This window comes from Triticum aestivum, chromosome 7B, assembly GCF_018294505.1.
Source record: "Triticum aestivum cultivar Chinese Spring chromosome 7B, IWGSC CS RefSeq v2.1, whole genome shotgun sequence".
In the NCBI taxonomy this organism is placed as follows: domain Eukaryota; kingdom Viridiplantae; phylum Streptophyta; class Magnoliopsida; order Poales; family Poaceae; genus Triticum; species Triticum aestivum.
This window is the reverse complement of record NC_057813.1, coordinates 430373148-430436513: the sequence shown is the minus strand read 5'-3', so window position 1 is coordinate 430436513 and position 63366 is coordinate 430373148. Positions and strand designations below refer to the sequence as shown.

Below are 63366 nucleotides of genomic sequence, written 5' to 3'. Positions count from 1 at the left end.
ACCGAGCGATGTCCGGTGCCCCCTGGGCAACCAGGGTCTATGCCAACCCGACATCTGGCTCATCTGGTGTGCCCTGAGAACGAGATATGTGCAGCTCCTATCGGGATTTGTCGGCACAGCGGGAGGCTTTGTTGGTCTTGTTTTACCATTGTCAAAATGTCTTGTAAACCGGCATTTCGAGTCTGATCGGGTCTTCCTGGGAGAAGGTGTATCCTTCATTGATCGCGAGAGCTTATCATGGGCTAATTTGGGACACCCCTGTAGGGTATAATTTTCTGAAAGCCGTGCCTGCGGTTATAGGCAGATGGGAATTTGTTAATGTCCGGTTGTAGATAACTTGACACCAGATCCGAATTAAAACGCATCAACCGCGTGTGTAGCCGTGATGGTCTCTTTTCGGCAGAGTCCGGAAAGTGAACACGGTTTCTGTGTTATGATTGACGTAAGTAGGATTTCAGGATCACTTCTTGATCATTGCTAGCTTCACGACCGTTCCGCTTGCTCTCTTCTCGCTCTTATTTGCATAGCCACCATATATGCTTAGTCGCTGCTGCTGTTGGAAATATGCCCTAGAGGCAATAATAAATTGATTATTATTATATTTCCTTGTTCATGATAATCGTTTATTATCCATGCTAGAATTGTATTGATAGGAAACTCAGATACATGTGTGGATACATAGATAACACCATGTCCCTAGTAAGCCTCTAGTTGACTAGCTCGTTGATCAATAGATGGTTACGGTTTCCTGACCATGGACATTGGAAGTCATTGATAACGGGATCACATCATTAGGAGAATGATGTGATGGACAAGACCCAATCCTAAGCCTAGCACAAGATCATGTAGTTCATATGCTAAAGCTTTTCTAATGTCAAGTATCATTTCCTTAGACCATGAGATTGTGCAACTCCCGGATACCGTAGGAGTGCTTTGGGTGTGCCAAATGTCACAACGTAACTGGGTGGCTATAAAGGTACACTACGGGTATCTCTGAAAGTGTCTGTTGGGTTGGCACGAATCGAGATTGGGATTTTGTCACTCCGTGTAAACGGAGAGGTATCTCTGGGCCCACTCGGTAGGACATCATCATAATGTGCACAATGTGACCAAGGGGTTGATCACGGGATGATGTGTTACGGAACGAGTAAAGAGACTTGCCGGTAACGAGATTGAACAAGGTATCGGTATACCGACGATCGAATCTCGGGCAAGTACCATACTGCTAGACAAAGGGAATTGTATACGGGATTGATTGAGTCCTTGACATCGTGGTTCATCCGATGAGATCATTGTGGAACATGTGGGAGCCAACATGGGTATCCAGATCCCGCTGTTGGTTATTGACCGGAGAACATCTCGGTCATGTCTGCATGTCTCCCGAACCCGTAGGGTCTACACACTTAAGGTTCGATGACGCTAGGGTTATAAAGGAAGCTTGTATGTGGTTACCGAATGTTGTTCGGAGTCCCGGATGAGATCCCGGACGTCACGAGGAGTTTCGGAATGGTCCGGAGGTAAAGATTTATATATAGGAAGTCCTGTTTCGGCCATCGGGACAAGTTTTGGGGTCATCGGTATTGTACCGGGACCACCGGAAGGGTCCCGGGGGCCCACCGGGTGGGGCCACCTGCCCCGGGGGGGCACATGGGCTGTAGGGGGTGCGGCCCATGCGCCAAGATATAGGAAAAAGGGGAGAGTCCTAAAGGGGGAAGGCACCTCCGAGGTGCCTTGGGGAGGATGGACTCCTCCCCCCCTCTTAGCCGCACCCTTTCCTTGGAGGAAGGGGCAAGGCTGCGCCTCCCCCCTCTCCCCTGCCCCTATATATAGTGGAGGGGAGGGAGGGCATCCATACCTGAGCCCTTGGCGCCTCCCTCCCTCCCGTGACACCTCCTCCTCTCCCGTAGGTGCTTGGCGAAGCCCTGCAGGATTGCCACGCTCCTCCATCACCACCACGCCGTTGTGCTGCTGCTGGATGGAGTCTTCCTCAACCTCTCCCTCTCTCCTTGCTGGACCAAGGCGTGGGAGACATCGTCGAGCTGTACGTGTGTTGAACACGAAGGTGCCGTCCGTTCGGCACTAGGATCATCGGTGATCTGAATCACGACGAGTACGACTCCATCAACCCCGTTCACTTGAATGCTTCCGCTTAGCGATCTACAAGGGTATGTAGATGCACTCTCCTTTCTACTCGTTGCTGGTCTCTCCATAGATAGATCTTGGTGATACGTAGGAAAAAATTTGAATTTCTGCTACGTTCCCCAACAGTGGCATCATGAGCTAGGTCTATTGCGTAGATTCTTTGCACGAGTAGAACACAAAGTAGTTGTGGGCGTCGATATTGTTCAATATGCTTGCCGTTACTAGTCTTATCTTGATTCGGCGGCATCGTGGGATGAAGCGGCCCGGACCAACCTTACACGTACACTTACGTGAGACCGGTTCCACCGACAAACATGCACTAGTTGCATAAGGTGGCTGGCGGGTGTCTGTCTCTCCCAGTTTAGTCGGATCGGATTCGATGAAAAGGGTCCTTATGAAGGGTAAATAGCAATTGGCGTATCACCTTGTGGTTCATGCGTAGGTAAGAAACGGTCTTGCTAGAAACCCATAGCAGCCACGTAAAACATGCAAACAACAATTAGAGGACGTCTAACTTGTTTTTGCAGGGTATGCTATGTGATGTGATATGGCCAAAAAGGATGTGATGAATGATATATGTGATGTATGAGATTGATCATGTTCTTGTAATAGAAATCACGACTTGCATGTCGATGAGTATGACAACCGGCAGGAGCCATAGGAGTTGTCTTTATTTATTTGTGACCTGCGTGTCAACTTAAACGTCATGTAATTACTTTACTTTATTGCTAACCGTTAGCCATAGTAGTAGAAGTAATAGTTGACGAGGCAACTTCATGAAGACACGATGATGGAGATCATGATGATGGAGATCATGGTGTCATGCCGGTGACGATGATGATCATGGAGCCCCGAAGATGGAGATCAAAAGGAGCAAAGTGATGATGGCCATATCATGTCACTATTTGATTGCATGTGATGTTTATCATGTTTATACATCTTATTTGCTTAGAACGACAGTAGTAAATAAGATGATCCCTTACAACAATTTCAAGAAGTGTTCTCCCCTAATTGTGCACCGTTGCGACAGTTCGTGTTTCGAAGCACCACGTGATGATCGGGTGTTAGATTCTAACGTTCACATACAACGGGTGTAAGACAGATTTACACACGCGAAACACTTAGGGTTAACTTGACGAGCCTAGCATGTACAGACATGGCCTCGGAACACGGAGACCGAAAGGTCGAACATGAGTCGTATAGAAGATACGATCAACATGAAGATGTTCACCGATGATGACTAGTCCGTCTCACGTGATGATCGGACACGGCCTAGTTTGACTCGGATCATGTAATCACTTAGATGACTAGAGGGATGTCTATCTGAGTGGGAGTTCATAAGATGAACTTAATTATCCTGAACATAGTCAAAAGGTTTTTGCAAATTATGTCGTAGCTCACGCTATAGTTCTACTGTTTAGATATGTTCCTAGAGAAAAATTAGTTGAAAGTTGATAGTAGCAATTATGCGGACTAGGTCCGTAAACTGAGGATTGTCCTCATTGCTTCATAGAAGGCTTATGTCCTTAATGCACCGCTCAGTGTGCTGAACCTCGAACGTTGTCTGTGGTTGTTGCGAACATCTGACATACACGTTTTGATAACTACGTGATAGTTCAGTTAAACGGTTTAGAGTTGAGGCACCAAAGACGTTTTTGAAACATCGCGAAACATATGAGATGTTTTGAGGGCTGAAATTGGGATTTCAGGCTCGTGCCCATTTCAAGAGGTATAAGACCTCCGATGACTTTCTTAACCTGCAAACTAAGGAGAAAAGCTCAATTGTTGAGCTTGTGCTCAGATTGTCTGAGTACAACAATCATTTGAATCGAGTGGGAGTTGATCTTCCAGATAATACAGTGATGGTTCTCCAAAGTCATTGCCACCAAGCTATTAGAGCTTCGTGATGAACTATAACATATCAGGGGTAGATATGATGATCCTTGAGGTATTCGCGATGTTTGACACCGCGAAAGTAGAAATCAAGAAGGAGCATCAATTGTTGATGGTTGGTGAAACCACTAGTTTCAAGAAGGGCAAGGGCAAGAAGGGATACTTCATGAAACGGCAAATCAGCTGCTGCTCTAGTGAAGAAACCCAAGGTAAAACCCAAACCCGAGACTAAGTGCTTCTGTAATAAGGGGAACAACCACTAGAGAAGAATTACCCTAGATACTTGGTAGATAAGAAGGCTGGCAAGGTGGATAGAAGTATATTGCATATACATTGTGTTAATGTGTACTTTGCTAGTACTCCTAGTAGCACCAGGATATTAGATACCGGTTCGGTTGCTAAGTGTTAGTAACTCGAAACAAAAGGCTACGGAATAAACGGAGACTAGCTAAAGGTGAGCTGACGATATGTGTTGGAAGTTTTTTCAAGCTTGATATGATCAAGCATCGCACGCTCCCTCTACCAAAGAGATTGGTGTTAAACCTAAATAATTGTTATTTGGTGTTTGCGTTGAGCATAGACATGATTGGATTACGTCTATCGCAATACGGTTATTCATTTAAGGAGAATAATGGTTACTCTGTTTATTTGAATAATACCTTCAATGGTCTTACACCTAAAATGAATGGTTTATTAAATCTCGATCGTAGTGATACACATGTTCATGCCAAAAGATAGTAATGATAGTACCACCTACTTGTGGCACTGCCACATAAGTCATATCGGTATAAAACGCATGAAGAAGCTCCATATTGATGGATCTTTGGGCTCACTCGTTTTTGAAAAGTTTGAGACATGCGAACCATGTCTATTGGTGTATATGCATGAAGAAACTCCATGCAAATGGACCGTTTTGACTCACTTGATTTTGAATCACTTGGGACATGCAAATCATACCACATGGGCAAGATGACTGAAAAGCCTCGTTTTCAGTAAGATGGAACAAGATAGCAACTTGTTGGAAGTAACACATTTTGATGTGTGCAGTCCAATGAGTGTTGAGGCATGCAGTGAATATCGTTATGTTCTTACTTCACAGATGATTCGAGTAGATGTTGAGTATATTTACTTGATGAATCACGAGTCTGAATTATTGAAAGGTTCAAGTAATTTCAGTGTGAAGTTGAAAGATCGTCGTGACAAGAGGATAAAAGATCTATGATATGATCATAGAGATGAATATCTGAATCACGAGTTTGGCACAGAATTAAGACATTGTGGAAATTGTTTCACAACTGATACAGCCTGGAACACCATAGTGTGATGGTGTGTCCGAACGTCATAGTTGCACCCTATTGGATATGGTGCATACCATGATGTCTCTTGTCGAGTTATCACTATCGTTCATGGGTTAGGCATTAGAGACAACCACATTCACTTGAAATAGGGCACCACATAATTTCGTTGAGACGACACCGTATGAATTATGGTTTAGAGAAACCTAAGCTGTCATTTCTTAGAAGTTTGGGGCTGCGATGCTTATGTGGAAAAGTTTCAGGCTGATAAGCTCGAACCCAAAGCGGATAAAATGCATCTTCATAGGACACCCAAAAACAGTTGGGTATACCTCCTAATTCAGATCCGAAAGCAATAGGGATTGTTTCTTGAATCGGGTCCTTTTTCGAGGAAAGGTTTCTCTCGAAAAGTTGAGTGGGAGGATGGTGGAGACTTGATGAGGTTATTGAACCGTCACTTCAACAAGTGTGTAGCAGGGCACAGGAAGTTGTTCCTGTGGCACGTACACCAACTGAAGTGGAAGCTTATGATAGTGATCATGAAACTTCGGATCAAGTCACTACCAAACCTCGTGGGATGACAAGGATGCGTACTACTTCAGAGTGATACGTAATCATGTCTTGGAAGTCATGTTGCTAGACAACAATGAACCTACGAGCTATGGAGAAGCGATGGTGGGCCCGGATTCCTATAAATGGCTCAAGGCCATAAAACCCGAGAGAGGATCCATGTATGAAAACAAAGTGTAGACTTTGGAAGAACTACTTGATGGTCGTAAGGCTGTTAGGTACATATGGATTTTGAAAGGAAGACAGACAATGATGGTAAGTGTCACCATTGAGAAAGCTCGACTTGTCGTTAAGATGTTTTTCGACAAGTTCAAGGAGTTTACTACGATGAGACTTTCTCACTCGTAGCGATGCTAAGAGTCTGTTGGAATTATATTAGCAATTACTGCATTATTTATGAAATCTTGCAGATAGGATGTCAAAACATTGTTTCCTCGACGATTCTTGAGGAAAGGTTGTAAGTGATACAACCGGAAGGTTTTGTCTATCCTGAAATATGCTAATAAGTATGCAAAGCTCCAGCAATCCTTCTGAGGACTGGAGTGAGCATCTCGGAGTTGGAATGTATGCTTGGTGATGATCAAAGATTTTGGGTGTATACAAAGTTTATGAGAAACTTGTATTTCCAAAGAAGTGAGTGGGAGCACTATAGAATTTCTGATGAGTATATGTTGTTGACATATTAATGATCAGAAATGACGTAGAATTTCTGGAAAGCATATAGGGTTATTTGGAAAGTGTTTTCAATGGAAAACCTGGATTAAGCTACTTGAACATTGAGCATCAAGATCTATAAGGATAGATCAAAACGCTTAATAGTACTTTCAAATGAGCACATGCCTTGACGTGATCTTGAAGGTGTTCAAGATGGATCAGTCAAAGAAGGAGTTCTTGCCTGAGTTGTAAGGTATGAAGTTAAGACTTAAAGCTCGACCATGGCAGAATAGAGAGAAAGGAACGAAGGTCGTCCCCTATGCTTAAGACATAGGCTCTACAGTATGCTATGCTGTGTACCGCACCTGAAGTGTGCTTTACCATGAGTCAGTCAAGGGGTACAAGAGTGATCCAAGAATGGATCACAGGACAGCGGTCAAATTTATCCTTAGTAACTAGTGGACTAAGGAATTTTCTCAATTATGGAGGTGGTAAAAGAGTTCGTCGTAAAGGGTTACGTCGATGCAAGCTTAACACCTATCCGGATAGCTCTGAGTAGAGATACCGGATACGTATAATGGAGCAACAATTTAGAATAGCTCCAAGTAGAACAGTTATTTGGAATAGCTCCAAATAGAACGTGGTAGCTGCATCTAGGAGATGACATAGAGATTTGTAAAGCACACACGGATCTGAAAGGTTCAGACCCGTTGACTATAACCTCTCTCACAAGCATAACATGATCAAACCCAGAACTCATCGAGTGTTAATCACATGGTAAATGTGAACTAGATTATTGATTCTAGTAAACTCTTTGGGTGTTAGTCACATGGGGATGTGACCTTGAGTGTTAATCACATATCGATGTGAACTAGATTATTGACTCTAGTGCAAGTGGGAGACTGTTGGAAATATGCCCTAGAGGCAATAATAAATTGATTATTATTATATTTCCTTGTTCATGATAATCGTTTATTATCCATGCTAGAATTGTATTGATAGGAAACTCAATACATGTGTGGATACATAGACAACACCATGTCCCTAGTAAGCCTCTAGTTGACTAGCTCGTTGATCAATAGATGGTTACGGTTTCCTGACCATGGACATTGGATGTCGTTGATAACGGGATCACATCATTAGGAGAATGATGTGATGGACAAGACCCAATCCTAAGCCTAGCACAAGATCATGTAGTTCGTATGCTAAAGCTTTTCTAATGTCAAGTATCATTTCCTTAGACCATGAGATTGTGCAACTCCCGGATACCGTACGAGTGCTTTGGGTGTGCCAAACGTCACAACGTAACTGGGTGGCTACAAAGGTACACTACGGGTATCTCTGAAAGTGTCTGTTGGGTTGGCACGAATCGAGATTGGGATTTTGTCACTCCGTGTAAACGGAGAGGTATCTCTGGGCCCACTCGGTAGGACATCATCATAATGTGCACAATGTGACCAAGGGGTTGATCACGGGATGATGTGTTACGGAACGAGTAAAGAGACTTGCCGGTAACGAGATTGAACAAGGTATCGGTATACCGACGATCGAATCTCGGGCAAGTACCATACCGCTAGACAAAGGGAATTGTATACGGGATTGATTGAGTCCTTGACATCGTGGTTCATCCAATGAGATCATCGTGGAACATGTGGGAGCCAACATGGGTATCCAGATCCCGCTGTTGGTTATTGACCGGAGAACATCTCGGTCATGTCTGCATGTCTCCCGAACCCGTAGGGTCTACACACTTAAGGTTCGATGACGCTAGGGTTATAAAGGAAGCTTGTATGTGGTTACCGAATGTTGTTCGGAGTCCCGGATGAGATCCCGATCGTCACGAGGAGTTCTGGAATGGTCCGGAGGTAAAGATTTATATATAGGAAGTCCTGTTTCGGCCATCGGGACAAGTTTCGGGGTCATCGGTATTGTACCGGGACCACCGGAAGGGTCCCGGGGGCCCACCGGGTGGGGCCACCTGCCCCGGGGGGCCACATGGGCTGTAGGGGGTGCGCCTTGGCCTACATGGGCCAAGGGCACCAGCCCCTAGAGGCCCATGCGCCAAGATATAGGAAAAAGGGGAGAGTCCTAAAGGGGGGAAGGCACCTCCGAGGTGCCTTGGGGAGGATGGACTCCTCCCCCCTCTTAGCCGCACCCTTTCCTTGGAGGAAGGGGCAAGGCTGCGCCTCCCCCCTCTCCCCTGCCCCTATATATAGTGGAGGGGAGGGAGGGCATCCATACCTGAGCCCTTGGCGCCTCCCTCCCTCCCGTGACACCTCCTCCTCTCCCGTAGGTGCTTGGCGAAGCCCTGCAGGATTGCCACGCTCCTCCATCACCACCACGCCGTTGTGCTGCTGCTGGATGGAGTCTTCCTCAACCTCTCCCTCTCTCCTTGCTGGATCAAGGCGTGGGAGACATCGTCGAGCTGTACGTGTGTTGAACGCGGAGGTGCCGTCCGTTCGGCACTAGGATCATCGGTGATCTGAATCACGACGAGTACGACTCCATCAACCCCGTTCACTTGAACGCTTCCGCTTAGCGATCTACAAGGGTATGTAGATGCACTCTCCTTTCTACTCGTTGCTGGTCTCTCCATAGATAGATCTTGGTGATACGTAGGAAAATTTTTGAATTTCTGCTACGTTCCCCAACAGCTGCAACCTCACCACTTTACCCCTTCCTTTCCCATTAAGCTTTGCTAGTCTTGATACCCATGGTAATGGGATTGCTGAGTCCTCGTGGCTCACAGATTACTACAACAACAGTTGCAGGTACAGGTTGTGCGATGATCATGACGCGAGAGCGATGTTTGCTTGTCTTGGAGTTCTTCTTCTGCTTCTTCTTCGATCAGGGGATAGGTTCTGGGTTGGCAGCCTGGGCTAGCAGGGTGGATGTCGTTTGAGTTTCTGTTTGTGTTTCATCCGTAGTCGGATGATGATCTGATGTATTGTGATGTTGTATTCGTGTGGCATTGTATGCCTCTTGTATGTACCCCCATTTATTATGTAATGTTGATGTAATGATATCCACCTTGCAAAAGCGTTTCAATATGCGGGTCTATCCTTGGTGGGACCTTCGAGTTCCTTTTGGATAGGGTCGCATATTGGGCGTGACAGTTATCAATCCAGTAGGAGAACCACACAACACCTTGTTAGTAGTACGTACACACAAAATAACAAATACTTGCACCCAACACGAACAAGGGGTTGTCAATCCCTCGAGGGTTAATTGCAAGGATCAAATCTCGTAGTGATGATAGATAGCACAAAAATACAAAATAAAACAAAGTAAAGAAAATTTCAGCAAAGGTATTTTGATAAAAATAGACCTGGGGCCCATAGTTTTCACTAGAGGCTTCACTATTGAAAATACCATACATTGGGTAAACAAATTACTGTTGGGAAATTGATAGAAAAGCAAATAATCATGACAATATCCAAGGCAATTATCATGTATATAGGCATAACACCTGAGACAAGTAGATCGACTCCTGCCTGCATCTACTACTATTACTTCTCACATCGACCGCTATCCAGCATGCATCTAGAGAATTAAGTTCATAAAGAACGGAGTAACGCCTTAAGCAAGATGACATGGCGTAGACAAAGTAAAATCATGCATGAATAAACCCCATCTTTTTATCCTTAATGGCAACAATACAAATACGTGTCTTGTCCCCATCTGTTACTGGGATATAGATCACCGCAAGATTGAACCCATCACAAAGCACCTCTCCCATTGCAAGAAAAATCAATCCAGTTGGCCAAACCAACTCAATAGATCGGAGAGAAATATAAAGCTATAATAATCATGCATAAAAGAGTTCAGAGAAGACCCAAATAATATTCATGCATAATATGATCATAAACTCACAATTCATCGGATCCCAACAAACACATCGCAAAAAGTGATTACATCGAATAGATCTCCAAGAATAGCAAGGAGAACATTGTATTGAAGATCAAAGAGAGAGAAGAAGCCATCTAGCTACTAGCTATGGACCCGTAGATCTATGGTAAACTACTGACACATCATCGGAAGGGCGGAAAGGTTGATTTAGAGTCCCTCCATGGTTGATTCCCCCACCGATAGAGTACCGGAGAAGGCCTCCAGATGGGATCTCTCGAGAACAGAAACTTGCGGCGGCAAAAAAAGTATTTTGGGTGGCTCTCTGATGCCGGGAGAATATTTGAGAATTTACAGAGGTGGAATTAGGTCAAGAGGTGCCACGAGGGCCCACAAGCCTGCCCACCCCCGGGGCGTGCCTGTCGAGCTTGTCGCTCCCTCATGGCTCGTCAGGTCTTCTCCCAAACCTTTTAGGGTCTCTTCTGGTCCAGAAAAATTAATCCAAAGATTTTTTTTCCCATTTGGACTTTGTTTGATATTAATTTCCTGAAAAGCAAAAAACAATCAAGAAAATAGCAACTAGCACTAGGCACTAGGTTAATAGGTTAGTTCCAAAAAATGATATATAATTGCATAATAAACATCCAAGATTGATACTATAATAACATGGAACAATAAAAAATTATAGATACATTGGAGATGTATTGACAACCCACAAGTATAGGGGATCGCAACAGTTTTCGAGGGTAGAGTGTTCAACACAAATTTATAGATTTGACACAAGGGGGACCAAAGAATAATTGAAGGTATTAGCAGCTGAGTTGTCAATTCAACCACACCTGGAGATTAATTATTTGTAGCAAAGTGATTAGTAGCACAGTAGTATGATAGTTTTGATGATAGCAGCAGTGGTAACAATTACAGTAACAGTGATAGCAGTGATATTGTAGCAGTAACGATAGCAGTAGTAACTTAGCAAGAACAATATATGATAAATTCTTAGGCATTGATCGGTGACTCGTTGGATGATATTCATCATGAGACAGTTATAACCTAGGGCGATACGACACTAGCTCCAGTTCATAAATGTAATGTAGTCATGTATTCCGTAAATAGTCATACGTGCTTATGGCAAGAACTTGCATGACATCTTTTGGCCTACCCTCCCGTGGAGGCGGGGTCCTATTGGAAACTAAGGGATATTAAGGTCTCCTTTTAATAGAGAACTGGAACAAAGCATTAACACACGATGAATACATGAATTCCTCAAAATACGGTCATCACCAGGAGTGGTCCCGACTATTGTCACTCCGGGGTTGCCGGATCATAACATGTAATAGGTGACTATAACTTGCAAGATCGGATCTAGAACATGGATATAATGGTGATAACATAAACGGTTCAGATCTGAAATCATGGCGCGTGGGCCCAAAGTGACAAGCATTAAGCATAGCAATGTCATAGCAACATCAATATCAGAACATAGTGGATACTAGGGATCAAGCCCTAACAAAACTAACTCGATTACATGATGAATCTCATCCAACTCCTCACTGACCAGCGAGCCTACGAAGGAATTACTCACTCCCGGTGGGGAGCATCATGGAATTGGCGATGGAGAGGTGTTGGTGATGACGAAGATCGAAGATCCCCCTCTTCGGAGCCCCAAACGGACTCCATATCTGGCCTCCCGATGAAGAACAGGAGACGGCAATGAAGGAAATATGCCCTCGAGGCAATAATAAATTTATTATTTATTTACTTATTTCATGATAAATGTTTATTATTCATGCTAGAATTGTATTAACCAGAAACTTAGTACATCTGTGAATACATAGACAAAACATATTGTCCCTAGTATGCCTCTACTTGACTAGCTCGTTAATCAAAGATGGTTATGTTTCCTAACCATAGACATGTGTTGTCATTTGATGAATAGGATCACATCATTAGGAGAATGATGTGATGGAAATGACCCATCCGTTAGCTTAGCATTGTAATCGTTACAGTTTCATTGCTACTGCTTCCTTCATGACTTATACAAGTTCCTCAGACTATGAGATTATGCAACTCTCGAATACCAGAGGAACACTTTGTGTGCTACCAAACGTCACAACGTAAAAGGGTGATTATAAAGGTGCTCTACATGTGTCTCCGAAGGTGTTTGTTGGATCGCAATAGATCAAGATTAGGGTTTGTCACTCCGTGTTTCAGAGAGGTATCTCTGGGCCCTCTCGGTAATACTCATCACTATAAGTCTTGAAAGCATTGTGACTAATGATTTAGTTGCGGGATGAAGTATTACAGAACGAGTAAAGAGAATTTCCGGTAACAAGATTGAACTAGGTATGATGATACCGATGATTGAATATCGGGCAAGTAACATACCGATGACAAAGGGAACAACGTATGTTGTTATGCGGTTTGGTCGATAAAGATCTTCATAGAATATGTAGAAACCAATATGAGCATCCAGGTTTTGCTATTGGTTATTGACCCGAGACGTGTCTCGATCATGTCTACATAGTTCTCGAACCCGTAGGGTCTGCATGCTTAACGTTCGATGACGATTGGTATTATGAGTTTATGTGATATGATGTATCGAAGATTGTTCGAAGTTCCGGATGTGATTATGGATATGATGAGGAGTCTCGAAATGGTCGATACATAAAGATTGATATATTGGACGACTATATTCAGACACCGGAAGTGTTCCGGAGAAGTTTCGGATAAAACCGGAGTGCCGGAGGGTTACCGGAACCCCCCCGGGGAACTAGTGGGCCTCGATGGGCCTTAGTGGATAGAGAGGAGGGCCGCCGGAGGGATGCCCCCCCCCCCCGCCCCCTAGAGTTCGAATAGGACAAGGGAAGGGGGGCAACGCCCCCCCCCCCTTCCTTCTCCCTCTCTCCCTCTCCTTCCTTCCCCCCTCTCCTTCTTGGTGGAAACATACTTGGACTTGGAGTCCTAGTAGGATTCCCCCTTTGGGGGCGCACCAAGGAGGGCTGGTCGGCCTCCCCTCTCCTCCTTTATATACGGGGGAAGGGGGCACCCCATAGACACACAAGTTGATTGTTTAGCCGTGTGTGGTGCCCCCCTCCGTAGATTTCCACCTCGGCCATATCGTCGTAGTGCTTAGGCGAAGCCCTGCACTGGTAACTTCATCATCACCATCACCATGTCGTCGTGCTGACGAAACTCTCCCTCGATCTCAGCTGGATCTAGAGTTCGTGGGACATCACCGAGCTGAACGTGTGCAGATCGCGGAGGTGCCGTATCTTCGGTGCTAGGATCGGTCGGATCATGAAGACGTACGACTACATCAACCGTGTTGTCATAACGCTCCCGCTTTCGGTCTACGAGGGTATGTGGACACACTCTCCCCTCTTGTTGCTATGCATCACCTAGATAGATCTTGCATGATCGTAGGATTTTTTTTGAAATTACCACGTTCCCTAACAGTGGTCTCAGAGCCAGGTTTATGCGTAGATGTTATATGCACGAGTAGAACACAAAGAGTTGTGGGCAATAATAGTCATACTACTTAACAACATGTTATACTTTGATTCGGCGGTATTGTTGGATGAAGCAGCTCAGACCGGCATTACACGTACGCTTACGCGAGACTGGTTCTACCAACGTGCTCTGCACATAGGTGGCTGGTGAGTATGTGTTTCTCCAACTTTACTTGAATCGAGTGTGGCTATGCCCGGTCCTTGTTGAAGGTTAAAACAACACACTTAACAAAAAATCGTTGTGGTTTCGATGCGTAGGTAAGAACGGTTCTTGCTAGAAGCCCGTAGCAGCCACGTAAAACTTGCAACAACAAAGTAGAGGATGTCTAACTTGTTTTTGCAGGGCTTGCTGTGATGTGATATGGTCAAGGCATGATGTGATATAAATTGTTGTATGAGTTGTAACAAAGTTATCAGCAACTAGCAGGAGCCATATGGTTGTCGCTTTATTGTATGCAATGCAATCTCCATGTAATTGTTTTACTTTATCACTAAGCGGTAGCGATAGTTGTAGTAACAATAGTTGGCGAGACGACAACGATGCTATGATGGAGATCAAGGTGTCGCGCCGATGACGATGGAGATCATGACGATGCTTCGGTGATGGAGATCATGAGCACAAGATGATGATGGCCATATCATGTCACATATTTTGATTGCATGTGATGTTTATCCTTTATGCATCTTATTTTGCTTAGAATGTCGATACCATTATAAGATGATCCCTTACTAAATTTCAAGGTACAAGTGTTCTCCCTGAGTATGCACCGTTGCTACAGTTTGTCGTGCCGAGACACCATGTGATGATCGGGTGTGATAAGCTCCACATTCACATACAACAGGTGCAAGCCAGTTTTGCACATGCAGAATACTCGGGTTAAAGTTGGCGAGCCTAGCATATGCAGATATGGCCTCGGAACACTGGAGACCAAAAGGTCGAGCGTGAATCATATAGTAGATATGATCAACATAGTGATGTTCACCATTGAAAACTACTCCATCTCACGTGATGATTGGACATGGTTTAGTTGATTTGGATCACATGATCATTTAGATGACTAGAGGTATGTCTATTTAAGTGGAAGTTCTTAAGTAATATGATTAATTGAACTTTAATTTATCATGAACTTAGTCCTGATAGTATTTTGCAAACTATGTTGTAGATCAATAGCTCGCGTTATAGCTTCCCTATGTTTTTATATGTTCCTAGAGAAAACTAAGTTGAAAGATGATAGTAGCAATGATGAGGACTAGGTCCGTGATCTGAGGTGTATCCTCATTGCTGCTCAAAAAAAATATGTCCTTGATGCACCGCTAGGTGACAGACCTATTGCAGGAGCAGATGCAGACATTATGAACGTTTGGCTAGCTCAATATGATGACTACTTGATAGTTCAAGTGCACCAAACTTTACGGCTTAGAACCGGAACTTCAAAAATGTTTTTGAAACGTCACAGAGCATATGAAATGTTCCAAGAGCTGAAATTGGTATTTCAGACTCATGCCCATGTCAAGAGGTATGAGACCTCTGACAAGTACTTAGCCTAAAAGATGGAGGAGAATTTCTCAACTAGTGAGCATGTGCTCAGAATGTCTGGGTACTACAATCACTTGAATCAAGTGGGAGTTAATCTTCCAGATAAGATAGTGATTGACAAAGTTCTCTAGTCATCATCACCAAGTTACTGGAACTTCGTGATGAACTATTGTATGCAAGGGATGACGAAAACGATTCCTGAGCTCTTCGTAATGCTAAAATCGACAAAGGTAGAAATCAAGAAAGAGCATCAAGTGTTGATGATTAAACAAGACCACTACTTTCAAGAAAAGGGCAAAGCTAAAGAATGGGAATCAAGAAGAATGGCAAGCAAGTTGTCACTCCCGTGAAGAAGCCCAAAGCTAGACCAAAGCATGAAACTGAGTGCTTCTACTGCAAAGGAAATGGTCACTGGAAGCGGAAATGCCCTGAATATTTGGTGGATAAGAAGGATGGAAAAGTGAACAAGGGTATATTTGATATACAGGTTATTGATGTGTACCTTACTAGTGTTTATAGTAGCCCCTAGGTATTCGATACTTGTTCGGTTGCTAAGATTAGTAATTCGGAACAGGAGTTACATAATAAATAGAGACTAGTTAAGGGTGAAGTGACAATGTGTGCTGGAAGTAGTTCCAAGATTGATATGATCATCATCGCACACCCCCTATACTTTCGGGATTAGTGTTGAACCTAAATAAATGTTATTTGGTGTTTGCGTTGAGCATGAATATGATTAGATCATGTTTATTGCAATACGGTTATTCATTTAAGACAAAGGATAATTATTATTTTGTTTACATGAATAAAACCTTCTATGGTCATACACCCAATGTTGATGATTTATTGAATCTCGATCATAATGATACACATAATATTGATGCCAAAAATATGCAAAGTTGATAATGATAGTGCAACTTATTTGTGGCACTGCCGTTTGGGTCATATCAATGTAAAGAGCATGAAGAAACCCCATGCTGATGGACCTTTGGAATCACTTGATTATGAATCACTTGGTGCTTGCGAACCGTGCCTTATGGGCAAGATGACTAAAACTCCATTTTTTGGAACAATGGAACGAGCTACTGACTTATTGGAAATAATACATACATATGTATGCGGTCCAATGAGTGTTGAGGCTCGTGGCGGGTATCGTTATTTTCTTACCCTCACAAATGATTTGAGCAGATATGGTTATATCTACTTAACGAAACACAACTCTGAAACATTTGAAAAGGTCAAAGAATTTTAGAGTGAAGTAGAGAATCATCGTAAATAGAAAATAAAAGTTTCTATGATCTGATCATGGAGGAGAATATTTGAGTTACAAGTTTGGCCTTCATTTAAAACAATGTGGAATAGTTTCACAACTCACGCCACCTGGAACACCATAGTGTAATGGTGTGTCCGAACGTCGTAACCGCACTTTATTGGATATGGTGTGATCTATGATGTCTGTTACCGGGTTACCACTATCATTTTGGGGTTATGCATTAGAGACAACTGCATTCACTTTAAATAGGGCACCATCAAAATCCGTTGAGACGACGCCTTATGAACTGTGATTTGGTAACAAACCAAAGTTGTGGTTTCTTAAAGTTTGGGGCTGTAATGCTTATGTGAAAAAGCTTCAACCTGATAAGCTCGAACCCAAATCAAGGAAATGTGTCTTTATAGGATACCCAAAGGAAATTGTTGGGTACACCTTCTATCATGGATCCGAAGGCAAGATCGTTGCTAAGAATGGATCCTTTCTAGAGAAGGAGTTTCTCTCGAAAGAAGTGAGTGGGAGGAAAGTAGAACTTGATGAGGTAATTGTACCTTCTCCCGAATTGGTAAGTAGTTCATCACAAAAATCAGTTCCGGTGATTCCTACACTAATTAGTGAGGAAGCTAATGATGATGATCATGAAACTTCAGATCAAGTTACTACAGAACCTTGTAGATCTTCCAGAGTATGGTCTACACCAGAATGGTATGGTAATTCTATTCTAGAAGTTCTGTTACTAGACCATGATGAACCTACGAACTATGAGGAAGCGATGATGAGCCCAGATTCCGCGAAATGGCTTGAGGCCATGAAATCTAAGATGGGATCCATGTATGAGAACAAAGTGTGGACTTTAGTGGACTTGCACGATGATCGGCAAGCCATAGAATATAAATGGATCTTTAAGAGGAAGACAGACGCTGATAGTAGTGTTACTATATACAAAGCTCGACTTGTCGCAAAAGGTTTTCGACAAGTTCACTACAATGAGATTTTCTCAACTGTAGCGATGCTTAAATCTGTCTGAATCATGTTAGCAATTGCCATATTTTATGAAATATGGCAAATGGATATAAAAACTGCATTCCTTAAATGGATATTTCTTAAAGAAGAGTTGTATATGATGCAACCAGAAGGTTTTGTCGATCCAAAGGGTGCTAACAAAGTGTGCAAGCTCCAGCAATCCATTTATGGACTGGTGCAAGCCTCTCGGAGTTGGAATAAACGATTTGATAGTGTGATCAAAGCATATGGTTTTATACAGACTTTTGGAGAAGCCTATATTTACAAGAAAGTGAGTGGACCTCTGTAGCATTTCTAATATTATATGTGGATGACATATTCTTGATTGGAAATGATATAGAATTTCTGGGTAGCATAAAGGGATACTTGAATAAGAGATTTCCATTGAAAGACCTCGGTGAAGCTGCTTACAAATTGGGCATCAAGATCTATAGAGATAGATCAAGACGCTTGATAAGATTTTTCAATGAGTAAATACCTTGACAAGTTTTTTAAAGAGTTAAAAATGGATCAGTCAAAGAAGGAATTCTTGCCTGTATTACAAGGTGTAAAGTTGAGTAAGACTCAAAGCCTGACCACGGCAGAAGATAGAAAGAGAATGAAAGTCATTCCCTATGCCACAGTCATAGGATCTATAAAGTATGTTGTGTTGTGTACCAGGCCTATTGTGTACCTTGCCATGAGTTTGGCAGGGGTTACAATAGTGATCTAAGAGTAGATCACTGGACAGCGGTCAAAATTATCCTTAGTGAGGACTAAGGAAATGTTTCTCGGTGATGGGGGTGATAAAGAGTTCGTCGTAAAAAGTTACGTCGATGAAAGCTTTTGCACCGATCCAGATGACTCTAAGTCTAAATCTGGATACATATTGAAAGTGGGAGCAGTTAGCTATAGTAGCTCCATGCAGAGCATTGTAGACATAGAATATTTGCAAAATGCATACGGCTCTGATTGTGATAGACCCGTTGACTAAACTTCTCTCACGAGCAAAACATGATCACACCTTAGTACTCTTTGGGTGCTAATCACATAGCGATGTGAACTAGATTATTGACTCTAGTGAACCCTTTGGGTGTTGGTCACATGGCGATGTGAACTATGGGTGTTAATCACATGCAGATGTGAACTATTGGTGTTAAATCACATGGCGATGTGAACTAGATTATTGACTCTAGTGCAAGTGGGAGAATGAAGGAAATACGCGCTAGAAACAATAATAAAGTTATTATTTATTTCCTTATTTCATTATAAATGTTTATTATTCATGCTAGAATTGTATTAACCGGAAACTTAGTACATGTGTGAATACATAGACAAAACATATTGACCCTAGTATGCCTCTACTTGACTAACTCATTAATCAAAGATGGTTATGTTTCCTAACCATAGACATGTGTTGTCATTTGATGAACGGTGTCACATCCTTAGGAGAATGATGTGATGGACATGACCCATCCCTTAGCTTAGCATTGTGATCGTTATAGTTTCATTGCTACTGCTTTCTTCATGACTTATACAAGTTCCTCAGACTATGAGATTACGCAACTCCTGGATAACGGAGGAACACTTTGTGTGCTACCAAATGTCGCAACGTAAAAGGGTGATTATAAAGGTGCTCTACAGGTGTCTCCGAAGGTGTTTGTTGGGTTGGCATAGATCGAGATTAGGATTTGTCACTCTGATTAGGATTTGTCACTCCGTGTTTCGGAGAGGTATCTCTGGGCCATCTCGGCAATACTCATCACTATAAGCCTTGCAAGCATTGTGATTAATGAGTTAGTTGCGGGATGAAGTATTACTAAATGAGTAAAGATACTTGTCGATAACAAGATTGAACTAGTTATGATGATACCGATGATCGAATCTCAGGCAAGTAACATACCGATGACAAAGGGAACAACATATGTTGTTATGCGGTTTGACCGATAAAGATCTTCGTAGAATATGTAGGAACCAATATGAGCATCCAGGTTTCGCTATTGGTTATTGACCCGATACGTGTCTCGGTCATGTCTACATAGTTCTCGAACCCGTAGGGTCCACACGCTTAACATTCGATGACGATTGGTATTATGAGTTTATGTGATATGATGTACCGAAGATTGTTCAGAGTTCCAGATGTGATCACGGACATGGCAAGGAGTTTCGAAATGGTCGAGACATAAAGATTGATATATTGGACGACTATATTCGGACACCAGAAGTGTTCCGGAGAAGTTTCAGATAAAACCGAAGTGCCGGAGGGCTACCGGAACCCCCCCCCCCCCCCCCGGGGGAACTAGTGGGCCTCGATGGGCCTTAGTGGAGAGAGAGGAGGGCCGCAGCAGGGCTGGCCACCCTCCCCCCCTTGAGTCTGAATAGGAGAAGGGAAGGGGGGCGGCGCCCCCTGTTTCCTTCTCCCTCTCTCCCTCTCCTCCCCCCCCCTCTTTCCTTCTAGGTGGAAACCTACTAGGACTTGGAGTCCTAGTAGGATTCCCCCTTTGGGGGCGCACCAAGGAGGTTTGGCCGGCCTCCCCTCTCCTCCTTTATATACGGGGGAAGGGGGCACCCCATAGACACACAAGTTGATTGTTTAGTCATGTGCGGTGCCCCCCTCCACAGATTTCCACCTCGGTCATATCGTCGTAGTGCTTAGGCGAAGCCCTATGCCGGTAACTTCATCATCACCGTCACCACGCCGTCGTGCTGACGAAACTCTCCCTCGACCTCAGCTGGATCTAGAGTTCGTGGGACGTCACCGAGCTGAACGTGTGCAGATCACGATGGTGCCGTATCTTCGGTGCTAGGCTCGTGAAGACGTACGACTAGATCAACCGCGTTTTCATAACGCTTTCACTTTAGATCTACGAGGGTACATGGACACACTCTTCCCTCTCGTTGTTATGCATCACCTAGATAGATCTTGCGTGATCGTAGGAAATTTTTTGAAATTACCGCGTTCCCCAACAGGCGGCGGCTCCATCTCGTGAAACGCGATAATTATTTCTCCCTGATTTTTTCTGAAAATATGGGATTTTATAGCGTCGGTTTGAGGGTCAGTGGGGCCACCAGGTGGACAGCACCCACCTGGGCGCACCTGGGGGGGCTGGTGCGCCCTGGTGGGTTGTGCCCACCCAGGTGGCCCCCTCAGGTCCATCATGGCTCCAGAAATTCTCTTATTTGATATAAAATATCCTCGCAAAGTTTCGTTCCATTCCGAGAACTTTTATTTCTGCACAAAAATAACACCATGGTAGTTCTGCTGAAAACAGCGTCAATCCGGGGTTAGTTTCATTCAAATCATGCAAATTAGAGCCCAAAACAAGAGGAAAAGCGTTAGGAAAAGTAGATACGTTGGAGACGTATCATGTATCAGTAAGCTATGATAAATTTTCTACGGTGTGGTGATTTTTCAGAATTTTTTGGAGTTAAAAAAGTATGAATCTTTCTTCATCCTATACAAACTGTTCTTTTTAGACAGATTGTTGTTATGTTTGTGTTGTTTGCATACGTTTGCTTGTTTAATGATTCTATTTGAGGATAGGCGTATTAAATATATAGAGGCATTTAGTATGCAATGTTAAATAATAATTTTAGTGATTTACTACAGTAGAGAATGATAAGGTTTTGTATTAATTTATACTAACTTATATCATGAGTTATTGTTAAGTTTTGTGTGGATGAAGTTTTTGAGATTTAGGGAAACCGTGATATGAGAGGAACTAAGGAGACACAAGATCTCAAGCTTGGGGATGCCCAAGGCATCCCAAGATAATATTTCAAGAAGTCTCAAGCATCTAAGCTTGGGGATTCCCCAGTAGGCATCCCACCTTTTTTCATCAACAATTATCGGTCAGTATCGGTTGAGCCTAGGTTTTTACTTGTACACATGATATGTGCTATTCTTGGAGTGCCCTTTTATTTTTGTTTGTTGTTTGAGTAAAATACTTGGTTCTAAAATTTTAAAATGAGAGAGAGTCCTCACTTAGCTACTTAATTGTTTGACTACTCATTTGATCTTCACTTATAGCTTTTTGGATGAGTTTGCCATTTACTCTCGTTCTTCACTTATATCCTAAGATTAAATTGTTGGATGCATTGTATATCATAAAGTTGAAATTATATGTGCTTCATATGCTTGTATCCTGCCTAGTAGTAGTTTCTCATTGGGTTTAGGAAGTAAAATTTATTAAAATTTGACAATCACAATATTGGTCATACAAGCAATTCATGAATAATTAGTATATGGAAGAGATACAACTGCCTCAACTTCATCCCTCTACATGGTCACATGGTATTCTATGTGATGATTGATTTAGTGATGTTCATAGAGCGAAGATATCAGAGTCATGTGGGCTATATGGCAGTCCTGGAACAAATTGACACATGATGGTGACCGTTCAAACTTGGTGTTCTTAGTTAGGCGTATCAAAAAAGATCTAACTATCTTGGACATCCCCTGTCAACATGTAAAAATTCTCCTAGGCCATGGTTGGCATCCATCGACAGAGGGGTGGGTGCAAATTAATATTGATGGGGCTCTAACCTTGCTGAGAGCAAGGCTGCTGAAAAAGAGGTGGCGCGGTCACCCTCTTCGTTACTCGGAGCATGGAGCAAGCCACACGAAGGTGTCACTGATTCTTTCATTGCAAAAGCTTTGGCATTGCGGATGGCGTTATATTTGCTTGCTTCGAGGCTACCCACATGTGATAATGGAGATAGATTGACAGGAACTGGTCTATCAATGCACTTCTCGCTGTAGATCCTTGTTGGTTGTGGCACCGATTCTCTTAGAAGTCAGAGAGCGAGCTTCATCATTTTTATCTTTTGTATTTCAACATGTAAACAGATTAGTCAAATCAACTAGCTCCTTTTTGTTGAATCGAGCTCTCTGAATTCAGAAAATAGTTGCTGGCTAGAACAAAGATATCGATTATGTCCTCCCGAACATGGAATAAATTTAGAGTAATGTTCAGTTTTTCTGACAGCTTATGGCATAAGGTGCTCTATTCCCAGCTTATTCTAGAAGTCACGCAACCCCCCCCCCCCCCCACACACACACACACACAAAAATGAGGGTGGCTTCTAAAATAAGTTGAGAAGGGGACAACTTATTTTGGCCGCCACCAAAAAAACTAGGCTTAAATAGAGTAGGATAATGGATATTTCATCACATAATCTCTACTATTTAAAAGAACGTAAGGTTCTCATTTCATCTTTCTTCCCACCACCCCTTCGTTCAACCTTCGATGTACTCCCTGCATTCCAAAATATAGTGCTTCAACATTGACCATAAATTTAACAAACGAGACCGACTGCGGCGGGAGCAAAAGTTATACCAGTGAATTCGTATTCAAAAAAAGTTTTCAATTATATAATTTTCGTCCCGCCGCAGTTGGTCTCGTTGGTTAAATTTATGGTCAAAGTTGGACCTCGGGAAGCGCAGGCGCACTATATTTTGGAACGGAGGGAGTATATGATAATCAATCACCTTAATTTACTTATTTTCTGAGCCAATGTCATTTTAACTTACTTACCAAACTTCTAATCAAAATATAAGGTAATTCACGGGAAGAATTTGATGAACATTTATTTACACAATCACATTATTATTGACAGATAAATCACAAGCTAACATGCTATAGAATATTTTATATCCCGTTACGACATACGAACATTGTTCTAGTAACATGTAAAAAAAGAATCATACACATCCGTAAATGAACTAGCCGTGCAAGTGCAAAAGACACATGATACGAAACCAGCTTGAGCACTACATCATCATATAGTATTAATTTTCTGTAAAACTTACAAGAGCTCTTGGCGACCTCAGAATCTCGAGGCCTTTAACTTCCAAGGCGCTCAAATTCCTCTGTCAAATAAACAACCTTGAAGAACTAGAACACAAGGCGCTCGTGGCCTAATGGACAAGGCATTTGACTTCTAATCAAAGGATTGTGGGTTCGAGTCCCACCGAGCGTGTATGTTTTTTATGTTTCTGTTTAATTTTTTTTCCTTATCCACACTTATTCATTTCTTTTGTACAAACACGATCTTTGAACACTACATATCCACTTCACAGCAAAGCTGAGTTTCACGATGCAAAAGTTAAAAAAAAACTGAGTTTACACTAAATCCATGAACCAGCAAAGAGGCATTGCTCACCCGCAAAAAAAAGAAAGCGAGTTTTTTTTTTAATGATGGATCAGGCGCTCGAAAATCCCCCTAAGATCGAGCTGTTTGCGAGGCGACATCTTCAGGATCCTGTGCTTACTATAGATAACATGTGTAAGCGAAATTAGTCTAGATCCCATTTGTGTTCCCTATGTAAAAATGCCGAAACTGGGAGACCATTGTTCTTCGTGTCCAGTTTCTACGGGTGGTCTCGGGATCTGTTGGTGTTGTGCCAAATACTAGTACTTGTCTTTCTTCTCTGCCAAACTTTTTCTTGGTTTCATGTTTTCCTCCCGGTGGGGATCGTTTGTTCATGCTGGGCATTTATGCTATATGCTGCGCTCCGTGGAACACAAGGAACAAGGGTTACCTTTGATCATCATGTTATGCCTTCTCCTCTTAGGTGGTGTTCTGTGTTTGATCCTCTGCTGATCTATAAGAACTTGTTGTTTCCGTTTTTAATGGAAAGGTGCTAAATTTCTTGGTGCTGGCTGTTTGTCATAGCTCGTTTCTGATTCTCTCTCCGCATCTCCCTGTTCCTTCTTCCTTCCTGGGTGTCAGAGTGCTACGACATTGTCGTGTCGTCTTCTGTGTTTTCAATATATATATATATATATATATATATATATATATATATATATATATATATATATATATATATATATATATATATATATATATATATGATAAATTTTATCTACAAGCAGTGGTAGTTACCATCTAATTGTTTGGCCTCCACGTGTCCCTCAAGCCGTAGCACCAATTGGGTTGGTGGGTGCCAAAAAACCCGTTAGTGTTCAAGCCTAATTTAATCATTTAGTTAAAATGTTTTACCAGCCAACTATTAGCAACAACCTGCTAATTTCAGGGCTGCATGCAGCAGACCTCACCGAATGGATAAGTGCGAGTAGCTATCCACTAGGAGACATTGATTTTAAAACAACCTAGCTGGACACGTATTGCCCATACAATGTACTTACACATTGATGTAAAAAATGCTTATTATATGTGTGCTCCTTAAATCCAAAGAGATCATAGTTCTATATGTGCTCCAAAACTTAAAAGTATAGACACAATATTTTCTCAGTGTTCTGATTGTCCATAATGTATACTCAAAAATTTAATCCTAGAATATATACTTGCTATTTAGATGGAATATGAAGTTCTGGAGTATGGAGTATGGAGTATGAAGTATCAGGATGCATGTACTTCATAGTAAATGAGTGTGCAAAAAAGTATGGAGTATGCCGAAGAGCCAAGAATATAGTATGGAGTAACCCTAAAAAAAATAGTATGAAGTATGAAGTACGTGGTATGTACTTCATAGAAAAAAAATATAGTATGGAGTACCCCCGCAAAAATAAAATAACAGTATGAAGTATCATAAAAAGAGGATAGTATGTCGTATATCTCATAGTACAAAATATGGAGTATATTTTTTTAGAAAAGGAAATATGGAGTATATATAAATATCAGTATGTCACGTTGATGGATACGCTAAATACAAATACATTCATGGCTTCATGGACTCCTGAGCGGTTGGTTGAAACACCATATACACATGTTGTTTCCATCAATGCATATACGCATGTTCTTCCTTCTCATACATCGCCATCTCTCACGATGGAGTATATACTGTGAGTATATGTACATCGCCGTCGTCGCCGCCGCCGCCGTGCTGGAGCAGTCACATGTCGGCCATAAACAGTATTACGACGCAGCCGCCGCTCACCTCGCCGGTGAGCCATCCGAGATGTGCAGTAGTATGTAGTCGTCTCTGCTACCTCATAGAGTAGTCTCTCGTCGGCGTGTGCAGCCGTAAATCATTGTCACCATCGCCGCACCATAACAATCTTATATTGGTGGTCGTTGCGCATCGCAATCTTACACGACGGATGTGTTTTTCTAGATGCATGGTTGATGTATCGGCTAGATGAACGCCTTGGAACATGGTCCTAATCCATGATCATAAAAAATCTGATTATATTATAAATCGACTAGGAGGAATATTAAAGATTGGGTCCTCTGGATGAATACGTTGGAACATACATCCATGCTCCTAATCCCATCAGCCATCAACGTTGCCCGCGACCCCTGTATAAGAATGGAAATTAGGAACAATTAACAATTGATTTACACGATGTTTGTGTAGATGCATGTTGCATACCTTCTGTCTCTAATGATTTTTCCAGATCCAGCTTTACGTGAAGATTTTGACCGAGAAACATGGAGAAAGAGAAAGAGCGCTCTGAGAGAGAGAAAAAGATTAGCGTTGCATGGTTTTATGTCAAGCGATATACGGGGCTAGCCCAAGAAAATAGGAAGGTGGAGATCCGAGTGGAAAATATATCCTTCTTTATTTTACCCGCAACCCGTTAGGAGCCGCACACATCTCAAGCAATCAGACGGCAAAAAAGATGAAGGTAACTACCACCTAATGGTAGGATGTATTTTCCCTATATAATATTATATATATATATATATGACGAATTTTTCCTACTCCCATTTTTGTTTCATATGTTCTAGGCAGTATCTATCATATCGAAGAGTATGTACGCGTAGTATGTAGTATATAAGAATGTATAGGTAGTATATATACTACTTTTTTGGTAGTATGTATCATATTTTATGCATACTCCATTTCACATATAAATATATATATGAGGGAGTTCTCAATATATTTGAAAATGATTGGTGTTGTATCGTCTTCTGATTTTCAAATCATTTGAAAATGGTTCAGGCCCGCTGTTGCCTGCCATGGTCACCGTAAAAAAAAATCCAAACACTTAAGAGGAAACAAAAAATTGTGCCGCCTACAGCAATCTGCTAGCGTCAGTGGTCAGATGCTACTGCAAGCAGCATCCTGAACAACTTTTTATACTAGCACAAGAAAGTATTTGTCCAGCAGCACAGGCCAAAAAATGTCAGATCACTTCCACGAAGAACAAACCGGGTGCAGCAACTGACATGAAACAACAGCGAAATTAAGTCGGGTGGATCAAGTACAGCATCGTTACCAACACCAAAATATGTATCCTACGGAACTTCGCTCTTTCTAACCCCAAATGCTGTGTGTTCATTATTCCTACGATTGACAAGAGCGCCTATATGTCCTGCTGCTAGATCTTCTCTTGCTTTTCGCCTACGAGGGGGAGCATCTCCAACCGGCTTCTCGGGGTGCGCGGGCTCGGGGAGGCGGCCTGCTGGGAGATCAGATGCCTCACATAGCCGTAGAAGGTGCAGCCGACGAGCGTGATCCCACACCCTACGGCGTTCATGGCAGAGATCGGGTTCCGGAAGATCATCCAGGAGATCAGCACCGCGACAGCCACCTACACACCAATCATGGTACCAGTTTGTCAATGCCGAACTTGGACTGAAGAAGCAGAACAAAGCGGAATAGAGCCTCGCACTCTCACTCTCACCTTGAGATTGCCGGCTACATTGAAGGTCACCGCTGTCGTTGAATGGATAACATAGAAGATGGAGAAGTTCAGGCAGAAGGCGAGAACTCCTGAGGTGATTATGATGATCAGTGCAGGGACGGTTGACTCGTATGTGTACAGCCAGTTGATTACGCCACTCCCTTCGAGTACGATCGCTGGTATCGATAGTATCATGGTGGCAAAGGGTGCCATGTAGTACACTGTGTTAATGCTGCAGAGAAGAAAAAGAACAGCAAATCAACTCACTAAAAGGAAAATGTGCAAGATCGTACTTGATTGCGGTACTATGAAAATAGCAAGAGATTCTACTAAATAATAATGATGACAGCAGCGGTATTTATTCCATTATCTATGATAATCTCTGATGACAATTAGTATGAAACATCACATGGCAACAACCACCCTTCCCCTACACCTTAAATTCTTTGTTGTAAAACTTAGACAGATGGTATGTAATCATTTCTTTTGTAAACTGATCAGATCAACTGTTTACCTGTCAAATTTGTATCCATGGAGCAGGGATTCTGCCAAGATGGTCTTTGTGGATGTGGCAAGGCAGCCAACCATGGCAGCGCAAAAACCAAACATATTGAAGCTAAGTTCAGTTACTGAAGTTAAGAGGATTCCACCCACTATTGGAATCAAAGAAGCCCATATGCGCCACTCAAAATATTTCCTCCAGACCAACCACTGCAGAATAACTGTTCTTCAATGAATCAGAATATGCGACAGCAGTCGTGAAAAGTGCATGTCGAATGGAGAGCAAGAAATGAGAGAACCTGTTGTTGCAGGAGTGAAAGATTTTATGGTCTGCATGAAAGAGACCGGGATGTACCGCAGGCTGATATTACCCAACACTATGTTTATGCAGAATACAAATGACATGGGGAATATCCTTTTCCAGCGATCCTCGGGGGCGACCTCGATCAGTGGTTTTACTTTGAGCACTTTGATTGCGATATAGGCTCCAATAGAAGAGCATATGAAGTGGACACACGACACGGTCAGAGGGAATTTGAACTCCAGTTTCTGCATCGAAGAAAAACTTAAAATCATCGAGAGCAGGGAGCAGATAATTTCTTTATTAACGACGATATTCGTCATTCAGGATCATTTTATTTTCAGACGTGTGAAGGTAGCACGGGATGTTGTATATTTCTAGTCCTAGAAATCAGACTTGTACTTGATGGTGTTGACAACTGAATGCAGTAAATAAGCCCCCAAACAAAGATGGTGGAAGAAGCCCGGGGGAATATTCATCCATATGTCACTTGAGGTGAAATATGTTTAGATTCATCTTGTTGTCAAACATATCAGTACAAAAAAACTCTGAATCAGACTTGAGGAGTCGCTCGCTCGCGTCGCTCCCTGGGGGGCGGCTCGGGCAACCTAACCGCCGCCGCCCCCGCTCCCCTTTCCTCCCTCGCTCCGGCCGCCACCGCCGGAGGAGGCCGACGGGCAAAGCCCACTCGGCGGACGGCGGTGGCGGGGCACCCTCGTCGCGCGCCGCAAGTCTTCGGCCCTGGACGAAGGCCTGCATCCGGCGGCGGCTGCGTCTGGCCAGGCGCGGGCAAGCCGGGGCGGCGGCCCCGGGCTCGGCGGCGGTGCTGTTTCCTCCTCTCCCTCATCGGGAGAGTGGGGGGCGGCGCTGAGGCTGGCCATCATCGATCTGGTGCGGCGCATCTGGTGGCGTGCGGCGTGCCTGTGGGTTCGGCCGTGAGGACGGCGAGCCGTAGGTGTGACAGATCTGGAGGTATTGCCCCTCTCCCTTCCATGCATCCCTTCCCAGTCCCCGGGTCGGTTTGGATCTTGCCGGATCCACCTCCGGTGTGTTCTGATGGAGCAGATCGGTGTCCGGGGGAAACCTTGGCTGCCTTAGGCTGACCGGCAGCGGCGACGCCGATTTTTGGCGACGCTTTCCTCCTTGGGGGAGTTGCTGAGGGCACCATCTCTCCTCTCCAACCCATGTCCGGGTGAAAGCCCAAGATCCGATGCGGATCGGGCGTCGGCGGCGCCCTAGGCACCGTAACCTTCCTGGAGGCGACGCCAAGGACATTGGGATCGGATGGAAGGGTCTGCAGGTGAGGGGTGGGGGTGTGCTGCCTCCCTTCGGTGGAGCGGTGTTTCGTTCTACATTTTCTTGGCGGCGGCTCTTGGCGGCATGGAGCAGCGGAGGCTTGGCGCCAGATGTGTGGCGACGGACACGCACAGGAGGTCGACGCTGTCTGGCGTCGTGGTGGCGTCGGCAGCAGCGAGACCGGGCAAGGCCGTTACAACAGTACAGCTCTGAAGATGGATATGTGGTAGGTGGTTGTGGCGGCCTCATACCCGGCGGGCGGCCTGGTTGAGGAGCACGCCGGACTGGTGGGTGCCCATACCCGGCAGGCGTCCAGGTTGGGACCTCAGGTCTTAGATGTTAGGTTTGGCTGCGAGGTCTGTTTGGTATTAGGCCCAGACCATCAGCGCCCCTTCATCAGTTAGATAGGAGTAGCGACAGAGGTTGCGAAGATGGTGGCTTTGGTCTTACTGTTGTACGACTTTGTAAGGTTTTGTGCTAATAATTAATAAAGTGGCCGTATGCATCGTCCAGATGCAGAGGCCGGGGTATTCCTCCTTTTCAAAAAAAAAAAAAACTCTGAATGAAGCCTGAAACCTGGCATGTTGGTTTACTCTCTAGTCTAACTCTGAATAAACTGGCAATCAAACACATGAACAAAAGGAAGGACTTGAGGTTTTGTTTCTCCTCCTAAAAGTTCTTTTTTTTACCATTGGCAAGGAAACCTAATCCGATAATTCCTTTGTTTTAACATCCGTGGCATGATAAATCACTAGCTAATCTGCACCTGAAGGCACGGATCAATCCATAAAAACACGAGGAGGCGCACATGAGGATGAGGAGGAAATAAAAGGTAAATAAAAAAGGGGGATGCGGAAGAGTTGGGACCTGGAAGATCCACTTGTTGATGATGATGACGGTGACGTTGAAGCCCCACCATTGGAGGATGGCGAGCACCGCCCGGACCGTCGCCACGTTCCCCATCTTCCCATCCTCCATCGCGCCTCTTCCGAAAGAAGATGAAGAAGATGAAGAAGAAGGCCAAGGCCCAGGGAAGAAACCGAAACCGGCCGGCGTTCCGGAATCAATTAATTAATAATCAATTAATCCATCGAAAACTCCTCTCTGGACGACCCATTCTGTAAGGCATCGGCGGTTCTTCTAGAAGGTTCTAGAAAGCTGAGAACTTGAGGCGGCGCCGCCGATCTCTTGAGAAGAGAAGAAAAAACACAAGAGATGGGAGAAAGAAGAGAATACCAAGGCCCCAGGAGGATTCGTCCTGGTTTTAGGTTGAGAGCTCGGTTTGTGTGAAGGAGGGAGAGGAGAGGCTCTTCCCTGTCATCATGGAACGCGTTACTGCTTTCCTTACCTTCACGTCATGCTTCTACGCGGCCTATCCTGGCCTGGACACGTGTCATGCGAGATAATGACAGACGATTGCAAACGAGATTCGCCACTGCAATTAGCAAACAATTTAACTCTTAGGATTTGCCGCTCCGAATCTCCGTCAAACCATGCAGTAGCAGTACAATGCAATGGGCTTTAGAGAGGTGTTTGTAAAACTATAAATTTGTGTTTCCTTAAACACCAATGCTTGTCACACGTCAGATGCGTGGCACTCAGGCCATTACGTCTTTTGATGGCAATTCCAATCATGTAAGGATGACAAATTTCAGTGACACACGACAAATTTCTGTCAAAAATAAATTGAAGAACGAAAGTTGTTATAAACTAAAGTTGTCATCCTCGCATCACAAAATTTATCATAAAAAACATTCAAAGTTGCCATGTGCTCGTACCTGACGTGTGGCACTTATATCAGAATAATAATAATAAAGGTGCATTCTTCGCAAACACCTCTCTAAGCACGTCGCGTTGTAGATGGTCTTAAAAGGTCCCAACAAATAAGTTTGTCCTTGCAAAAAGAAAAATCGGTTTGCAAAATTAGGATTGTTAAGTGTGAGAAAATAACACAAAAATACAGTAGGTTATAACCAAACAACAGCAATGAATAGAGATAGACAAGGTCATATCATTCGTTCCTTACAAGAGTTACAATGGAACAACTGGCACTAAGTAAGTAAAACACAACAAATCAAGTGATGTTTCGTGCAAATAATAATAATACAGCCTACATAAAAGAAGCGTTTCATCAGGCGAGACTTTCTAAGTGTCAACTACACAACAGACTGGCTCTGATTCAACTATTCAAGCCAGTGTATATATCATATATGGCCCTCCAAAGAGGGCCAAAGAATAATCATCGTCCCTTCCTTTTCCTTTACCTAGCAAAGCTTGGCCAAGCAACATCTTTGCAAAACGCTGCTCTGCTTATTACTCCCCTCTTGGCCAAGCAATAGCATCATCAACTAGGCTAAGCGTCGTCCGACTGGCTCGCACGCTTGGCGCTTATATGTTGTTGTTTCTTCAGGATCGACTTCTCGTACCTCTGCATCCCCTCCCTCGCCCGCCGCACGCTGCAAAGCGGGCAGTACCAGTGACCCTTGGGGACGCAGGTGCGCTTGGGTGTCATGCAGTACACATGGTAGGCCTCGTCGCAGCCGTCGCACAGGGTGATCTCCTCGTCGTCCTTGTTCTTGAAGCAGCCCCTGCAGATGCACGAGGGGCAGTACCAGCACTCCAGATTCTTCTGCTTCTCCAGCGCGATCTGGCTCGTCCTCAGGCACCGGATGTGGTAGAACTTGTAGGGGCAGTAAGGGTGGCCGCACACCAGGAACTGCTTGTCGTCGTCCTCGCACGTGCCGCAGTGCTTGCACAGCTTCGACAGGGCGGTCGTGTACAGGTCCGGCTCGTTCTCTTCCTCCACGCTCGGCACCGAGCTCCCTTCTCTTTCGTCGGCTACCTCGATTCCGCTGGCAACTTCAGGTGGTTCTATCTTCTTGACGACCTCAAGCTTGTCACACAGAGGACAATCACCATGCAGGCTGTCATGAACGTTCTTCTTGGCGCCTGCAGCCTTTCCCTTTCCCTTATTGCTGCTGCAGGCAGGACAGTGCCAGTTGTCTGGAATTTGTTTCATAGCAGGATGGAGTCGCTTCACACATTCAAAGTGGTATGTCGTGTCGCATCCATCGCATATAAGGCTTTTTTCTTCTTCTGCACTGGTTCCACATTGTTTGCAAGTGCAAGTTCGACCAAGTCCACATGTCCCAGATCGCTTTGGTATTGTAGAATGACCGGAATCACATGGGGAGAACTGCGTGGTCGTATTTGAATCCTTCGGGATTTTCTCGACGAAACCACCCAAACTTGTTTCCTAATGAAATATGCAATCAGTAAAAATTATTAGCTGAATGTAACCATTTTAAAAGTGGCCAGCAATCTGTCGACAAACACACCGATTACCTCTATCCTGTGCTCAGCAGCAACCTCTACTTCAGAAACTCCAGAAGCCTGTAAAGATTTATCATAAGTGTTGCCCAGCACCAGCATAAAGAGGAATTATAGCAAGAAGTTAAGCATCAACAGCAGCTTGAGGTACAGTTGTCCGGAAATACATGTCTCTTAATTATGGGGGTAAAAACTGCAAACTTACTTGTTTCTGATAGGAAGCTCGTGAAATGATTGGAAGATTGCTGGCTAGACTTGTCATCTCTCGGCCAACTTGTTCAAACTTCTCCCATATCTATATCATGCACAAATATACATACATACTAAAGTATTATTTGTCTGAATGTTTCATGGAATACTTATAGCAAGCAAAAAAGGAGATGAAAAGGAGAAAAGACCAAAAATAAGAAGAGCAGCACACGTCGTCTGAGAGGCGTAGGAGGTGGCGTGCTAACGTCTACACAGCTACACCAAATCTAACCATTAGTTGATTTTACCCCAACACATTACAGTTGTTTTTCGCTATCTGTCCATTTTAGTAACGGAAAGGAGGAAAATAGAACTTCCTCACTTGGATTAATACTCCAGCATTGAGCTGCACATGCAGAAGAATGATTCAACAATTTGGTTTACGTGCGCTCACAGATGCCACGGTGAAAATACAGGGACCATTTGAGACACTACAGTGCATAAAAGGCCCGCTCTAGGCTGCGCAGTAGTGATGCTGACGTGTCTCTATTTGATACTGTATCATAAAACACAGTAATAATCATAGTTAAAGAAGGCACACCTAGGCTCTAGGCGATAGCAAAACGCCTAGCGCTGAATTGTGCTTAATCTGTGCATAAGCATGAGCCTTGGTTATAAAAGCGCAAGGCGATGGCAAAACACACGCACAATTAACGCCTAGCGCTTTTTTGAACTATGGTAATAATCAAGAACACGACTACTTTTTCCAATGAATGAATGAGAAATAGCTACCTGCTGGATGTGGTCGTTGAACAGAGCCGGGTTCCGTGCATAGTTTCCATTTCTCATGTTGGCGTCAATTTTCCCCAAATCAATGACCTCATGAACCTTACTCACATGGAAAGTTCCAACTAGCAAATCACACAACATGGCAAACTTCTCCGAGACAAAAATGTCAAGGAGAGCATTATTGCACATTGCTGTGTTGGCATCCAAAGATGCTGCAATCGCATCTTTTAATGGAATAGAGGAGCTAATCTCTTTAGCACCTGCTACTCCAGCAGGATGCTCTTCTGACGCTCCTTGGCCTTTATTTAGGTTGCCCTGGAAATCACAGAGAATTTCACTATCAGGGAAATTCCTATCATAGACATTATACACTAGATTGCTTCTTTTATGAGATATATGTTCTGAACAAGAGCATTATTACTGACTTTTTGCACGGATTGACAGCAATTGTATCTGAGCGCATCTTGTATGCAGCTCTGAATCCCCCCACCCTTATTTACACCTGGAGATTGCAGGAAGCCCTCCAACGTGTTCCTCCAAGTAATCCAATGTCTGGGCAGGATCTGGTGGCCATCTTGGCCAGAAGTGCCGCTACAGGGGATGATGGTGGCACAAGGCTGCACACAGAGCAAGCAAAGGAAAAGCAATGAGCACAGTTTTCAGTTATGTAGAACATCTGCAGAGGAAAAGATATTTCGTCTATTGGGTACAGAATTGCTAGGCAGCGGCAAGATTCATGGCATTGGAAGAACCTAGTTGCAAATCTAGGCGCTTCAAAATGAAATCTTGGGCGGCTGGTGGCGCCAGAGAGCAAAGACAGCCAGATATTCCAACTGCAACAGCAACAAGGAGAGGGGGGGAGAAGAAAGAAGACGAGCAGGCTAGGGATTGCAATGGTTACCGCTCCGGGGTCGGAGCTGGCGCCGCGGGTGGCCGTGCGGCGGCGCTTGTAGGTGACGAGGACCTCGGACGACGGCTGCTCCCCCGGGGCAGGGCGCTTGGGCGGGGCCGGCGGCGGGGCGGCGCCGTCCTGGGAGGTCATCTTCCGGCACGGCGGCCGCAGCACATGCCCAGCACAGAGCGAGCCCGTGGCCAGAACCGGGAGCGTAGCCTCGGAGGGGGTGAGAGGGGGCGAAGGCAGCGTGGGGGCGAGTTTCTAGGGTTTCGGGGGGCCGTTGCGGAGGAGGATGTGGGTTGGGATCTCCCGGCGAGGGGAGGGGAGGGGAGCAGCGGAGCAGAGAGGAGCGGGACAAGGTGGGAGATGAGTTTTTGGAAGAGGAAAAACGGAAAAGGGAAAGCCAGACGGACGGACTGCTGGGCCTTCTGTCTGGGGGACGGAGGGACGGCTATCTGTATCTGTATGGTCCATACTGCCCTCGTCTACGAGACAGCTTTGGACATAGGCAATTCGGCATGGTCTCTCTAATTTGTATCCCCTCCGGTGACGGTGCGGGCTGCATCCCCTCGGAGGTGGATGGCGGCGCGGGGGCAGAGATCGGAGGTGGCCGGCGGTGGGACGGAGTGCAGGTGCGACTGCAGAGGAGCAGGGGGGCGACGGTGGAGGTCATGGATGGTCAGTGGGGTGAAGAGGAGCCGGCGGTGGTCTGCGGAGAGGAGTAAGGGCGGAGGAGAAGGACGAGCGGCGGTCAATGGATGGGCCGCGGGGCAGGGCAGGGTCGTCGCTGCGGGAGGCGGCCAGCATACGAATAGCGGTGGAGGAGTGGCGGCGACCAGTGGAAGACACGCGGGGCAGGATCGCTCGCGACTGAAGAGGACGGCGGCCGCCTGGCGGTGGAGGAGAGACTCGCGGTGGCAGCTGATGCGGCTCGAAGCTATGTTGGTATTTCCTCAAAGAGGAAGGGATGATGCAGCACAACAGAGGTAGGTATTTCCCTCGGATATGAAACCAAGATTATCGAACCAGTAGGAGAATCAAGCAACACAACATAAAACAACCCCTCCACACAGATAACAAATCCTCGCAACCCGCCATGTTAAAGGGGTTGTCAATCCCTTTCGGGTAACGGCGCCTCAAGATAGGCAAACGGACGTGAGATAAAATTATAGTAGATTGATAGATCGAGCGTCAAATAAAATAAATAAGAATAGAACGCATCAAAGTATTTTTATATTTTTAGTTTTAATAGATCTGAAAATAAAAGCAAAGGAAAAGTAGATCGTGAAGGCAAATAATATGAGAAAGAGACCCGGGGGCCGTAGGTTTCACTAGTGGCTTCTTTCGAGAAAAATAGCAAATGGTGGGTAAACAAATTACTGTTGGGCAATTGATATAACTTCAAATAATCATGACGATATCCAGGCAATGATCATTATATAGGCATCACGTTCAAGATTAGTAGACCCACTCCTGCCTGCATCTACTACTATTACTCCACACATCGACCGCTATCCAGCATGCATCTATTGTAAGGTCATGGAGAAACGGAGTAATGCAATAAGAACGATGACATGATGTAGACAAGATCTATCTATGTAGAGATAGACCCCATCGTTTTATCCTTAGTAGCAACGATACATACGTGTCAGTTCTCCTTCTGTCACTGGGATCAAACACCGTAAGATCGAACCCACTACAAAGCACATCTTACCATTGCAAGATAAATAGATCAAGTTGGCCAAACAAAACCCAAATATCGGAGAAGAAATACGAGGCTATAAGAAATCATGCATAAAAGAGATCAAAGAAACTCAAATACTTTCATGGATATAAAAAGGTATAACTGATCATAAACTCAAAATTCATCAGATCCCAACAAACACATCGCAAAAAGAGTTACATCATATGGATCTCTAAGAGACCATTGTACTAAGAATTCAGTTAGAGAGAGGAAGCCATCTAGCTACTAACTACGGACCCGAAGGTCTATAAAGAATTAGTCACGCATCATCGGAGAGGCACCAATGGAGGTGGTGAACCCCATCCGTGATGGTGTCTAGATTGGATCTGGTGGTTCTGGACTCTGCGGCGGCTGGAATTGATTTTCGTTGACTCCCCTAGGGTTTCTGGAATATTGGGGTATTTATAGAGCAAAGAGGCGGTCCGGGGGGCACCCAAGGTGGGCACAACCCACCAGGGCGCGCCTGGGCCTCCTGGCGCGCCTTGGTGGGTTGTGCTCTCCTTGGAGCACCCCCAGGCGCAGCCTTGGCCCATTAGGTGTCTTCTGGTCCATAAAAAATCCCCGTAAAGTTTCGTTGCATTTGGACTCAGTTTGGTATTGATTTCTTGCGATGTAAAAAACATGCAAAAAACAACAACTAGCACTTGGCACTATGTCAATAGGTTAGTACCAAAAAATGATATAAAATGAATATAAAATGATTATAAAACATCCAAGATTGATAATTGAAAGGATCGAGAAGAGGTGTCTAGAGGGGGTGAATAGACTCTAAGTGAGAAAAGTTGCAGTTTTTAATCTATTTAAGTTGAAGTGGAGTTCGGCACAAGTTTCAACATTCACAATACATATAAAGCAAGCATGACAAGAGTATGTGAGCAGTGGAAAGTAAAGCATGCAAATTGCAAGAATGTAAAGGGATGGGATTGGAGTGTGCAAACGCAATTTGGAGACACGGAGATTTTTTATCCGTGGTTCTGATAGGTGGTGCTATCGTACATCCACGTTGATGGAGACTTCAACCCACGAAGGGTAACGGTTGCGCGAGTCCACAGAGGGCTCCACCCACAAAGGGTCCACGAAGAAGCAACCTTGTCTATCCCACCATGGTCGTCGCCCACGAAGGACTTGCCTCACTAGGGTAGATCTTCACGAAGTAGGCGATCTCCTTGCCCTTACAAATTCCTTGGTTCAACTCCACAATCTTGGCGGAGGCTCCCAAGTGACATCTAGCCAATCTAGGAGACACCACTCTCCAAGAAGTAACAAATAGTGTGTTGATGATGAACTCCTTGCTCTTGTGCTTCAAATGATAGTCTCCCCAACACTCAACTCTCTCTCACAGGATTTGGATTTGGTGGAAAAAAGATTTGAGTGGAAATCAACTTGGGGAAGGCTAGAGATCAAGATTTATGTGGTAGGAATGGAATATCTTGACCTCAACCCAAGTGTAGGTGGTTCTCTCCCAGAAAATGTATGTTGGAAGTGTAGGCATGTTCTGATGGCTCTCTCCATGAATGAAGAGTGGGTGGAGGGTATATATAGCCTCCACACAAAATCTAATGGTTACACACAACTTACCAAACTCGATGGGACCGAATCGTGAAACTCGGTCAGACCGATTTGGTTCATAATCTGACCGTTAGGAATTTCGGTGGGACCGACACGTCAACTCGGTAGGACCGATATCGTTAGGGTTAGGGCATAATGTAATCTCGGTGAGACCGATTACACAAACTCGGTGAGACCGATTTTGGTAATAGACACACAGAGAGTTGGTCAGGCAAACTCGGTGGGACCGATTCGCTCATCTCGGTTGGACCGTAACGTTACGAAAGGGAAACAGAGAGTTTGCATTGCAATCTCGGTGGGACCGATCGCTTATCTCGGTTTGACCGGAATGTTACGAAGGGCAACAGAGAGATTACAATCCCATCTCGGTGAGACCGAGATCCCTATCGGTGAGACCAAAAGACTAGGGTTTCTAGAAGTGGCTATGTCAACTGAACTCGGTGGCGCCGGATAGAAAGTTTCGGTAGGGCCAAGTTTGACTTTAGGTTTGGGACATATGTGGATGTGAGGAAGTAGTTGAAGGCTTTGGAGCATATCACTAAGCACTTTGAGCAAGCAAGTCATTAAGCAACACCTCATCCCCTCTTAATAGTATTGGCTTTCCTACGGACTCAATGTGATCTTGGATCACTAAAAGTAAAATGTAGAGTCTTATGTTTTGAGCTTGAGCCAATCCTTTGTCCTTAGCATCTTGAAGGCAATACAGGAATCTGCTACTTTGCCATCTTCCACGGCGGACGGCAAAGGCATGGATGGCGGACGGCAAAGACCTTTGCCGTCAGCCGCGGACGGCAAAAGGTGACGGCAAAGTAGGGGACGGCAAAGAGCTGCGTTGTCGTCTGCTTCGGGCAGCTGACGGCAAAGGGGCCTTTGCCATCAGCAGCGGACGGCAAAGAAGACGAACAGCAATAAATGCGTTGTTACTCCGTTAGGTGGTTAACGGCAGGCCTTTGCCGTCCGCTGCGGACAGCAAAGCCTTTGCCGTCAGCTGCTGATGGCAAACTGACCAAATTGGTCAGCCTCCCAGGAAGCACAGTTGCCTGCCACGTGGCCTCTTTGCCGTCCGCTGCTGGGAACCTTGCGCGGAAAGAAGACCCTTTGCCGTCGGTGGCAGACGGCAAAGAGCCTGCATATTGTCTCTTTTTTCTGTTTTTTTAATCCAACAATTTTCACAGCAAATATATATGACATATATAGATATATTTCCATATCACATATCCAGCACATAAGTTTCATATCACATATCACATCAGTTTCATCCATACACATTGTTCATACATAAGCAAGTTCCATCCATACACATTGTTCATACATAAGCAAGTTCCATCCATATACATATTACAATGCAAAGTTTCGTCAAGATAGCAAGTTCTATCATAGCAAGCTAGATACAATGCAAAGTTTCATCAAAGGAAAAGCAAGCACTCCATCATAGCAAGCTAGCTTCCATGAAGTGAATGAAATCTGCAAAATGGTAAATAAGAAAGTTAGAAATAGGTGACTAGAACAAGAAGAAGACTAGAACAAGAAGTATATGTCATTTATGAGCTAACTTAGGTGAAATGGATCATATATGAGCTAACAAAGTTGAAATGGGTTGTTTATGAGCTAACTTAGTTGAAATGGATCATTTATGAGCTAACTTAGTTGAAATGGGTCGTTTATGAGCTAACTTAGGTGAAATGGATCGTTTATGAGCTAACTTAGGTGAAATGGATCGTTTTTGAGCTAACTTAGGTGAAATGAATCATTTATGAGCTTTTATGAGCTAACTTAGTTGAAATGGGTCGTTTATGACCTAACTTAGGTGAAATGGATCATTTAAGAGCTAATTTAGGTGAAATGGATCGTTTTTAGCTAACTTAGGTGAAATTGATCGTTTAGGAGCAAATCTAGGTGAAATGGGTCATTTTGGAGCTAACCTACGTGAAATGGGTCATTTTGGAGCTAACCTAGGTGAAATGAGTCATTTTGGAGCTAACCTAGGTGAAATGGGTCATTTTAAAGCTAACGTAGGTAAAATGGATCATTTACGAGCTAATCTACTAAAATGGGTCATTTTAGAGCTAACTTGGATAAATTGGATCACTTGTAAGCTAACTAAGGTAAAATGAGTCATATTAGAGCTAACTTAGGTAAAATGGATCGTTTATGAGCTAACTAAGTTAATTATGCAATTTTTGACATAAGTAAGCTTATTAAGTCATTTTGAAGGAAAAGAAGCTAACTCTAGGTCATTATGGTAAGCATATTGGAGGAAATAAAGCTAAGTCTAAGTCTAGAGAAACTTACCGTGATCAGGGAGGTGGAGGAGCGGGCTGGCTCGTGCCGGTAGCTGGAGAAGGATCGTGCGATGCGTTTCTGGAGTTAAGCTGCACCAAAGATCATTTCCAATGTCTCGTTAGCATTATGACACTCAAATGTTAAGACTAGCAAGTAATGTCCATTCAAATTAAACTCACCGTGCTCCCAGGAGCAATCACTGGCATCGGCGGAGCGGTCTGACCGGACTTCTCGCACACAGACTGCACATTTGGTTTTCACAACAGAGTCATACTAGTTAGTAATGAGACTCAAATGTTAAGACTAGCAAGTAATCTGCAGAAGAAACTTACCACAAGGAGCTCATACATGGCCCTTGCCTGCATGTCATTCCGTGCCCTCTCCTCCTCCAACATCTTTGTCGTCCTCTCCTCCAACTCCCGCTGCCTCTCCGCCGCCTCCGCCAGAAGTTTCTCCGTTCTATCTCTCTCACTCTGTATAGCAGCCTGCAACACCACTCACATGACCATTTGTAATCATTGATGGAAGCGCACACAATGTAATGGAGAAAGATAGCTGAGTACGTATAACTAACCTTGATGGCGAGTTGGACTGGCCGTTCACGAGGCCTTATCTCAGGAGCGGAGCTCGACTGGCGCGCCTTGATCTCCGGGAGAGTGCTAGGACAACGGATAAGTCCATCTCCCATGGCTATGGAGCCATGGGACCTCCCGCCACCAGATATCATCAGCAACTCTGTATCAATGGGACCCTGGCTCGGGTTAAAGTCCTCCCCTTTCCTCGCCTTCCCCTGATCTCTATATTGCACGAGCTTGTCGTGGGCGGAGATGTTGGTGAAGTTCTTTGGATCATCGAGGTCAGACGCAGAGAATGCCTTGACTTTCTTGTAAGAGCCAGTGTGGGCCATGGCATACAGGTCGTACACCTCTGGCACCTTATCCGCCTTATTGTAGCGTGCCTGAAAGAGAGAAACAAAGTAAATTAGTAATTAAAGGGCTAAAGCTAGCATGATGAATGAATTGCATGAATCATGAAGCAAACCACATACCCAGTTCCGCCCGTACTGAAATAAGTTGGAGCTGCCTTGGTGGTGTGGCACACCTTCCATTTGGGCACGTTTGTCCTTGGCCTCGTTGTGGGTGGCCCGCCATTCTTTTGAGCACCACCCATCGACCAACACCTCCCAACAATCCATCCGATCCGCACACCATCTCTGAGGGGCCTAAGTTAGCAAATAGAAACTTCAGCGCTACGGCTATGAATTACTAAATGAAGGAATTAAGTACAAGGCCTTAAGAATTACCTTCATGTACTGCTCCTTACTCAAGAACTTATCGCGGCACTCCTGCTTGGACTTCTTGATACCACGGTCGGCGTAGTAGTCTCGAACAGACTGCACCCGAGCCTCATGCCGTAAGTTCTGAAGTAGGCGCTTGCACTCCTTGTGGATAACATCTGCCGCCTCCTCCTCGTATCCCTCCTCACACCTGTAGAATGTCTGCAATCAAATGAGACAATATTGATTAGTACAATTAATAACTAGCTAGTTGAAGATTTTTAATTGTGTAAAGGAGAAATTACCCAGAACTTTCTGATCACCATGTCTGCCCTCGTCTTGCACAAGACACCGTCGATAATCTCACCCGGCGGGGCCGGGGCAGCCAAGTAGTGCTCCCAACTCAATCCAACCTTTGGAAGCTGACCCTCACCAGGCAACGTGACAAACCCCGGAAAGTTTTGCCGAATCAGAACTCCAAGGACGGAGTTGGGCCGGCGGACACTTTCATGGTGGTCCCAACCCCTGCAGCATGACAAGGCCAACACATTAGTTATTTGAAGAAACGTGAATGCATAAGGTACAAAAAGATTAAATGCACTTACCTCTCCCCATCAGGGAAAATCAACCACCTCTGCTCGCGGGTCGCCGGCACGGACGGGAGCCATGTAGCACCACGCTGGTAGACGTTGCCCCCTCCTCCCCCTCCTCCTCAAAATCAGTTGGCTCCCCGCCATCATCAGCATGGCCACTCGGCTCCCCGCCATCATCAGCATGGCCACTCGGCTCCCTGCCATCCTCAGGCTGACCCGACCAAGTACCCCATCCAGACGTGTGCTCCTCCGGGGTCTCGTGGGCCCAACTCTCGTGGGCCGAAGGCCCGTCGACCCGAGGCTCGTGGGCCGAAGACCCGTGGACCGGAGGCTCGTGGACCGGAGTCCGTGTAGCCTCCTCCTCAGACGAGTCCACCCTAGCAGTCACGTGCTCGGGTGAAACAGCTGGGGGCGGCGGCGAGGAAGGCGCCGTAAGAGTCACCCTACCTCCTCTCCCGCGACCACGTGCTCCACCTCGGCCCTTCTTCTTACCTCGTCCCCTGCTGGGCACCGCGGTCGACGAAGAAGGGCCCGGCGGTGTCGCCATACTGTCCAGCAACGCTCGGCGGAGAGGTGCGTGTGGAATGGAAGACCTCACACTACGCGCCGACGAAGAAGGGGCCTCGGCGCGCTCCCGACCAGCGCCCACCATCTTTCAACACCTGCCATGACAAAGAATAAACGAAATTAGTACAACATGAAAAAAAGTACCGACATGAATAATAATATGTATATCACTTAAGTGTATCATCATCAAGTACAACATAAACAACTGCACATTTAAAACTACCCGATCAACACAATTATATATGATGTTTTTCATAACAAAATCGAAAAATATATGACCTAACTAATAATTCACAAATATATGACCCCGTCGGCCTCTGGAAGGCCAAAGAACACCTTTTCGGGAGGTGTCGGGGGTCGGGGTGTCGTGTCGGTGTCGGGGTGCCGTGTCGGGGTCGGGGTCTCGGGGTCGGGGTGTCGGGTCGGGGTGCCGGGTCGGGGTCGGGGTGCCGTGTCGGTGTCGGGGTCGGGGTGTCGGGTCAGGCTCGGGGTCGGGGTGTCGGGTCAGGCTCGGGGTCGGGGTGTCGGTGTCGGTGTCGGGGTCGGGGTCGGGGTCGGGGTCTCGGGGTCGGGGTGTCGGGTCGGGGTGCCGGGTCGGGGTCGGGGTGTCGTGTCGGTGTCGGGGTCGGGGTGTCGGTGTCGGGGTCGGGGTGCCGGGTCGGGGTCGGGGTGCCATGTCGGTGTCGGTGTCGGGGTGTCGGGTCAGGCTCGGGGTCGGGGTGTCGGTGTCGGGGTCGGGGTCGGGGTCGGGGTGTCGGGGTCGGGGTCGGGGTCGGGGTCTCGGGGTCGGGGTGTCGGGTCGGGGTGCCGGGTCGAGGTCGGGGTGTCGTGTCGATGTCGGGGTCGGGGTGTCGGTGTCGGGGTCGGGGTGCCGGGTCGGGGTCGGGGTGCCATGTCGGTGTCGGGGTCGGGGTGTCGGGTCAGGCTCGGGGTCGGGGTGTCGGTGTCGGGGCCGGGGTCGGGGTCGGGGTGTCGGGGTCGGGGTCGGGGTCTCGGGGTCGGGGTGTCGGGTCGGGGTGCCGGGTCGGGGTCGGGGTGCTGTGTCGGTGTCGGGGTCGGGGTGTCGGGTCAGGCTCGGGGTCGGGGTGTCGGTGTCGGGGTCAGGGTCGGGGTGTCGGGGTCGGCATCTCGGGGTCGGGGTGTCGTGTTGGGGTGCCGGGTCGGGGTCGGGGTGCCATGTCGGGTCGGGGTTTTTCCCTCTTTTTTCCTTTTCTTCTTCTTCCTCTTCTTCCTTTTCTTCCTTTTTTCCTTCTTCTTCTTCTTCTTCTTCTTCTTCTTCTTCTTCTTCTTCTTCTTCTTCTTCTTCTTCTTCTTCTTCTTCTTCTTCTTATTCCTCCTTTCCTTTTTCCTCTTCTTCTTCTCCTCCTCTCCTCTTTTTTCTTCTCCTCTTCCTCTTCTTCTTTTTTCTTCTCCTCCTCCTCTTCTTCTTCTTCCTTTCCTTTTTCCTCTTCTTCTTCTCCTCGTCTCCTCTTTTTTCTTCTTCTTCTTCCTCTTCTTCTTTTTTCTTCTCCTCCTCCTCCTCTTCTTCTTCCTTTCCTTTTTCCTCTTCTTCTTCTCCTCATCTCCTGTTTTTTTCTTCTTCTTCTTTTTCTTTCCTAAAACTGAACTAAACCTAAAACTAAACCTAAATCTAAAACTAAAACTAAAATTAAAACTAAATCTAAAGTAAACATAAACCTAAAACTAAAAAAAGAAAAAACAGAGGAGGTAGAGCTCACCTGGGCTGGTGGAGGAGGTGGCCGGTGGAGGAGGGGGCGGGGCGGCCTGCGGCGGCGGCGCCGGGCTGGGGGCGGTGGGGCGCGGGGGGGGGGGGGGCGCCGGGGGGCCGGGGCGCGGCGGCGCCGAGACGGAAGGGCGGCGGGGGCGACGGGGTGGGGGCGGTGGGGCGACGGTGCCGGGCGGCAGTGGCGACGAGGCGGGGGGGGGGGGCGGTGGAGGAGGGGGGCGGGGCGGCCTGGGGCGGCGGCGCCGGGCCCGGGGCGGTGGGGCGCGGGGGGTCTGGGGCGCCGGGGGGCTGGGGCGCGGCGGCGCCGAGACGGCAGGGCGGCGGGGGCGACGGGGCGGGGGGCCGGTGGGGCGACTGGGCGGGGGGCCGGTGGGCGGCGGGGCGGTGGGGCGACCGGGCGGCGGCGAGTGCTGGGGGCGGCGGCGCGCGTGTGGGAGCAGGAGAGAAACAGAGAGGGAGGGCGTGGTGGGGCGCGCCATTAGATATGTTGAATGTTTGCCGTCCGCCCTCTTTGCCGTCTGCTTTTTTGCTCTTTGTCGTCTGCTAGCAGACGACAAAGAGGGGGGACGTTAAGTATTTTTTAAACAGCTCCTCAGTGGGGCCCCCTCCCTCTTTGCCATCTGCTAGCGGACGGCAAAGAACAGGCTGATGGCAAAGGCTTTCTTTGCCATCAGCCAGTTCTTTGCTGTCTGCTTTCGGGTAGCTGATGGCAAAGAGCTTCTTTGCCGTCTGCTAGCTGACGGCAAAGAGCTGGCAGATGGCAAAGTAGCTGATTCCAGTAGTGAGGGGTTCCACATCCTCTAGTCCATGCCACTCCATTGTTGAACTTATCTGAAACATACTAGGTAAAAGTATTAGTCCAACAAGAGATATGTTGACATTAATTACGAAAATCACCCAGGGAGCACTTGTGCTTTCAATCTCCCCCTTTTTGGTAATTGATGACAACATACATCAAAGCTTTAGATAAAGATACAGAGAATAACAAGTAAAGCTTTGGAAATACATGTAACATGCATAGGCTCCCCATACATGTATGCAATCATGTAAATATGGAATATAGAAGCATGTGAATGCATAAGCATGACAGGGTAAGAAATGTGTTACATGTAACTTGGCTATATGCATCAGAGCAAATGATGTGAATATAGGAAATGTACCTTCATGCTCATGAGTCCTTCTTGCAAATAGTATGTACATCAGCAAGAAGTCCTCATACACATGACTGTAATGCATATACTTACCTTGTGGTCTTGAGTTGGCTTAGGAAGGAATGCACCTGCATAAACAAGGTTAGATAACACAGATACACCTACTAGCCAGAGCAAACGAAAGAAACCACAAGAGTACCAAGACTGGGATGACATGTAGAGAGTGAGTACCGAGTACCCCATTGGATAGAGACATGTCCACAAAGGTAAAGATGTACAGTGAATTCAAGGATTTTCTTTCCTTAGATGTCTTGCTCCCCTGAATCTAGCATGGGATACTAGGAGAAGATAGGGAACATAAAATCAGAGCAAAGAAAAGAAACAGAGCTAATGCAAGCAATCAAATATGAACATGTCTTTCCCCTCTTAAAGACATGTGACTTCTCTCCTCTTGAACACCAAGCATCTGGGGTCTCTCCCCCTGAGTATTCTCTCCCCCTATAGAAATGATTAAGCTTTGATGTGATCTCTCTCCCCCTTTGACATCAATTTCCAAGAAGGGTTCTTCTGGATTTTTGTTACAAATGGGTTTGGTCCTTGAGTCACAGAGCAAAGCAGCAAGTCGAATGTGATGCTGGTAGGGGACAAAAATCATTGAGTGGAGCTGGATAAAAAAGAATACAGGAACAAGTGGCAAGCTGTTTTCCCTGCAATGAAATTGGTGGCACCGAGTTTTGTGCTTCAGTGGCACCGAAAGAATTCAGTTGGACCAAAAACAACAGACCGGTGTGACCGAGTTCATCATAGAGAAAACACTTGTCACCTCAGCTCAATAGACAAGTAAGATCTCACAAGGATTTGCAAGGAATTAACTGAAAGATTTGCAAGGAATTGGATGCAGGGAATGCAAAACAAAAAGAAACAGAAAAAAATCTAGATGAATTTTTTTAAAGGGGAAACAAATATGCATGAGACAAATGCAAGAGCACATAAAAGAACACAAGAGAACTTCATCTAGAATTAGTCAGCGACAATGTCATCTATGTTAGAGTATATTGACTTAGGAGTCAAGTGAGATCACTTGATCATAGGTCATACTCATCGTTTAAGCTCAAAATGGGGTTACCATTTTTCGTTTAAGCATTTTTATGTATTCACATCTTGTTGAGTTGCTTTGACTCATGTCTTGGAGTAAAGCTTCTCTAAGATGGAATTACATAGCTTGGGTGGTGGTGTTGATCGTGATCATGTAGTTGAACTTGTGTGGGTTGCTCAAGGTTGATGTAGAGCAAGGTTGATGTAGCTCATCAAGAGTTAGGAGCTCCACTTGGAATTGGAGTTCATCTACCTACATGAATTAGTCTTGCAAGGGAGAGCACTTGTGTATCCAAAATGACAATCATGAAACTCAATATAGAATTCGTCAAAGGATATGTTTGAAGGTTTTCGTGCTTCCTTGTTTTCAACCACCATTGTATAGAGACTTGGTGATGTAGAGATTTGCTCAAGATGTGAGTGGGTTGCAATCTCATAGATTTAGATTCATCCAAGTACCTACAATGGTTAGATAACATGCAAGATGCAAATATATCCAAGACATAAGATTATCATCATAAGAGACATATCAAGGATTAGTCATAGGCTCATGCCTTGCATGTATCCAAAAGGAGTTCCTACTCCAAGTTTGAAACATCAATGATGTTCAATTCACCTCTCAACCTACAAAACACTTTCTCATCAAGTGGTTTAGCGAATATATCCGCTAATTGCGTATCGGTACGAACATTCTTAAGATTAATGTCACCCTTAGCAACATGATCTCGAATGAAATGATGATGAACTTCAATGTGCTTAGTTCGAGAATGTTGCACGGGATTGTGAGCAATCTTGTTAGCACTTTCATTGTCACAAAGCAATGGAACATGTTTCACATATATCCCATAATCCTTAAGAGTTTGGGTCATCCAAAGTAATTGAGCACAACATGAACCAGCGGCAATGTATTCCGCTTCGGCGGTGGATAAGGATACCGAGTTTTGTTTCTTGGAGGACCAAGACACAAGAGATCTACCAAGAAATTGACAAGTACCCGAAGTGGACTTTCTATCAACCTTGCCTCTGGCATAGTCCGAATCGGAGTAACCAACAAGATCGAAAGAAGACCTCTTAGGATACCAAATGCCAAAATTTGGTGTGTGTATTAAGTATCTCACTATCCTTTTCACAGCCTTAAGATGACATTCTTTAGGAGCCGCTTGATATCGTGCACACATGCACACACTTAGCATAATATCAGGATGAGAGGCACATAGATATAACAATGAACCAATCATGGAGCGGTAAACCTTTTGATCAACCGGTTCACCATCTTTGGTCAAATCAAGATGTCCACTAGTAGGCATGGGTGTAGTCATACCTTTGCATTCTTGCATATTGAACTTCTTGAATAAGTCCTTGGTTTACTTTGTTTGAGAGACAAAGGTACCTTCCTTAGTTTGCTTGATTTGCAAAACGAGAAAAAAATTGAGTTCACTCATCATAGACATCTCAAACTTCTCCGACATTACCTTCCCAAACTTTTCACTAAAGTGAGGGTTAGTCGAACCAAATATAATATCATCAACATAGATTTGGCACACAAATAGTTCTCCATTAACCCTTTTAGTAAAAAGAGTAGAATCCATTTTTCCAATTTCAAAGCCTTTTTCAATAAGGAACTTGGTCAAGCATTTATACCACGCTCTAGGAGTTTGTTTAAGACCATAAAGAGCTTTGTGAAGTTTGTAAACATGATTAGGTTTCTTAGGATTGACAAATCCAGGAGGTTTCTTAACATAAACTTCCTCCTCTATTTCACCATTTAGAAAAGCACTTTTAATGTCCATTTGGTACAAGGTGATACCATGGTGGTTAGCATAGGCAAGTAAGATGTGAATGGACTCAAGTCTAGCAATGGGGGCATATGTCTCACCATAGTCCATACCTTCGACTTGAGTGTAGCCTTAGGCGACAAGACGTGCTTTGTTGCGAACTACTTGTCCATCTTCATCTTGCTTGTTGCGAAACACCCATTTGGTACCAATGATGTTGTGGTTGTTGTCGGGCTTCTCAACCAATGTCCAAACTTGATTTCTCTCAAAGTTGTGTAGCTCTTCATGCATGGCGTTTATCCAATCCGGATCTTCCAATGCTTCTTCAACCTTCATAGGTTCAATGATAGAGATGAATGAATAATGTTCACAAAAGTTAGCCAAATGAGTTTTAGAACGAGTGATTCTCCCGGTTTGGATATCATTGTAGATTTGCTCGACGGGATGGTCTTTGGTGACTCTTGCTCAAACTCGTGAAAGCTTTTGCTTGGATCTGGGTGGAACATCTTCTTCATCTTATTCTTCTTCTTGGCCTTCTTCATTGTTGACGTTTTCGTTCTATTGTCATGGTGGAGAAGGAGGTTGTTGATGTTCATCTTGGTGTACTTTCTCGTTTTCTTCGTCTTGGTGTGTCCCACTTGTGTATGCTTCTGTATCAACTCTTGGTTCACCTTGTCGTGAGGTGGAAGCTTCCACTTGGACGGACGAGGTACTCTCCTTCACCTCCGTTGGACGAATCTTACCAATAGACAAGTCTTGGATTGCTTGCGAAGGGTCTCTATCTCCTACATCAATTGGCAATTGCTCTACTTGTGAGCCGTTAGATTCATCAAACTTCACATCTACCGTCTCTTCAACCTTTCGGGTGAAATTATTGTAGACACGGTAAGTGTGAGAGTTTGAGCCATAACCAAGTAGGAAACCTTCGTGAGATTTAGGAGCAAATTTAGAACGATGATGCTTATCAAGAATGTAGCACTTTGAGCCAAATACTCGGAAGTATCCAACTTGGGGTTTGTTACCGGTGAGGAGCTCGTATGCCATCTTGCCGAGTAGCTTGTGAAGATACAAGCGATTTGTTGCATGACAAGCTGTCTCAACCGCTTCCGCCCAAAAGTGCTTCGGCGTCTTGTTCTCATCAAGCATCGTTCTTGCAATCTCGATGAGCATCTGGTTCTTCCTCTCAACAACTCCATTTTGTTGAGGTGTGTACATAGCCGAGAACTCATTTGAAATCCCTTCTTCGTCAAGAAGGGTGTCCACATTTGCATTCTTGAACTCCGTCCCGTTGTCGCTGCGAACCTTCTTGATCTTCACTTCAAATTGATTTTGGGCCTTCCTAGCAAAGTTTTTGAAGATCTTTTGAACCTGCGATTTATCATCGAGAAAGAACACCCACATAAATCTTGAAAAATCATCGACTATGACTAGACCAAAAGAATTTCCATCGAGACTTTTGTAAGCGTTGGGACCGAAAAGATCTATGTGAAGTAGCTCGAGCGGCCTCCTTGTGGTCATGATGTTCTTCACGGGATGCCTTCCTCCAACCTGTTTACTTGCTTGACAAGCGTTGAAAAGTCTATCCTTATCAAATATGACATCGTTAACTCCAAGGATATGTTCACCTTTAATAAGCTTGTCAAGTTTTCGCATGCCCACATGACCTAACCGTCTATGCCACAACCAACCTTTAGAGGATTTAGCAATTAAGCAAGTTCTAGGTTGAGACTTTTTAGTGAAATCAACGATGTAAAGATCACCTCTACGTATACCAGTAAAGACCATTTTATGATTGTCTCTTCGAAACACTTGGCAATCTACTTCAGTAAATAGGACATTGAAACCGAAATAAGCTAGTCTAGATACTGAAAGTAAATTGTACCCAAGAGATTCAACGAGCATGAAATTTTGTATGGAGCTATCATGTGAGATGGCCACCTTACCGAGGCCAACCACCTTACCCTTTGAGTTGTCACCAAAAGTGACATACTTTCGAGGGTCGTCGTTTTTAGCAAGCTCATGAAACATATCTTTATCTCCGGTCATGTGATCGGTACATCCACTATCAAGAACCCATTCCTTTCCTCCTGCCATGTATCCCCGAAGATTTTTCATAAGACCAAAGTGTCTCATTGCATCATCAAGATCAAAGTCACTATCATCATCCTCATCATAGTATCCATGTTCAACATCGTCATGTGAGGATCAATTACTAGAGAGGGTAATTCATTAGAATGAGTTTGACAATGATCTTCTTTATGAATTTTAATAGCTTCAAAAATAATATCGCTAATAATTCCAACATCTCCTTTGGCACGCATAAGATTTGTAAGCTCAAATAGACAATCACCAAACTTAGGATCATTGGAATTCATCTTACTCAAGGCAATAGACTTATGGAGAATTTCATCTGGATTTTGCAAGGAATAGTTTGGAAAACATTCCTCAAGAAATTTCCATATGGTGTAGGCACACTTAAGAGTAGGCAAGCAAGCTATCAAGTTTCTAGGCAAACCTCTAGTGATAAGATCAATAGTTCTAATATTGCGAATCATGTCAATTGACTCATCAAGGGTGGGATGCATAGGATCAACATGAGGTGCACAAGGGCTAGTAATGTACTTGTTCAAATGATATTCATTGAAAGTCACAAGCATCTCATTTTTCCACTCATGAAAATACTCTCCATCAAGTATAGGCACTCTATGTCTAAGACTCCCCAAAGTAGACTCATCCATCTTCCTCCAATGGTGTTTAAACCAAAGCAATGGAGACCAAAGCTCTGATACCAATTGAAAGGATCGAGAAGAGGTGTCTAGAGGGGGGTGAATAGACTCTAAGTGAGAAAAGTTGCAGTTTTTAATCTCTTTAAGTTGAAGTGGAGTTTGGCACAAGTTTCAACATTCACAATACATATCAAGCAAGCATGACAAGAGTATGTGAGCAGCGGAAAGTAAAGCATGCAAATTGCAAGAATGTAAAGGGATGGGATTGGAGTGTGCAAACGCAATTTGGAGACACGGAGATTTTTTATCCGTGGTTCGAATAGGTGGTGCTATCGTACATCCACATTGATGGAGACTTCAACCCACGAAGGGTAACGGTTGCGCGAGTCCACGGAGGGCTCCACCCATGAAGGGTCCATGAAGAAGCAACCTTGTCTATCCCACCATGGCCATCGCCCATGAAGGACTTGCCTCACTAGGGTAGATCTTCACGAAGGAGGCAATCTCCTTGCCCTTACAAATTCCTTGGTTCAACTCCACAATCTTGACTGAGGCTCCCAAGTGACACCTAGCCAATCTAGGAGACAACACTCTCCAAGAAGTAACAATGGTGTGTTGATGATGAACTCCTTGCTCTTGTGCTTCAAATGATAGTCTCCCCAACACTCAACTCTCTCTCTCACAGGATCTGGATTTGGTGGAAAGAAGATTTGAGTGGAAAGCAACTTGGGGAAGGCTAGAGATCAAGATTTATGTGGTAGGAATGCAATATCTTGACCTCAACACAAGTGTAGGTGGTTCTCTCTCCGAAAATGTATGTTGGAAGTGTAGGCATGTTCTGATGGCTCTCTCCACGAATGAAGAGTGGGTGGAGGGTATATAGCCTCCACACAAAATCTAACCATTACACACAACTTACCAAACTCGGTGGGACCGAATCGTGAAACTCGGTCAGACCGATTTGGTTCATAATGTGACCGTTAGGAATTTTGGTGGGACCGACACGTCAACTCGGTAGGACCGATATCGTTAGGGTTAGGGAATAACATAATCTCGGTGAGACCGATTACACAAACTCGGTGAGACCAATTTTGGTAATAGACACACAGAGAGTTGGTCAGGCAAACTCGGTGGGACCGATTTGCTCATCTCGGTTGGACTGAAACGTTACGAAAGGGAAATAGAGAGTTTGGATTTCAATCTCGGTGGGACCAATCGCTTATCCCGGTTTGATCAAAATGTTACGAAGAGCAACAGAGAGATTACAATCCCATCTCGGTGAGACCGAGATTCCTATCGGTGAGACCGAAAAGACTAGGGTTTCTGGCAGTGGCTATGTCAACTGAACTCGGTGGCGCCGGATAGAAAGTTTCGGTAGGGCCGAGTTTGACTTTAGGTTTGGGACATATGTGGATGTGAGAAAGTAGTTGAAGGCTTTGGAGCATATCCCTAAGCACTTTGAGCAAGCAAGCCATTATGCAACACCTCATCCCCTCTTAATAGTATTGGCTTTCCTATGGACTCAATGTGATCTTGGATCACTAAAAGTAAAATGTAGAGTCTTGTGCTTTGAGCTTGAGCCAATCCTTTGTCTTTAGCATCTTGAAGGGGTTCCACATCCTCTACTCCATGCCACTCCATTGTTAAACTTATCTAAAACATACTAGGTAAAAGTATTAGTCCAATAAGAGATATGTTGACATTAATTACCAAAATCACCCAGGGAGCACTTTAGCTTTCAATAATATAACAACATGGAACAATCAAATATTATAGATACGTTGGAGACGTATCAGCATCCCCAAGCTTAACTCCTACTCGTCCTCGAGTAGGTAAGTGATAAATACAGAATTTTTGATGTGGAATGCTGCCTAACATGTCATATCATATGCTTTTCTTTATAGCATGGACATTTGGACTTTTATATTGTTTAAAGCAATAGTCTAGTTTTGACATGATAATTTAAATACTCAAGCATATCAACAAGCAACCATGTCTTTCAAATATCAATGCTAAAATAAGTTATCCCTAGCCCATCATGCTCAACCATTGATCGATTCTTGAAACACATTCACATATTAGTTATGCCCAATACTCAAGTACGATCATATTGCCTCCTAGTTGGTGCTTTTATAAGAGAAGATGGAGACTCAAATTCAAAATAAAAATTGCATTAAGTAAAAGAAAGGCCCTTTGTAGAGGGAAGTAGGGATTTGTTGCCAGAGCTCAAAGCGAAAAACTTAGAGATAAAAACATTTTGGGAGGTGCATCCTGTTGGGAACGTAGTAATTTCAAAAAAACTCCTACGCACATGCAAGATCATGGTGATGCATAGCAACGAGAGGGAGAGTGTTGTCCACGTACCCTCGTAGACCTAAAGCGGAAGCGTTAGCACAACGCGGTTGATATAGTCGTACGTCTTCACGATCCGACCGATCAAGTACAGAACGTACGACAACTCCGAGTTCAGCACACGTTCAGCTTGATGACGTCCCACGAACTCCGATCCAGCAGAGCTTTTCGGGAGAGTTCCGTCAGCACGATGGCGTGATGACAGTGTTGATGATGCTACCGACGCAGTGCTTCACCTAAGCACCGCTACGATATTACCGAGGTGGAATATGGTGGAGGGGGCACCGTACATGGCTAAGAGATCAATGATCAATTGTTGTGTCTCCAAGGGGTGCCCCTCTCCTCGTATATAAAGGAGTGGAGGAGGGGGAGGGCCAGCCCTCTCTATGGCACGCCCTAGGGGAGTCCTACTCCCACCGGGAGTAGTATTCCCCCTTTCCTAGTAGAACTAGGAGCCCTTCGAAGTAGTAGGAGTAGGAGAGAAGGAAAGGGAAAAGAGAAGAGAAGGGAGGAGGGGGCACCGCCCCTCCCCTAGTCCAATTCGGACTAGGCCTTGGGGGGGGGTGCACGCAACCTCCCCTCTCTCTTTCCCCTAAAGCCCAATAAGGCCCATACTCCCCGACGAATTCCCGTAACTCTCCGGTACTCCGAAAAATATCTGAATCACTCGGAACCTTTCCCATGTCCAAATATAGTCGTCCAATATATCGATCTTTACGTCTCAACCATTTCAATACTCCTCGTCATGTCCCCGATCTCATCCGAGACTCCGAACTACCTTCGGTACATCAAAACACATAACTCATAATATAAATCGTCACTGAACGTTAAGTGTGCGGACCCTATGGGTTCGAGAACTATGTAGACATGACCGAGACACGTCTCCGATCAATAACCAATAGCGGAACCTAGATGCTCATATTGGCTCCCACATATTCTACGAAGATCTTTATCGGTCAAACCGCATAACAACATACGTTGTTCCCTTTGTCATCGGTATGTTACTTGCCCGAGATTCGATCGTCGGTATCTCAATACCTAGCTCAACCTCGTTGCCGGCAAGTCTATTTACTCGTTATGTAATGCATCATCCCTCAACTAACTCATTAATCACATTGCTTGCAAGACTTATAGTGATGTGCATTACCGAGAGGGCCCAGAGATACCTCTCCGATAATCGGAGTGACAAATCCTAATCTCAAAATACGCCAACTCAACAAGTACCTTCGGAGACACCTGTAGAGCACCTTTATAATCACCCAGTTACGTTGTGATATTTGGTAGCACACAAAGTGTTCCTCCGGTAAACGGGAGTTGCATAATCTCATAGTCATAGGAACATGTATAAGTCATGAAGAAAGCAATAGCAATATACTAAACGATCAAGTGCTAAGCTAACGGAATGGGTCAAGTCAATCACATCATTCTCCAATGATGTGACCCTGTTAATCAAATGACAACTCATGTCTATGGCTAGGAAACATAACCATCTTTGATTCAACGAGCTAGTCAAGTAGAGGCATACTAGTGACACTCTGTTTGTCTATGTATTCACACATGTACTAAGTTTCTGGTTAATACAATTCTAGCATGAATAATAAACATTTATCATGAAATAAGGAAATAAATAATAACTTTATTATTGCCTCTAGGGCATATTTCCTTCAGTCTCCCACTTGCACCAGAGCCAATAATCTAGTTCACATCACCATGTGATTTAACACTAATATTCACATCTGCATGTGATTAACACCCATAGTTCACATTGTCATGTGAACAACGCCCAAAGGGTTTACTAGAGTCAATAATCTAGTTCACATCAATATGTGATTAACACCCAAAGAGTACTAAGGTGTGATCATGTTTTGCTCGTGGGAGAAGTTTAGTCAACGGGTCTGTCACATTTAGAGCCGTATGTATTTTGCAGACATTCTATGTCTACAATGCTCTGCACGGAGCTACTCTAGCTAATTGCTCCCACTTTCAATATGTATCCAGACTGAGACTTAGAGTCATATGGATTGGTGTAAAAGCTTGCACCGATGTAACTCTTTACGATGAACTCTTTTATCACCTCCATAATCAAGAAACATTTTCTTAGTCCTTTCTAAGGATATTCTTGACCGCTGTCTAGTGATCTACTCCTAGATCAAAATTGTACTCCTTGCCAAATTCATAGCAAGGTATACAATAGGTCTGGTACATAGCATAGCATACTTTATAGAACCTATGACTATGGCATAGGGAATGACTTTCATTCTCTTTCTATTTTCTGCCGTGGTCGGGCTTTGAGTCTTACTCAACTTCACACCTTGCAACACAGCCAAGAACTCCTTCTTTGACTATTTCATTTTGAACTACTTCAAAATCTTATCAAGGTATGTACTCATTGCAAAATCTTATCAAGCGTCTTGATCTATCTCTATAGATCTTGATGCTCAATGTGTAAGCAGCTTTACCGAGGTATTTCTTTCAAAAACTCCTTTCAAACACTCCTTTATGCTTTCCAGAAAATTCTACATTATTTCTGATCAACAATATGTCATTCACATATACTTATTAGAAAGGCTGTAGTGCTCCCACTCACTTTCCTGTAGATACGGGCTTCACCACAAGTCTATATAAAACTATATGCTTTGATCAACTCAACAAAGTGTATATTCCAACTCCGAGATGCTTGCACCAGTCCATGGATGGATCACTAGAGCTTGCACACTTTGTTAGCACCTTTAGGATTGACAAAACCTTCTGGTTGCATCATATACAACTCTTCTTTAATAAATCCATTAAGGAATGCAGTTTTGACATCTATTTACCAGATTTCTTAAAATGTGGCAATTGCTAACATGATTTAGACAGACTTAAGCATCGTTACGAGTGAGAAAATCTCATCGTATTCAACACCTTGAACTTGTCGAAAAACTTTTTGCGACAAGTTGAGCTTTGTAGATAGTAACACTACTATCAGCGTCTGTCTTCCTCTTGAAGATCCATTTATTTTCTATGTCTTGCCGATCATCGGGCAAGTCCACCAAAGTCCACACTTTGTTCTCATATATGGATCCCATCTCAGATTTCACGGCCTTCAAGCCATTTCGGGAATCTGGGCTCATCATCACTTCCTCATAGTTCGTAGGTTCATCATGGTCTAGTAACATGACTTCCGAATGGGATTACCGTACCACTCTGGTGCGGATCTTAATCTGGAAGATCTACAAAGTTTGGTACTAACTTGATCTGAAGCTTCATGATCATCATCATTAGCTTCCTCACTAACTGGTGTAGGAATCACCAGAACTGATTTCTATGATAAACTACATTTCAATTGAGGAGAAGGTATAATTACCTTATCAAGCTCTACTTTCCTCTCACTCACTTCTTTTGAGAGAAACTCCTTCTCTAGAAAGGATCCATCTTAGCAACAAATATCTTGCCTTAGGATCTGTGATAGAAGGTGTACCCAACTGTTTCCTTTGGGTATTCTATGAAGACCCACTTCTCCGATTTAGGTTCGAGCTTATCAGGTTGAAACTTTTTCACATAAGCATCGCAACCCCAAACTTTAAGAAACGACAACTTTAGTTTCTTGCCAAACCATAGTTAATAAGGCGTCATCTCAACGGATTTTGATGATGCCCTATTTAAAGTGAATGTAGCTATCTCTAATGCATAACCCCAAAACGATAGTGGTAAATCGGTAAGATACATCATAGATCGCACCATATCCAATAAAGTGCGGTTATGACGTTCAGACACATCATTACGCTGTGGTGTTCCATGTGGCGTGAGCTGTGAAACTATTCCACATTGTTTTTAAATGAAGGCCAAACTCGTAACTCAAATATTCTCCTCTACGATCAAATTGTAGAAACTTTATTTTCTTGTTACGATGATTCTCCACTTCACTTCTGAATTTCTTTGAACTTTTCAAATGTTTCAGACTTGTGCTTCATTAAATAGATATACTCATATCTGCTCAAATCATTTGTGAAGGTCAGAAAATAATGATACTCGCCACAAGCATCAACACTCATTGGACCGCATACATCGGTATGTATTATTTCCAACAAGTTAGTAGCTCGTTCCATTGTTCCGGAGAACGGAGTTTTAGTCATCTTGCCCAAAAGGCACGGTTCGCAAGCATCAAATGATTCATAACCAAGTGATTCTGAAAATCCATCTTTATGGAGTTTCTTCATGCGTTTTACACCGATATGACCCAAACTGCAGTGCCACAAATAAGTTGCACTATCATTATTAACTTTGCATCTCTTGGCATCAATATTATGAATATGTCTATCACTACGATCGAGATCCAACAAACTATTTTCATTGGGTGTATGACCATTGAAGGTTTTATTCATGTAAACATAACAACAATTATTCTCTAACTTTAAATGAATAACCGTATTGCAATAAACATGATCAAATCATATTCATGCTCAATGCAAACTCCAAATAACATTTATTTAGGTTTAACACTAATCCCAAAAGTATAGGGAGTGTGCGATGATGATCATATCAATCTTGGAACTACTTCCAAAACTCATCGTCACCTCACCCTTAACTAGTCTTTGTTTATTCTGTAACTCCTGTTTCGAGTTACTAATCTTAGCAACCGAACAAGTATCAAATACCTAGGGGATAATATAAACACTAGTAAGGTACACATCAATAACCTGTATATCAAATATACCCTTGTTCACTTTGCCATCCTTCTTATCCACCAAATATTCAGGGTATTTCCGCTTCCAGAGACCATTTTCTTTGCAATGGAAGCACTCAGTTTCAGGCTTTGGTCCAGCTTTGGGCTTCCTCGCGGGAGTGACAACTTGCTTGTCATTCTACTTGAAGTTCCCTTTCTTTCCCTTTGCCCTTTTCTTGAAACTAGTGGTCTTGTCAATCATCAACACTTGATGCTCTTTCTTAATTTCTACATTCGTCGATTTCAACATCACGAAGAGCTCGGGGATCATTTTCGTCATTCCTTGCATACTATAGTTCATCATGAAGTTCTAGCAACTTGGTGATGGTGACTAGAGAACTCTGTCAATCACTATCTTATCTGGGAGATTAAGTCCCACTTGATTCAAGCGATTGTAGTACCCAGACAATCTGAGCACATGCTCACTGCTTGAGCTATTCTCCTCCATCTTTTAGCTATAGAAATTGTTGGAGACTTCATATCTCTCAACTCGGGTATTTGCTTGAAATATTAACTTCAACTTCTGGAACATCTCATATGGTTCATGATGTTCAAAATGTCTTTGAAGTCTCGATTCTAAGCCGTTAAGCATGGTGCACTAAACTATCGAGTAGTCATCATATCGAGCTAGCCAAACGTTCATAACGTCTGCATCTGCTCCTGCAATAGGTTGTCACCTAGCGGTGCATCAAGGACATAATTCTTCTGTGCAGCAATTTGGATAAACCTCAGATCACGGACCCAGTCCGCATCATTGCTACTATCATCTTTCAACTTAGTTTTCTCTAGGAACACATATAAAACATAAGGAAGCAACAACGCGAGCTATTGATCTACAACATAATTTGCAAAATACTATCAGGACTAAGTTCATGATAAATTAAAGTTCAATTAATCATATTACTTAAGAACTCCCACTTAGATAGACATCTCTCTAATCATCTAAGTGATCACGTGATCCAAATCAACTAAACCATAACCGATCATCACGTGAAATGGAGTAGTTTTCAATGGTGAACATAACTATGTTGATCATATCTACTATACGATTCACGCTCGACCTTTCGGTCTCAGTGTTCCGAGGCCATATCTGCATATGCTAGGCTTGTCAAGTTTAACCTGAGTATTCTGTGTGTGCAAAACTGTCTTACACCCATTGTATTTGAACGTAGAGCTTATCACACCCAATCATCACGTGGTGTCTCGGCACGAAGAACTTTCGCAACAGTGCATACTCAGGGAGAACACTTATACCTTGAAATTTAGTGAGAGATCATCTTATAAAGCTACCGCCGAACTAAGCAAAATAATATGTATAAAAGATAAACATCATATGCAATCAAAATATGTGACATGATATGGCCATGATCATCTTGAGCCTTTGATCTCCATCTCCAAAGTAATGTCATGATCTCTATCGTCACCGGCATGACACCACGATCTCCATCATCTTGATCTATATCAATGTGTCGTCACATGGTCGTCTCGCCAACTATTGCTCTTGCAACTATTGCTATCGCATAGCGATAAAGTAAAGCAATTATTTGGCGCTTGCATCTTATGCAATAAAGAGACAACCATAAGGCTACTGTCAGTTGCCGAAAACTTTAACAAAACATGATCATCTCATACAACAACTTATATCTCATCACGTCTTGACCACATCACATCACAACAAGCCCTGCAAAAACAAGTTAGACGTCCTCTACTTTGTTGTTGCAAATTTTACGTGGCTGCTATGGGCTGAGCAAGAACCGTTCTTACCTACGCATCAAAACCACAACGATAGTTCGTCAAGTTAGTGTTGTTTTAACCTTCTCAAGGACCAGGCGTAGCCACACTCGGTTCAACTAAAGTTGGAGAAACAGACACCTGCCAGCCACCTATGTGCAAAGCACGTCGGTAGAACCAGTCTCGTGTAAGCGTAAGCGTAATGTCGATCTGGGCCGCTTCATCCAACAATACCGCCGAACCAAAGTATGACATGCTGGTAAGCAGTATGACTTGTATCGCCCACAACTCACTTGTGTTCTACTCGTGCATATAACATCTACGCATAAACCTGGCTCGGATGCCAATGTTGGGAACGTAGTAATTTCAAAAAAATCCTACGCACACGCAAGATCATGGTGATGCATAGCAACGAGAGGGGAGAGTGTTGTCCACGTACCCTCGTAGACCGAAAGCGGAAGCATTAGCACAACGCGGTTGATGTAGTCGTACGTCTTCACGATCTGACCGATCAAGTACCGAACGTATGGCACCTCCGAGTTCAGCACACGTTCAGCTCGATGATGTCCCAAGAACTCCAATCCAGCAGAGCTTTGCGGGAGAGTTCCGTCAGCACGACAGGGTGATGACGGTGTTGATGATGCTACCGACGCAGGGCTTCGCCTAAGCACCGCTATGATATTACCGAGGTGGAATATGATGGAGGGGGGCACCGTACACGGCTAAGAGATCAATGATCAATTGTTGTGTCTCCAAGGGGTGCCCCTCTCCACGTATATAAAGGAGTGGAGGAGGGGGAGGGCCGGCCCTCTCTATGGCGTGCCCTAGGGCAGTCCTACTCCCACCAGGAGTAGGATCCCCCCTTTCCTAGTAGAACTAGGAGCCCTTCGAAGTAGTAGGAGTAGGAGAGAAGGAAAGGGAAAAGAGAAGAGAAGGAAGGAGGGGGCGCCGCCCCTCCCCCTAGTCCAATTAGGACTATGCCTTGGGCGGGCGGCCGGGCGTGCAGCCTCCCCTCTCTCTTTCCCCTAAAGCCCAATAAGGCCCATCTACTCCCCGGCGAATTCCCGTAACTCCCCGGTACTCCAAAAAATACCCAAATCACTCGGAACCTTTCCGATGTCCGAATATAGTCGTCCAATATATCAATCTTTACGTCTCGACCATTTCGAGACTCCTCGTCATGTCCCCGATCTCATCCGGGACTCCGAACTACCTTTGGTACATCAAAACAGATAACTCATAATACAAATCGTCATCGAATGTTAAGCGTGCGGACCCTACAGGTTCGAGAACTATGTAGACATGACCGAGACACGTCTCCGGTCAATAACCAATAGCGGAACCTAGATGCTCATATTTGCTCCCACATATTCTATGAAGATCTTTATCGATCAAACCGTATAACAACATACGTTGTTCCCTTTGTCATCGGTATGTTACTTGCCCGAGATTCGATCATCGATATCTCAATACCTAGCTCAATCTCGTTACCGGAAAAGTCTCTTTACTCGTTATGTAATGCATCATCCCACAACTAACTCATTAGTCACATTGCTTGCAAGGCTTATAGTGATGTGCATTACCGAGAGGGCCCAGAGATACCTCTCCGACAATCAGAGTGACAAATCCTAATCTCGAAATACGCCAACTCAACAAGTACCTTCGGAGACACCTGTAGAGCACCTTTATAATCATCCAGTTATGTTGTGACGTTTGGTAGCACACAAAGTGTTCCTCCGGTAAACGGGAGTTGCATAATCTCATAGTCATAGGAACATGTATAAGTCATGAAGAAAGCAATAGCAATATACTAAACGATCAAGTGCTAAGCTAACGGAATGGGTCAAGTCAATCACATCATTCTCCAATGATGTGACCCCGTTAATCAAATAACAACTCATGTCTAAACATAACCATCTTTGATTCAACGAGCTAGTCAAGTAGAGGCATACTAGTGACACTCTATTTGTCTATGTATTCACACATGTACTAAGTTTCCGGTTAATACAATTCTAGCATGAATAATAAACATTTATCATGAACTAAGGAAATAAATAATAACTTTATTATTGCCTCTAGGGCATATTTCCTTCATATCTTTCCCAAAAACAAAAACGACTTAGAATTCCCAACACTTTTCATGCTAGATATATCATAGGCGGTTCCCAAACAGAATATAAAGTTTATTCCTTTTTCAACCATACTTTCACTTCCATGGCTAGCCGTATCCACGGTTGCCCTCCATACCAACACTTTCCAAGGAATTTATTATTTGACAACATAAAGTAAATTCATTTTTCATTTCGGGACTGGGCATCCCTAATACCTTTGCCTTACTCTCGTGCAATGACAAGTGAATAAACACTCATTGTGAGAATAACACATCTAGCATGGAAAATATTAGCCACTTCTCACCGCTTCGCGAGCGGAACGGACACACAAAAGAGAAGTTTTGTTTTGAAAATTAGAGATGACACATACAAATTTGCTTAGAACAGCAAAAGAATACCGCAAATAGGTAGATATAGTGGACTCATGTGGCAAAACTTCTTTAAAGATTTTTGGATGCACAAGTAGAGATCATACTTAGTGCAAAATGAAGGCTAGCAAAAGATTAAGCGACCAACCAAGAAACGAATAATCTCATAAGCAAGCATTAAACATAATTAACACCGAATAATGCACCACAAGTAGGATATAATTTCATTGCATAATTATTGACTTTCGTGCTTGCATAGGGAATCACAAACCTTAACACCAATATTCTTACTAAAGCATAATTACTCATAAACATAACTCACATATCACATCATCATATCTCAAAACTATTACAAGGAATCAAGTTTATTTTGTCCAATGATCTTCATGAAAGTTTTTATTATATCCTTCTTGGATATCTATCACTTTGGGACTAATTTTCATATGTTGCTTTTGATAAGCTCAAAGAAATATAAGTGAAGATCATGAGCATAAATTTTCTTTCTCTCAAAATAATTTAAGTGATGCAAGAGATAAATTCTTGAAAATTTTACTAACTCTCAAGTAAATCTAAATGAAGCAAGAGAGCATTTCTTCAAAAATACTAAAGCACACCGTGCTCAAAAATATATAAGTGAAGCATAGAGCAAGTCCATAGCTCATAAAAGATTTAAGTGAAGCATAGAGAGCATTTCTAACAAGTCATGACATAATTTTGGTTCTCTCAAATAGGTGTGCCCAGCAAGGAATCAAGACTTAAAACACAAAATAAAACAAGCAAAGACTCAAATCATACAAGACGCTCCCAGCAAAACACATAGTATGTGACAATTAAAAATATAGCTTCGAGTAAAATACCGATGGTCGTTAGAAGAAAGAGGGGATGCCACTCGGGGGCATCCCCAAGCTTAGTTGGTTGCTCACTTTTGGATAATAGCTTATTCCTTCATCCATCGTAAGATAACCCAAAACTT

At 44.2% G+C, this 63366-nt stretch overlaps 2 protein-coding genes and 1 non-coding gene across 3 annotated transcripts; 1 reads left to right on the top strand and 2 right to left on the bottom strand.

The window, feature by feature from the left end:
• The first annotated feature begins 23630 nt into the window (after window positions 1-23630).
• Window positions 23631-23703, top strand: TRNAR-UCU (transfer RNA arginine (anticodon UCU)). The gene has a single exon. It is a non-coding gene; the product is annotated as a tRNA-Arg (tRNA).
• Window positions 23704-26838: 3135 nt separating this feature from the next.
• On the bottom strand, window positions 26839-30850 carry LOC123156211 (UDP-galactose transporter 1). Its single transcript, XM_044574366.1, has 5 exons — window positions 30286-30850; window positions 28121-28370; window positions 27835-28042; window positions 27321-27552; window positions 26839-27227 (listed from the first exon to the last, which is right to left on the bottom strand). Exons 1-5 carry the CDS (start codon window positions 30394-30396, stop codon window positions 27015-27017), a joined length of 1014 nt encoding a protein of 337 aa, XP_044430301.1. The 5' UTR covers window positions 30397-30850; the 3' UTR covers window positions 26839-27014.
• Window positions 30851-31388: 538 nt separating this feature from the next.
• On the bottom strand, window positions 31389-35053 carry LOC123156210 (PHD finger protein EHD3). The gene is made up of 6 exons (XM_044574365.1): window positions 34628-35053; window positions 34152-34343; window positions 33730-34041; window positions 32954-33043; window positions 32764-32811; window positions 31389-32674 (listed from the first exon to the last, which is right to left on the bottom strand). Exons 1-6 carry the CDS (start codon window positions 34766-34768, stop codon window positions 31772-31774), a joined length of 1686 nt encoding a protein of 561 aa, XP_044430300.1. The 5' UTR covers window positions 34769-35053; the 3' UTR covers window positions 31389-31771.
• Between the last annotated feature and the right edge of the window lie 28313 nt (window positions 35054-63366).

Coding starts and splice junctions, on each gene's coding strand:
- LOC123156210 (XM_044574365.1), bottom strand. CDS start 34,768: ATGACCTCCCAGGACGGCGCCGCCCCGCCGCCGGCCCCGCCCAAGCGC. Junction 34,344..34,627: donor CCAGCTCCGACCCCGGAGCG/GTAACCATTGCA, acceptor CTCTGTGTGCAG/CCTTGTGCCACCATCATCCC. Junction 33,044..33,729: donor TCAACGACCACATCCAGCAG/GTAGCTATTTCT, acceptor TGCATGATATAG/ATATGGGAGAAGTTTGAACA.
- LOC123156211 (XM_044574366.1), bottom strand. CDS start 30,396: ATGGAGGATGGGAAGATGGGGAACGTGGCGACGGTCCGGGCGGTGCTC. Junction 28,043..28,120: donor TTTCACTCCTGCAACAACAG/GTTCTCTCATTT, acceptor ATTGAAGAACAG/TTATTCTGCAGTGGTTGGTC. Junction 27,553..27,834: donor CATGGATACAAATTTGACAG/GTAAACAGTTGA, acceptor TCTTCTCTGCAG/CATTAACACAGTGTACTACA.